We start from the raw sequence: 72,089 nt of genomic DNA, 5'->3' as shown, positions 1-72,089 counted from the left end.
TGACTGGGTGCTCATGGTTGTTGTAGCGGCCATGACTGGCAGCAATGGCTGCAGGACATCACAGGTGATAGCAATGGGTGGCATGGCATTAGGCAGCGATACAGATGGAGACAACGAAGGGAGGATCAGGTGAGCGTCGGGTAGGCGACGACGAAGAGGGGAAAAAGAGATATTAGGTGAGGAGAGAAACCTAGGTTTATGTTTTAATATTTAGGTTAATTAGATTAATCAACTTCCACTTTATAGATATTTTAAACAAGTTTTCTATAGGCCCAATAGATCTATCCCATTAAAATATATCATATTATCTCAGTTTAAATCTCGAAAAATTTCTAAAATTTTTTAAAAAATTCTATAAGGTTATTTCTCTAATAACACTTATTATTTATTTCTTGTATCTTATAGGTCTAGTGCTCCCAGCCTGTATTAAGATACCTAGTATATATTCGACTTGTCATCACCCGTTTGGGTTCAAGAGAGTCCCAACCGACAACAAGGTCGGCTGGGAGTAATATTCAGATAAGATCTAGGGACCTAGCCTTCCACTCTAAGTATCTAATATACAGTGGGTCAATCTGACAACCAGTCAAATATATGGGCCTTCATTGTTCATTCCTCCGTCCTCCTATATATGGGCAGTCGGATATACAATTGACTAGAGTTACAAAGCTCAATATCCTTATCTTCACCGAGCAAACATACAAGGCAAATCTCAGAAGAGACCCGACAAAATTTTTAGAGCTCAGGTATCACTTTAGGGGCAAACCTTCTAGTACAAGAATGATCAGCAGAAAGTACCGGTCGAGCCTCTCAGGGCTTATTTTCCTATTTTCTAGAGATAAGTATCTCTACATATAGTCAGTCAGTCATAAAGTCATCCATACCTAGGGAACTTGATTCTATATTCATAATTAGATCTCCAACATTACACAACATATATCCGAGCAATCTTAAAGGTCGAACATCCTATCATACTCAGTACTCTGCTTTTATATATACACCTGGTTAGCTAAATATCTGGTCGAGATATCTTCGGGGGACCACATTGTTAGAGAATCGCAATGACCTATCAAAGAATAACAACCGTTTGTCAGATAATATTCTTTTATTATTGCATGAGCATTCAATGGAATCTTCCTCGAAGATGACTCTACACTTTCTATCAGCCGAGACATTGTGACAGCATATTCCTTCAACCGCTGCATTAATGGCGTAAATTACAAAAAGAGTGCACACGGGTAACGGAAGATTCCTCAGACGGTGACTATACGACCCTTAGGCTATACATATTCCCTTACTTAACAACTTCTGACACTCGACATTCTCTGTCACCTCATAATTGTAGAGGTTATTAGAAATGGTATATAAAGGGGGACCCTCTCTGTTGGCAAGGTATGCCTTTTACAATAGTATCATTTATGAGTAAGCCTTTACTGTTCATCTCTCCATTATTCCACTCGGCCACTACATTGACTTGAGCATCGAAGGGCCTTTCCCAGGGACCCCTTGTTGGGATATGTCCGATGCGGGTGCTTACTAGAACACGTTTCATAAACATATGCAGCGAAAAATAAAATAATAATAATTCCTAATTATTATATCACACACATCACATGCATACAAGGATTCAACATGCCAAACATGATTGCATAATTAAAATTTTAAGGAAAGTAAATTTGCGCTAGGTATACCTTATAGATGACTTGTAACGAGAAATGCATCAACCATAACGACGTTGTTGAATCTTGCCTCTATTCATATCCACGCCGAGCTCCTCAAGACAACTCCTTGAGTGCAAGTCTCTCATTCAAAAGTTACTAGTCATGAGTGAAGAAGAGGGATCAAGAGGAAGAAGAAAGAAGCACACTAGTAAGAAATTCTTCCTTGTGGTGGTCACAACAATAAGGAGGGGAGCCTCCTTGTTGTTGGTGGCGAGAAAGAGAGGAGAGGGAGAGGAGGATTGAGTTTCCAAAAGCTAATCAACCAAATAATAAAACTTGTATTTAATTCTTTCTCAATTACATCTATATATAATCTTCTTTAATGAGTTGGATTAGAAAGTCCAAATCCAATCCATTATCTCTTATTTAAAAATTAGCTTATTAACCCGTTGGTTTGGTTCACAACTAAAGTAAGTTGGTTCATGGATAATTCATAATTAAACCAAATATTGTCCAACTCTCCCATAAGAGATATAGCTTATCCGCGCTTCCATTACGACAAATATTTCTATATTTCTCTTATGTATAGTCCAACCAAACATTTATCTCTTGATCTAAAAATTCTATTCTTTAACTTATTTTACATCTTTTAGAGACTCGTTAGTACGTGTGACCCAATATGTTCCTGGTTCATCTTGATCATCTATAATTAACTACTTAATTACACAACGATCATGAGTGGCACCTAGTAGTACATCATGATCCCCAATTAGCCGAAAAATCATAGTTGATCTTAGAACTAATTCTAAACCCTTCAGCAGCTACAGTGAGTCATGCCTTATTTTTTCCACTCATCTTATACCCACTTGGTTTAGGATATAGTGTATATGTTTGTCCCCACTAGACCGACTACGTCACACCTAGCCCAAGTAATACTTCCTTATTCTATGGATTCATATTACTCATACATGTGTCTAAGAGTCTTGCACTCTTAACATGTGATGCTTTGGCTAAAAACTCTAAGTAATAATACTAATGAGTGGTCATAGGGTATACGTCTTCTCGTAAAGAGTGATGAATCCTCTGTGGACTATCCAAACATCTTCGGGCATTTCAACTTATACCCAATCATCCTGGGTCCACACCTCAATGAGGTATTTGCTTAAGATGTCAAAATATAAGTCTCCATGACCAAGATGACTTGTATACCTCAAGTCAAAGGAAACTTACACTCGAGCTGTAGTAAGAGCTTCACAGACATATCCATATATATAGATAACCATATAAAGTCTTATAGTGAGTCACTCCAATGAACTAATTACAATAACTAGCATCCACGTTTAACTCTCGACATCCCAATGTCTCCAGCCAGTGAAAAAATAGTTGCTTGGCGAACCAAGGAGTATAATCCGTGCTAGTCTTGCAGAATTGATGATGTCCAAATGCATCAATTCGATGACTAGGGAAATTCTAATACGCTTATAATTGCACATATAGAGATAATCACTAATTGTGATCCAATCACAATTTCTTCGAGTAAAATTTATCTGGTTCGGGCGCCTAGAATAGCTCCAGGCGCTCGGACCGTGTTGACCAACCATCAAATAGGGTGCGTCGAGTAGGCGCTCTGGGCTGCTCCCAGGGGGTCCGAGTGCCTGGACCAATCCGTGTGCCTGAACAGTCAATATCTTGTTAACTATCCAATTATCCTATGATCCGGCTCTTGTTTACTTGGATGATTTCGGCCATCCGGAATAGGGCTCACCTGAACTCATTTTCTAGCCTTCTCTTCGAGTAACCTTCCACTCCAACTTCTCATCCCTTGGAAATATCACACACTTCCTTCTCGTTTGTTAGCGTACTCTTCTACAGCATCTCGTCTCTCAGACGCATCGAGTCCGTCGACTCTCTTCCGTGTCATCTTTCTTACTAGTTGTGTTTTTCTCTTGACTTCTTGTGCTCTTAAATTCCTGCACACTTGGACACAAGACATCAAATATACACAGTGTTGGTTGCTACTCGGAATACTGTCCTAGTTCCCCTGTACAAAAATTTGTACAAGCATAGCACTATCCTAGCTACCCATGTGCTCTACTGAAGTTAAATTTGGATTGCAAACAATGCTTAACATTATTAATCCAAATTATCCTTCAGAAGTTAAACTTAAATTGGAAGCGATACTTAACATTTTTACTCTAAGTTTAACCGATGTGATCTTCCTAAGTTAAACCATATTACAAAAGTTAATTAAATATCTATTTCAAAGATTGGCTTCTAGGTTAAACATAGCGAGACACTAGACCTTCTTGGGTATGAGATCATCTACCACTTCCTAGACAAAGACTCACAAAGAAATCAGATATTTAACTTTTTACAGTAAATTGAGTTTAACTATAGAGACCTCAATAGAAGCACATTATCGAAACATGAAATCGAAAAATAAAATCAATAACAAAAATGATAATTTAAAATCGATAGCCTCTTGTGTTTGACTTTTCAAGATCTATACAAAGAACATGAACTAGTTATGATGCGGAAACAAATAACTAGTTACACCTTTCTTTATAGCTTATAGACCTCTTGATCTTCTGTTGTACTCCTCTCCTCCTCTTGGGCGTCGTGTGGGTGACGATCTACCAAGATGAAATCCACCCAGGCTCCTTCTTTTCCTCCAAGACTCTTGAGCCACCAAGGGATGCCAAAATAGGAAACTTTCTTCCTTTCTTCTCCTTCTTCTTCTCCTTCTAGTAACCAGCCACCTATGTAGAGTCTTCTCCTTTTTCCTTCAAGTTTCGGCCACCAAGGAATATGGATGTCGACCTTAGAAAGAAGAAAAGAAGAGAAGAAGGAAGGTGCCGCCGACCCTAAGAAGAGGAAAAGGAGAGGGGAGAGGGCCGGCCACACCAAGGAAAAGAGAGAGGGCTCTAGGTTGTGTCTCTCACGAGGCACCCTCTCATTCTCTTTTATAATCCTTGGTCAAGACAAAAAAGGAAAGTTTTAAACATAATTAAAACTTCCTTATTTGTGGCCTCCCTTTAAAAAAGAAAATTTTAACAACAATTAAAATCTCTCTTTTCTAAATTTTCTATTGTACATGGCAATAAATGAAAATTTTAAAATTAATCTTTCTTTTAAAACATGTAGACAACTACAAAAGGAAAAATTAATTAAAATTTCTCTTTTTAAAAACATGGTTACAAAAAGGAAAGTTTTATCAAAAATTAAAATCTCTCTTTTAAACATTATAGATAACTACAAATAAGGAAAGATTAAAATCTCTCTTTAATCCTTTGTAGATAGCTATAAAAAGAAAGATTTTAAAATTTTAAAACTCTCTTTTAAAACCATGAGGATGACTATAAAAGGAAAGTTTTTAACAAAATTAAAATCTTTCTTTTAACCATTGTAGATAACTACAAAAAAGGAAAGATTTTAACAAAATAAAATATCTTTTTTAATCATTGTAGATTACTACAAAAAAGGAAAGACTTAACAAAATTTTGTTTAGAAAACTTCCTTTTATTTTACTTTGGTCGGCCCCATGCTTGGTCACCAAGCGTGGCTTGGCCGGCCCCTACTTGGGCTTCATAAAGGGCTTGGTCGACCCTATCTTGGGCTCCAAGCTTGGCTTGGCTGACCACAACAAGATGGGTAAGAAGCTTGGCTTTAAGTGGATATAAGGTTTTATAAATAAGAGGCTACAATAGGGACCGAGAGGAGGAATTGGTTTTGATCTCCCATGAGCTTGAGCTTCCCGTGTTCGCCCCGAACACCCAACTCAAGTTCATCAATAATAACTCATACCACTAAAGAGTTATTATTGCACTACCGCATCAATCCCATATTACAATATGAGCTTCTTCTTATCATGAGTGCGTTAGTCTCCCTGTTTTTAAGATATCGAATACCCACTAATTAAATGAGTTACTGACAACTCACTTAATTAATATCTAGCTCCAAGAGTAGTACCACTCAACCTTATTGTCATGTTGGACTAAGTCCACCTGCAGGGTTTACATGACAATCTTTATGAGCTCCTCAAGGGGACATCATAAACCTAGATTACTAGGACACAATTTCATTCTATAATCAACAACACACCATATAAATAATATCATTTTCCAACTTATCAGACCTATTGATTTAATGAACTAAATCACACCCTTTGATAAATTAAAGAAATAAATATTAAGTATACGTACTTGTTATTACATCATGATTAAGAGTACGCACTTCCATAATAACAGAGATTTTATTCTTTTATGTAGTCAGTATAAAAAGAAACTACCTCAAATGATTCTGCTCAATACACTCATAGTGTACTAGTGTAATTTTATAGTGAAGATAAACTAACACCAAATTACACTACAACCACTCCAATGGTTTGTCTCATTCCATCTTGATTGTGAGCTACTATTTATAATTTATAAGGAACTGATAACATGATCTTCAATGTGTCACCTTACACCATGTTATCTACAATATAAATTAAATGGACAACTACACTTAGCATAAATGTAGACTTTTGACCAATGTGATTCTTATAAATGTTTATACAAAAACTAGGCTTTTAATATACATCCTAACACACAGGACTCAACTATCTCGAGGTACCTACACGAGAGAGTCTCGACCGACCACAAGGCCAGTCGGGAGTAATATTCAAACAAGATCTAAGGACCTAGCCTTCTGCTCTGAGTGCCTAGGATAAAGTGGATTGATCTGACAATCGGTCAAACATATGGGCCTTCATTATTCATTTCCTCATCCTCCTATATATAACCATCCAGATATACAACTGACTAGAGTTACAAAGCTCAATATTCTTATCTTTGCCAAGCAAACATACAAGGCAAATCTCAGAAGAGACCTGACCGTATTTCTAGGACTTATGTATCACTTTAGGGAGAAGCCTTCCAATATAAGAATAATCGGCAGAAAGTACTGGTCAGGCCTCTTGGGGCTTCTTTTCCCATTTTCCATAGACAAGTATCTCTGCATATGGTCGATCGGTTATAAAGGCGTCCGGATCTAGGGGACTTGATTCTCTTTTCACAATGAGATCTCTAGCATTACACAACATATATCCAAGTAGTCTTAAGGGTCGAATGTCCTACCATACTCAGTACTCTGCTTTTATATATGCACCTGGTCGCTAAATATCCGGTCGGGATATCTTCAAGGGACTACATTGTCAGAGAATCGTAATAGTCTGTCAGAGAATAACAACCGTTTGTTAGAGAATATTCTTTTATTGTTACATGAGCATTCAATGAAACCTTCTTTGAAGGTGACTCTACACTTTCTATCAACCGACACATTGTGACAGCATATTTTTTCAACTGTCGCATTAATGGTGTAAATTACAAAAAGGTGTACATGGGTAGTGGAAGATTCCTCGGATGGTGACTATACGTCTCCCAGGCTATACATATTCGCTTACCCAACAACTTCTGACACCTGAAATTCTCTACCACCTCATGATTACAGAGATTATTAGAAGTGGTATATAAAGGGGGTCCTTCCCATTGGCAAGGTACGCCTTTTACCGCAGTCTCATTTACGCACAAGCCTTTACTGTTCAAATTTTCTATTTCCTTTTTTAATTTTTCATTTTCTATTTTTACTTTGTCAAAATCTTCTAATCGACAAGAATCAGCTAAGGTTAATTTTAACTCCTTATTTTTCTTTTTCTAACTTACAATAATTTTTTGATAATATTCTTACAAACTAAAATAACTTATCATGAGGAAGAGACTGTACCTGACTTATCTTGTCGATCCCGTAATCTGAAGCTCCCCTTGAAGTACTGCTTTCTTCTGAAATCGCTCCCCCTTCATCGATGCTCATTTCGGATGAGCTTGCTTCGTCTTCATCTTCTTGGTGACTTGCTACTAGCGCAAGTCCGGCGATAGCTTTTATCTCCAATTTGGATGACATGTTATCCCACGTCGCCTTTAGATTATACTTGGGCTGGGCTAGCTTCTTGTTCTTTTCCTTGTCCTCATTCTTCAATTTTGGGTAGTTATCTTTGACATGCCCTTTTTCATTGCAGTGGTAGCATCTTACTTTCCTTTTTCTTTTTGTACCCTGCACTTGATTAAATTTTTTAGTTTTAAATAATTTTTTAAATTTTCTTACCATGAGTGACATTTTGTCATCATCGAGAGAAGACTTAGAATCTCGTTCGTCCATTTTTGCCTTTAAAGCAATGTTATGCTTAGACTCCTTCTTCAGATCTGCATATCTTATTCCATGGACTTCAAAAGTTGAAAATAATTTTTTTAACGTACTTAATTTTAGATCTTTAGATATATAATAAGCATCTACTAATGATGCTCATTCAGTAGTCCTAGGAAATGCATTAAGCGTGTACCTTAGTGAATCTCGGTTGCTTACCTTTTCTTCGAGATTCGTGAGTCCGGTGATAAGCTCATTTATTTTTGAGTGAAGCTGTGCAATGGTTTCGCCTTCTTCTAACTGGAGGTTGCTGATTTGGTTCCAAAGCAGGTCCCGTCTCATAACTTTTACCTCCAAGATCCCTTCGTGTAATTCTATGAATTTCTCCCAGAGCTCCATGGCTGACTAGTAGGCTCTGATATTGTTGACTTCTTGAGGTGGTAAAACACTATGTAGATAAAACTCTGCTTTGCCATAACTGAATAGAAATCAATCACAAGTGTTGTTCTAGCCTTCTAGGACCAGGGTTGTATTTATAACCCTAGTCGGGGTGCCTGGAAGGGTTCCAGGTGCCTCTAGGGAATAAAACTTTATCCCCATTGCAACACAATGCACCACGTGGCATTTGACTAATTTTTTCGATTTGGGTATCCGAAAGGGTTCCGGGCTCCCTGGATAGGTCCAAGCACCTCGGATAGGTCCAAGCGCCTCAGACTTGGTCGGGGCGCCTCGGACCAGAAAATTAACTTTTTGTTGATTTTCAATCCCGGTCTTCCACTCCACTTCTACTTGCATTAGTCCTGGTCTTCCGCTCCCGCTCCGCTCACTTGGGTGATCTTGGCCATCCGGAATAGGACTCACCCGAATCCATCTTCCGGTCTTCTCGAACAATTTTCTGCTTCAGCTTCTCGTCCCTTAGAAATGTCGCGTGCCTCCTCGTCCGCCCGCGTACTCTTCCACAACACCTCGTCCCTCAGACGCACCGAGCTCGTCGGCTCTCTTCCATGTCATCCTTCTCACTAGCTACGTCTTTCGCTTGACTTTCTATGCTCCTAAGTTCTTTCACACTAAGACACAGAGGTTAAATACCAACAACACCTAACCTGACTTGGTTGATCACATTAAATTATCTTAGGATACTTACACCACCTATCCAGGGCACCATCTTTCTAGCTTTCAGATAGGATCAATGTCCATAGTTAAAGAAATATTAAAGTAGTACTTTATCTTAATTTTTAAATTATATTTTCTTTACTCGACAAATAAATGTTATTGAAACAATATTGACCAAAATTGCTACTCTAACGCTCTAAAGTATATTTTAAAACAATGCCAAAATGTTATTTAAAATATAATTGATGTTTACTTTACAACAACAACCAAGTCTTATCCTATTAGATGAGATCGATCATATGTATTTTTTTACACCATTGAGCCCTATCTCCTACTATATCATCATTTATACTTAAATAAATTTTATCTTATTTTATTGTTGCCAACAAAGTCTTTTTTGATCTTTCTCTTCCTCATTTAATATGTGTGTTTGTCATAGTTTCACATCGCCTAACTGAAGCATTTATTGGTCGTCTAAGTACATGCCCGTACCATCTTTAACATGTCTCTCAGAGTTTCCCTCAATAGATACAACTCTAACTTTTGTTGGTCCCTTTGGAGGCCGGCAAGAGGGGAGGGGTGAATTGCCCTGCGCAAATAAAAAGCACAACTACCCTTCTCGAACTTTCAACATAACACTTGCATTAATTTAAAAGCAATAAACTAAAAAAGTAGAGGCAAGGAAGTTTACTTGGTTAAACCAGGGAGGTTGTTAATCCAAAGAGAATGAAGCGTAATAGATATCTCCTTCAAGCGGAGAAGCCTCTTACAGCATTCAAGCACAGAAAAATAAGAAGCTAAACTAACAATGAAAGCATACAAGTGTTGTAATCAGAATTTCTTATCTTGTTGAGCTTCTTGGACCAAGGATATATTTATAGCCTTGGTAGGGGCATCTGGAAGGGTTCCAAGCGCCTGGGAGGGGATAAAATTTTATCCCTTCTCGCATAGATCGCATTTGATCGCGATCTAGATAACATCCAGGTCCGGACACCCGGACCAAGAAAGTCAACAGAGTTGACTTTTTCGGTCCGAGCCCTCTTCTCCGGTTTAGCTCGCCTCAGTCCGGGTCTTCTGCTCCGACTCCGCTTGCTTGGGTGATCTCGACCATCTGGAATAGGGCTCAACCGAACCCAAGTTCCGACCTTCTCGAGCAAGCTTCCACCCTGGCTTCTCTTCCCTTGGAATCGTCGCGTCCTTCCTTCTCGTCTGCCAGCGTACTCATCCACAGCTCTTCATCCCTCGGACGCACCAAGCCCGTTGGCTCTCTCCCATGCTGACCTTCTCGCTAGCTGCGTCTCTTGCTCTCCAAACAATCTTCTGCTCCGGCTTCTCGTCCCTCGGAAACATCACACGCTTCCTTCTTGTCCGCCAGTGTACTCTTTCACGCCACGTCGTCCCTCAGATACATCGAGCTCGTCGGCTCTCTCCTCGTGTCATCCTTCTCGCTAGCCGCGTCTTCCGCTCGGCTTCTTGTGCTCCTAAGCTCCTGCACACTTAGACATAAGGTTAAACCACCACAAGACCTAACTTAACTTGTTGATCACATCAAAACAACCTTGGGGTTCCAACAATCTCCCCTTTTTTGATGTAAGCAACCCAAGTTAAGATAGGGTTAACCAACATAAATTAAAGGTAATAAATTTTGCAAGAAAGTGCAAAAGATAAAAAAAAAAATTAATGCTACCTCTCCCTAGATTTAATATTCACTTCTCCTCCTTTGATCACATAAAAAATGGGGTTTCTTAAAACGTCTAAGGATACATAAATAAGAGAATTTAAACTCTGAATTTATTAAAAAAATGATAGTGAAAACCTTAAGTCAATTTTTGAAATCTTGAAATATTTTCTGAAAAATAGAGTATGCATTTTGACAAAAGAAAAATACATTTTCAAGATTTAAACAAATTGTATAGAGATAAGCCTTTAAATCAATTGTATAAACTCAAACGGATTTTTTTTTGTAAAAAAAATTACGAAAAGAATAATGCTAGCATACTCTTGAAAATAAGAAAATTTTAAGTTATTGCCAATTCTTTTCATTGTGATACTTAAATTTCCATTTTAGTCTATTATAATTTTTCAAATTTAAAGCAGAGAATTTTGAACATAAAGAAAATTTTAAATTATGTATTTGTTCCTCTAACATGTCATTTTCTATTTTTAGTTTGTCAAAATCCTTTAATCGACAAACTGTTGCTTGAGTTTCTTTTAACTCACTATTCTTTGTTAATAGCTTTTTAGTTTTTAATTCGCAAAAATCTTTCAAGAATATGATTTCTAATTTGCAAAAAGCTTTTGACAATATAATTTCTGATTCAAAAAAATCTTTTGACAATATAACTTCTGCTTCACAAAAATCTTTCGACAATATAATTTCTAATTCAAAATTTTTTTTCGACAATATAACTTTTACTTTGCATAAATCTTTCAACAATGTTTTGATTGAATTAATCAATTGGTCATGAGGTTGAGACCATACCTGACTTACCTTATCGGCTATTGATTCTTCACCTGTTGAGTTGTTTTCTTCCGAAGACTCTCCCCCTTCATCGATGCTCATCTAGGATGAGCTTTCTGTGTCCTCGGGATGGAATTCGGCTGTTAGGGTTGTTCCGGCAATTTCCTCGATCTCAGACTCTTTTGATGGTGACTTGGGGTCCATCGAGGAGTTGAATTCGACTTTAACTGGTTCTTCATAGAGCTTCAAGAATTTTTCTCAAAGTTTTTTTGCACTTTTGTATTTTCTGACTCTGTCGAGATCCTTGGCAGGTAGTATGCTCAAAAGGCTAGACTCAACCTTACCATTTGCCATAACATCGTTACGTTGCTCGTCAGTCCATTGATGTTCCTCAAGTTCTTCTCCTTCTTTGCTTTTGGACACTTCAAAACCATATTTCATTATTAAACACATATTAAAGTCATTTTTAAAATAAACCTGCATTCGTCGCTTCCAAAAAGTGAACTCTCCCTCGAACGTTGGTGGGTAGATGTTAACTTCGAGCCATCTCGTTGCTTCAGTCAGCGGTTAGTCCTCCTGAGACGTCCTTGCTCTGATACCACTTGTTGGTCCCTTTAGAGGCCGACAAGAGGGGAGGTGTGAATTGCCCTACACGAATAAAAATCACAACTACCCTTCTCGGACTTTCAACAGAACACTTGCATTAATTTAAAAGCAATAAACTAAAAAAGTATAGGCAAGGAAGTTTACTTGGTTACAACCGGGGAGGTTGTTAATCCAAGGAGAATGAAGCACAATAGATTTCTCCTTCAGGCAGAGAAGTCTCTTACAACATTCAAGCACAGAAAAATAAGAAGTTAAACTAACAATGAAAGCATACAAGTGTTGTAATCAGAATTGCTTGTCTTGTTGAACTTCTTGGACCAAGGCTATATTTATAGCCTTGGACGGGGCGCCTAGAAGGGTTTCAGGCGCCTGGGAGGGGATAAAACTTTATCCCTTCTCGCATAGATTACGTTTGACCGCGATCTGGATAACATCTAGGTCCGAGCGCTCGAAAGGGTTCCGTGCGCCCGAACTAGTATAGCCTTGGTCGAGGCGCCTGGAAGGATTCCAGGCGCCTAGGAGGGGATAAAACTTTATCCCTTCTCGCATAGATCGCATTTGACCGTGATCTGAATAACATTCAGGTCCGGGCGCCCGGACCAAGAAAGTCAATAGAGTTGACTTTTTTGGTCCGGGCCCTCTGCTCTTGTTCAACTCACCTCGGTACGGGTCTTCTGCTCCGACTTCGCTTGCTTGGGTGATCTTGGCCATCTGGAATATGACTTACACGAACCCAAGTTCCAGCCTTCTCGAGCAGGCTTCCGCTCTGGCTTCTCGTGTTAGAATGTATACTAAAAGCCTAGATTTTTGTATAAACATTTATTTTGAAATGAGAATCACATTGGTCAAATGTCTGCATTTAATTAAATGCAGTTGTCCATTTAATTTATATTGTAGATAACATGGTGTGTGATGTCACACAGAAGATCATGTTATCAGTTCTTTATAGATTATAAATAGAAGCTCACAACCAAGATGGATTGGGACAAATCATTGGAATGATTGTAGTGTAATTTGGTACTAGTTTATCTTGACTATAAAATTACACTAGTACACTATATGTGTATAGAGCAGGACCATTTGAGGTTGTTCCTTTTATACTGACTGCATAAAAGAACAGAACCTCTGTTATTATGGATGTGCGTACTCTTAATCCCGATATAATAACAAGCACATGTACTTAGTATTTATTTCTTTAATTTATTAAAGGGTGAGATTTATTCGTTAAATCAATAGTCCCGATAAGTTGAGAAATAATATTATTTATATGGTGAGTTGTTGATTATAGAAGTAAACTGTGTCTTATTTATTAGGATGATGATGCCCCCTTGAGGAGCCCATAAGGATTGTCATATAAACCCTGTAGGTAGACTTAGTTCCGACATGACAATGAAGTTGAGTGGTACTACTCTTGGAGCTAGATGTTAATTAAGTGAGTTGTCAGTAACTCATTTAATTAATGGACATTCGATATATTAAACACAGGGAGATTAACACACTCATGATAAGAAGGAGCTCATAATATAATATGGGATTGGTGCGGTAGGTCAATAATAACTCTTTAGTGGTATGAGTTATTATTGATGAACTTGAGTTGGGTGTTTGGGTCGAATACAGGAAGCTCGAGCTCATCAGGAGGCCAAAACCAATTCCTCCTCTAGGTCCCTGTTATAGCCTCTATGTATAAAGTCTCACATCCACCCATGTCATCCTTATGGCCGATCACATCCTTGCTTGGTGCCCAAGCAAGGGATCGGCCACCCCTTGCTTGGTGTCCAAGCAAGGGGCCGACCAAGATGAGTTTAAAAGTGGGTTTTTAATTTTTAAATCTTTCTTTTTATAGTCATCTACAATGTTTTAAAAGAGAGATTTTAAATTTTAAAAACTTTCATTTTTTGAAGCCATCCATATAGTTTTAAAAGAGAGTTTTAAATTTAAAAAATCTTTCCTTTTGTAGCCATCTACAATGGTTTAAAAGAGAGATTTTATTTTTGTTAAAATTTTCCTTTTTTATAACCATGATTTAAAAGAGAGGTTTTAATTTTAAAAATCTTTCCTTTTTGTAGTCATCTACAATGTTTAAAAGAGAGATTTTTAATTTTAAAACTTTCCTTTTGTAGTCATCTACAATAGGAAATTTAAAAGAGAGATTTTAATTGTTGTTAAAATCTTTCCTTTTTAACTATTACCAAGGATTATAAAAGAGGATAGATTATGCCTTAGAGAAAATAATCATCAACACAATTTCTATACCTCTTCTATTCTCCTTGTGGCCGACCTCATATTCTTATTCTCCCCTTGATTTCTCACCTAAGGTCGGCGGCATCAAGAGGCTTCAACCATCTTGTGACCAACGGGTTGCAAGGAAGAAAGAAGAACAAGAGGTGGTGTTCCTAGCTTTGATCCCTTGGTAGTCGAAAGTCTTGGAAGAAAGAAGGAGTTGGGTGGTTTTTGCATCTTGATAGATCGTCGCTCACACGACGTCCAAGAGGAGGAGAGGAATACAGTAGAAGATCAAGAAGTCTTTAAGCTACAAAGGAAGGTATAACTAGTTAAATGTTTTCGATGTGTACTAGTTTATTTTTCCTTTGTATGGATCCTGAAATACCAACACAAGAGGCTAGTGATCTTGTGCTTTGATTGAGGTATCTGTAGTTTAACCTAGGGTTTACTGTAAGGAGTTTAAATATTCAGCTTCTTTGAAAGGCTTTAACTAGGAAGTGGTGGATGATCACATACCCAAGAAGGCCGAGTGTCTCGCCAACGACCCGGAAGTCAATCCTTGAAATTGATATTTAATCAACTTCTGTAATATGATTTAACTTCTGATGAACACATGGGTTAAACTTGAATTAATAATATTAAGTTTCGTTTACAATCCAAGTTTAACTTCTGAAAAGCATATGGGTTGCTAGGAAAAGTTCTGTGCTTGTACAAATTTTTGTACAGGGGAAACAGAACGGATTTCTGAGTAGCGCCAATAATTGGTATCAGAGCTAGTTTTCTGCCTCTGTGTGTTTGGTTTTCAGTTAAATTATGCACTTTTCATACATAAATTTAGGCAGGATAATAGTTAGGGACTGGGCCGCATGTAGGTGTGAAGAAGCCGAAGGGTAAGTGCTACACATGCAAGTAGTCTGGACATTGGAAAGTGGACTGTCCTCACAGAAAGGAGAATAATAAAAGTATATCTTATTCTCTAGTGGTTGAAACATGTTTAGTTGTGTTATCTATCAGTACCTGGTGTGTAGATACGAGAGCCACTGATCATGCCTGCAATTCATTGCAGGGGTTCCAGGAAACTCGACGACTACATGAAGGGGAGATTACCGTCTACATGGGCAATACTACAAAAGTGGCGGCTGTTGCAGTGGGAGATGCTTATTTATCTTTTGATAGAAATAAAATATTGATTTTGAGAAATTGTCTTTACGTACCATGTTTTAGAAAGAACTTGATTTCAATTTCTAAAATATTTATAGATGGATATTTTGTTTATTTTAATGACAAAGTAGTTACCAAGAAAAATAGGGTAGTTATCTATTCTGGTACGTTGGTTGACAATTTGTATACTCTAAATCCAATAACTCCCATGATACAACAAATGGAAATTAATAACGGTTCATTGGTGGTGGAAAATTTTTCAACCTGCGAATCTTTCTTGGAAGGAAAAATGACCAAGAGACCTTTTAAGGCCAAGGGGTATAGAGCCAAAGATGTATTGGAATTGGTTCATTCTAATTTGTGTGGACCTATGACTATCTAGGCAAGAGGTGGTTTTGAATATTTTATCTCTTTTATACACGACTATTCGAGATACAGGTACATTTACTTGATGCACCACAAGTCTGAGTGCTTTGATAAGTTCAAAGAATACAAGGCTAATGTGGAGAAATGTTTAGGTAAAGGTATCAAGACACTACGGTCTAATCATGGTGGTGAGTACCTCTTAGGAGAGTTTAGAAGTTACTTATCAGAGACCGATATTCAATCTTAACTGTCTGCACCTGGTACACCCCAACAGAATGGTGTGGCAGAACGAAGGAATAAGACTCTTATAGAAATGGTTAGATCAATGATGAGTTATTCAGAATTACCAAATTCGTTTTGGGGATATACTCTACAAACGGCAGTGTACATTCTGAACTTGGTACCTTCTAAGTCAGTAACCTCTACTCCCACATAATTATGGAATGAGCGTAAGCCTAGTCTGAAACATATTCAGATTTGGGGTAGTCCAGCACATGTGCTGAAGGGAGACACTGATAAGTTGGAATCACATACAGAAGTTCACTTGTTTGTGGGTTATCCTAAGGGAACGAAAAGTAGTTTATTTTATAGTCCTAAAGATCAGAAGGTCATTGTTAGGACCAATGCCTGATTTTTAGAAGAGGACTATGTAATGAACCACAAGCCCATGAGTGAAATTATTCTTGAGGAAATAAGAGAAGACACTGTTGGAACCCCAAGGTGTTTTGATGTGATCAAACAAGCTAAGTTAGGTCCTGCGTTTGTTTAACCCTTGTGTCTAAGTGTGCAGGAGCTTAGGAACACAGGAAGTCGAGCGGAAGACGCGGCTAGCGAGAAGGACAACACGGGGAGAGAGCCGACGGACTCGGTGCGTTCGAGGGATGAGGTGACCGTGGAAGAGTACACCGGTGGACGAGAAGAACGTGCGCGGCGTTCGAGGGACGAGAAACCGGGAAGGAAGGCTGCTCGAGGAGAAGGCCGGAACTTGGGTTCGGGTGAGCCCTATTCCGGATGGCCGAGATCACCCAAGCTAGCGGAGCCGGAGCGAACAAGACCCGGACCGAGACGAGCTGAACCGGAGGCGAAAAAGTCAACATTGTTGACTTTGGGCTCCAGGGCGCCCGGAGCAGTCCGGGGCGCCCGGAGCCCTCCGGGGCGCCCTGAGCAGTAAAGTTGACCAGATTGAGTTTTGACTCGATCTGAACGTTGGGGGATAAGTTTTATCCCCCCCAGGGCGCCCGGAACCCTTCCAGGCGCCCCGACCAAGGCTATAAATATAGCCTTGGTCCAGAAGCTTTAAAAACAACGAACTTGTAATCAATTCTTTCTGTGCTTTCAATTCTGTTCTTTTCATTTGTGCTGTCAACGTTGTAAAGAGGCTACTCCGCCCAGAGGAGAATCAGATAGTGCGCTTACATTCCTTGGATTAGCAATCCCCTGATTGCAAACCAAGTAAAACTTTGGTGTCTGCTTTTCTTTACTTAGTCTCTTTTATTTATTTATTACAAGTGTTCATTATATAGTTGAAATCCGAGAAAGGTTCGAGTTTTATTTTTGTAGGACAATTCACCCCTCCCCTCTTGCCGGCCTCCAAAGGGACCAACAAGTGGTATCAGAGCAAGGCGCTTCAGGAGGACTAACCGCCGATCGAAGCAACAAGATGGCCGGACCAAGCATCGTTCCACCAAATTCGAGGGGAACTTCGCAGACTGGAAGCGTCGTATGGAGGTATTCCTAAAAACAGATTTTGAAATTCGGTTTATTATGAAATATGGTTTTGTAGCTCCAATAGATAAAGATGGAAAAGAAAAAGAAGAGAGCGATTGGACAAAGAAGGAGCAGAATGAGTCGGTAGCAAACAGCCGTGTGGAACATCACCTGCTGAGCGTGTTACCGCCTCAAGAGGTCAACCGCATCGGAAACTATTTATCTGCTAAAGAACTTTGGGAGAAGTTCTTGGAACTCCACGAAGGCACGTCTGAAGCAAAGCTCACTAGAAGGGACATCCTCCGCAACAAATTGATGAACATCCGTCTGGAGAAAGGTGAGAAAGTAGCCGGTCTACATGCAAAGGTAAAAGAACTAGTTACTGGTCTCGAAAACCTTGGTGAAACGGTAACAAACCGGGACACTATTCGCTACGCGCTCAATGCGTTTCCAAGAACTCCGGAATGGACATCAATCGTCGATGCTTACTACATCTCAAAAGACCTGGAGGTAAGTACTTTAGAAGAGTTGTTCTCTACCCTTGAATTACACGAAACTAGATGTGCAGAGATATCAAAGGACACAACCCAGACTATGGCGCTGAACGCAACTAATAAGAATGAACCCGAGTCAGACTCCGAAGACGATCAAGAAGCGTACATGGTAAGAAACTTTCAAAAGTTTTTTAGATCTAATAAATTTAAAATGCAGAATAAAAAGAATCAAAAAGGTAGAAGAAAGGTACGGTGCTACCAGTGTCAGAAGGAGGGACACCTAAGGGAAGACTGCCCAGAACTCAAGAAGGTCAAAATGAAGATACCCAAGAAACACAACCTAAAAGCAACTTGGGATGACACTTCTTCATCTGAATCATAAGCTCAAGAATATGCGGGGATTGCACTGATGGCAAGCCACGAAGGACAAAGTACATCAGAACCCAGCATCGATGAAGGGGGAGCGACCTCAGATGGAAGTAGCGAAGCAGGGGGAGATTCAGGCTTCAAGTCTGATATGGTAAGTGAGGTATGCCTCTTACCCCCTGATGAACTTTACTTTGGTATCAAAGCTATGACTAAATTCATGTATAAATTAGAAAATAAAAATGCCAAATTAGAAAATGAAATTTTAGAAACAAAGAGAATTTTGGCAAAATCATGTCTTATAGAGGATTTTGAAAAATTGAAAATTGAAAATGAAAAACTAAAAGAAGAAATAGAAAGATTGAAAAAATCTAATGGTTCAAATATTTCTACTTTTAGAAATTATGGGGGTTTAAATTGGTATTATAGATTTCATCAAAATCAAATTAAAAATATATCAAAAATCTATATACCTAGGAAATACTTGGTTAATCATGTAGGTAGGAACCTCTATTGGGTTCCAAAAACCTATTTAATTTAAAATTAAAAATTAGACTTAGCATTTTCAGCAAGGAAATTAAACAACTAATTTCTTTATAAGGCTTTGTCTAAGGAAGTGGTTGTTGCTCCAATAACCAAGAAGGCCTAGTGCCTCGCCACGACCTGGAAGCCAAGTATCGAAATGAAAATATTAATTGACTAACTGAAAAAGCATTAATTTAAATTACTTAATGCTTTAAAAGAGTTATTCAATTTGTGTTAAAAAATATTTAAATTTTTTTAAAAATTTTTATTATCTTAGAAAATTGACTTAGAAATTTTTTAAAGTTATGTTAGAATTTTTTTTTATGATAATATTGCCTTATAATTTTTTAAAATTGACTTAGAATTGTTTCTTATGAATATTAACTTAGATTTTTTTTTAGAAAATTTTTTTTGGGGATGCTGAGATAAGTTTCAAACTTAATTTTTTTTTTTAACACTTATGACTGTTTTATCTGAAAAATATTTTACTTAATTTTTTTTTCGAAAGAGTGTCTTTAAATTGAATTTTACTTAGACATTACTAAATATTTTACACTTAAAGTTTTTGTTTGAATTTACCTTAGACTTATTTATAACCCCAATTTTTATGTGATCAAAGGGGGAAAAGTATGTTAAGTCTAGGGGGAGGTACTATAATTTTTCAATTGAAAAATATTTGGACTTATTTGAATATAAATTGTTTTTATTGCATATGGTTACCCTAACTTAACTTGGGTTGCTCACATCAAAAAGGGGGAGATTGTTGAAACCCCAAGGTGTTTTGATGTGATCAAACAAGCTAAGTTAGGTCCTGCGTTTGTTTAACCCTTGTGTCTAAGTGTGCAGGAGCTTAGGAACACAAGAAGTCGAGCGGAAGACGCGGCTAGCGAGAAGGACGGCACGGGGAGAGATCCGACGGGCTCGGTGCGTCCGAGGGACGAGGTGACCGCGGAAAAGTACACCGGTGGACGAGAAGAACGCGCGCGGCGTTCGAGGGACGAGAAACCGGGAAGGAAGGCTGCTCGAGGAGAAGGCCGGAACTTGGGTTCGGGAGCTAGCGGAGCTGGAGCGAACAAGACCCGAACCGAGACGAGCTGAACCGGAGGTGAAAAAGTCAACATTGTTGACTTTGGGCTCCAGGGCGCCCGGAGCAGTCCGGGGCGCTCGGAGCCCTCCGGGGCGCTCGGAACCCTCCGGGGCGCCCTGAGTAGTAAAGTTGACCAGATTGAGTTTTGACTCGATCTGAACGTTGGGGGATAAGTTTTATCCCCCCAGGGCCCCCGAAACCCTTCCAGGCGCCCTGACCAAGGCTATAAATATAGCCTTGGTCCAGAAGCTTTAAAAACAACGAACTTGTAATCAATTCTTTCTGTGCTTTCAATTCTGTTCTTTTCATTTGTGCTGTCAACATTGTAAAGAGGCTACTCCGCCCAGAGGAGAATCAGATAGTGCACTTACATTCCTTAGATTAGCAATCCCCTGATTGCAAACCAAGTAAAACTCTGGTGTCTGCTTTTCTTTACTTAGTCTCTTTTATTTATTTATTACAAGTGTTCATTATATAGTTGAAATCCAAGAAAGGTTCGAGTTTTATTTTTGTAGGGCAATTCACCCCTCCCCTCTTGCCGGCCTCCAAAGGGACCAACAGACACGTCTACTTTAGTACCAACGGTACAAGATGAGATACCACAAGAAACTACAACATGTGTAACAAATGATGCACAATTACAAGTAGTGTCTCATCGTAGTGGGAGGGTTGTTAGGCAACCTGATAGATTCATGTTTTTGGGAGAATCTTCGGACTTGATCCCTGGTGAACATGAACTTGATCCCTGGATATATGATGAAACACTCCAAGATAAAGATGCAGCATCTTGGCAAAGTGCAATGAACTCTGAAATAGAATCTATGTATTCTAATCAGGTCTGGGAGCTTGTAGAACCACCAAATGGTGTGAAAGCTATTGGATGTAAATGGGTCTACAAAAGAAAAAGAGGGGCAGACGGGAAGGTGGAAACCTTCAAAGCAAGACTTGTTGTAAAAGGGTATACTCAAAAAGAGGGAATCGATTATAAGGAAACCTTTTCGTCGGTAGCTATGCTTAAGTCTATCCGGATTCTTTTATCTATTGCCGCTTATATGGATTATGAGATTTGGAAAATGGATGTCAAGACAGCTTTCCTTAATGGAAGTCTTGAAGAAAATATCCATATGAAGCAACCAGAGAGATTCATTGCGAAGGGCAAAGAGCATCTTGTATGTAAGCTCAATCGGTCTATCTATGGACTAAAGCAAGCTTCGAGATCTTGGAACATCTGGTTTAATGAAGTGATCCAATCTTATGGATTTATTCAGTGTTCGGATGAGTCTTGTGTATACAAGAAGAGTGACCAAAACGTGGTGGTATTTTTGTACTATACGTAGATGACATTTTGCTCATTGACAACAATGTCAAAGTGTTGTCAGACATAAGGGTATGGTTATCCAAGCAGTTTGATATGAAGGATTTGGGAGAATGTGGACATATTCTTGGGATCAAAGTAATAAGGGATCGCAAGAAAAGAATGTTGTGCTTATCCCAAGCTTCATACATCGATACTATTCTACCTCATTTTAGTATGAAAAACTCTAAGAAAGGTTTTCTACCTTTTTGGCATGGAGTACTTTTATCTAAAGAAATATCTCCTAAAACATCAAAGGAAATAGAGGATATGAAGGTAGTTCCTTATGCTTCGGCTGTAGGAAGCCAAATGTATGCGATGCTATGTACGGGACCGGTCACTGTTTTACCGTGGGCATGGTTAGCAGATATCAAAGTAACCCAAGACAAGGACATTGGACTGCCGTAAAGCATATATTGAAGTACCTAAAAAGGACTAGAGATTATATGCTAGTTTACCAGGCAGATGATTTTCTCCCTGTGGGTTACACGGATTCAGACTTCCAATCAGATAGGGACAATAGAAAGTCGACCTTAGGGTATGTGTTTACTTTGGGAGGTGGAGCCATATCATGGAGGAGTGTTAAGCAAGAATGTGTTTCGGACTCCACCATGGAAGCTGAGTATGTGGCAGTCTCTGAGGTAGCTAAAGAAGCTGTATGGCTCAGGAACTTTTAAATGGACTTAGATGTGATTCTTGGTTTGCCCAAAATCATCACAATTTATTGTGATAATAGCGATGCAGTAGCAAACTCGAAGGAACCACGAGCCCATAAGGCGAGTAAACACATTGAGCGCAAGTACCACCTGATACGAGACATCGTAAAGCGAGGAGAAGTTGTTGTCGCCAAGATTGCATCAGCGGATAACCTAGCAGATCCTTTCACTAAGGCCCTTCCGGCGAAAGCTTTCAATCAGCATGTTGAAGGAATGAGAATCAGATGTGTGGCAGTGTTTATGACAGCATAGTCTTTTAGTATAAGTGAGAGATTGTTAGAATGTATACTAAAAGTCTAGCTTTTTGTATTAACGTTCATTTTGAAATAAGAATCACATTGGTCAAATATCTATATTTAGTTAAATACAGTTATCCATTTCATTTATATTGTAGATAACATGGTGTGTGATGTCACACAGAAGATCATATCATTAGTTTCTTATAGATTATAAATAGAAGCTCGCAACCAAGATGGATTGGGGTAAACCATTGGAATGATTGTAGTGTAATTTGGTACTAATTTATCTTGACTATAAAATTACACTAGTACACTATGTGTCTAGAGCAGGACCATTTGAGGTTGTTCCTTTTATACTGACTGCATAAAAGAACAGAATCTCTGTTATTATGGATGTGCGTACTCTTAATCCCGATATAATAACAAGCACATGTACTTAGTATTTATTTCTTTAATTTATCAAAGGATGAGATTTATTCGTTAAATCAATAGGCATGATAAGTTGGGAAATAATATTATTTATATTGTGTGTTGTTGATTATAGAAGGAAACTATGTCTTATTTATTAGGATGATGATGTCCCCTTGAGGAGCTCATAAGGATTGTCATGTAAACCTTACAGGTGGACTTAGTTCCGATATGACAATGAAGTTGAGTGGTACTACTCTTGGAGCTAGATGTTAATTAATTGAGTTGTCAGTAACTCATTTAATTAATGGGCATTCGATATCTTAAACACAGGGAGATTAACACACTCATGATAAGAAGGAGCTCATAATGTAATATGAGATTGGTGCGGTAGTTCAATAATAACTCTTCAGTGGTATGAGTTATTATTGATGAACTTGAGTTGGGTGTTCGGGTCGAACACAGGAAGCTTAAGCTCATTAGGAGGCCAAAACCAATTCCTCCTCTAGGTCCATGTTGTAGCCTCTATGTATAAAGTCTCGCATCCACCCAAGTCATCCTTATGGTCGGCCACATCCTTGCTTGGTGCCCAAGCAAGGGGCTGGCCACCCCTTGCTTGGTGCCCAAGAAAGGGGTCGGACAAGATGAGTTTAAAAGTGAGTTTTTAATTTTTTAAATCTTTCTTTTTGTAGCCATCTACAATGTTTTAAAAGAAAGATTTTAAATTATAAAAAACTTTCCTTTTTTGAAGTCATCAACATTGTTTTAAAAGAGAGTTTTAAATTTTAAAAAACTTTCCTTTTGTAGCCATCTACAATGGTTTAAAAGAGAGATTTTATTTTTGTTAAAACTTTCTTTTTTTTGTAACTATTATTTAAAAGAGAGGTTTTAATTTTAAAAATCTTTCTTTTTTGTAGTCATCTATAATATTTAAAAGAGAGATTTTTAATTTTAAAATTTTCCTTTTGTAGTCATCCACAATAGGAAATTTAAAAGAGAGATTTTAATTGTTGTTAAAATCTTTCCTTTTTAGCCATTACCAAGGATTATAAAAAAGGATAGATGGTGCCTTAGAGAAAATAATCATCTACACAATTTCTATACCTCTTCTATTCTCCTTGTGGCCGGCCCCCTCATATTCTTATTCTCCCCTTGCTTTCTCACCTAAGGTCGGCGGCATCAAGAAGCTTCAACCATCTTGTGGTCGGTGGGTTGCAAGGAAGAAAGAAGAACAAGAAGTGGTATTCCTAGCTTTGATCCCTTGGTGGCCGAAAGTCTTGGAAGAAAGAAGGAGTTGGGTGATTTTTGCATCTTGGTTGATCGTCACCCACACGACGTCCAAGAGGATGAGAGGAATATAGCAGAAGATCAAGAGGTCTTTAAGCTACAAAGAAAGATATAACTAGTTAATTGTTTTCGCTGTGTACTAGTTTATTTTTCCTTTGTATGGGTCCTGACATACCAACACAAGAGGCTAGCGATCTTGTGCTTTGATTGAGGTATCTGTAGTTTAACCTAGGGTTTACTATAAGGAGTTTAAATATTCAATTTCTTTGAATGACTTTGACTAGGAAGTGGTGGATGATCTCATACCCAAGAAGGTCGAGTACCTCGCCAAAGACCTGGAAGCCAATCCTTGAAATAGATATTTAATCAACTTCTGTAACATGGTTTAATTTCTGATGAACACATGGGTTGAACTTGGATTAATAATGTTAAGTTTCGTTTGCAATCCAAGTTTAACTTCTGAAAAGTACATGGGTTGCTAGGAAAAGTTTTGTGCTTGTATAAATTTTTGCACAGGGGAAACAGAATGAATTTTTAAGTAGCGCCAATATCTCGTCCCTCGGAATCATCGTGTGCTTCCTTCTCATCGGCCGGCATACTCATATGCAGCTCTTCGTCCCTCGGACTCACCGAGCCCGTCAGCTCTCTCCCATGCTGACCTTCTCGTTAGCTGTGTCTCTTGCTCCTTAAGCAATCTTCTGCTCTGGCTTCTCATCCCTCAAAAACATCGCACACTTCCTTCTCATCTGCCGGTGTACTCTTCCGTGACACCTCGTCCATCGGACGCACCGAGCCCGTCGGCTCTCTCCCCGTGCCATCCTTCTTGCTAGTCGCGTCTTTCGCTCAACTTCCTGTGCTCCTAAGCTCCTGCACACTTAGGTACAAGGTTAAACCACCACAGGACCTAACTTAACTTGTTGATCACATCAAAATAACCTTGGGATTCCAACAACTTTCTCTCTAATACGCTCATTTCTTATTCTATCCATTCTCGTATGTTCACGCTGTTAGTACCCCGTGGTTATTTTGATGTGGTCAGCCAAGCACAATTAGGTTTTGTTGTATTTGATCCTTGTGTCTAAGTGTGCAGGAGCTTAGGAACACAAGAAGTTGAGCAGAAGACGCAGTTAGCGAGAAGGATGGCATAGGAAAGGAGTCGACGAGCTTGGTGCATCTGAGGGACGAAATACTACGAAGAGTACATCGGTGGACAAGAAGGACGTATGCGACGTTCGAGGGATGAGAAGCCGGGAAGGAAGCCTGCTTGAGGAGAAGGTTGGAGTTGAGTTTGGGTGAGCTCAACTCCGGTTAGCCGGAGAATCACCCATGCGAAGCAATCAACTACTTAGTTGAGCTTCCCTGTGGAAGGCGCCTTCCATGGACTAGAAGGTGCCTTCAATGCCTCTTGGAATGTGCCTTTCATGGCTTGGAATGTGCCTTCTAATAGCCATTTGTCGTGGATAGAGTTTTATCCATTGAGGATAAAAGTTATCCGATAAAAGGCGTCTTGGGCCATCTTGAAGGTGCCTTTAAGCTGCGGATAGAGTTTTCTATGGGCTATAAAAAGACTCCTAGACCTAGGAAATTAACAACAACTCAAGTATTCATTTTCTAGCTCATTCGTGAATGTTCAAAGAGTGTAAGAGGCTACCCCGCTTTCAATGAAGGGGATTTTTAGTGCTTCCTTTTGCCTTGGATTAACAACCATCTAAGTTGTAAACAAGTAACTCTTTTGCCTCTTTCTTTTTAAAGTTGTTCATTTAATTTGTTGTTATAACTGTGCTACTAATCATAGTTGGAAGTTTTAAAGGTTTATTTTTATTATACAGGCAATTCATCCCCTCTTACTAACTTACTTGTTCCAACAAGTGGTATCAGAGTCCAACCACTTTAGAAAGACTAACCGCCAACTGAAGTACAAAGATGATGGTCAGACCCAGTATCTACCCCCTAAGTTTGAGGGGGAGCTTGCAATATAGAAGAAATGAATAGAGGTATTTTTTAAGACCGATTTTGAATTACTTTTAATAATAAAATATAATTTTGTAGCTCCCAAAGATCAATACGGAAATGAAAAGGAGGAATACCAGTGGACCAAAAAAGAACAAACCGATTTCATAGCAAATAGATGAGTCAAGTTCCACCTGCTGAGCGTACTTTCACCCTAGGAAGTCAGTCGAATCGGAACCCATGAATCAGTAAAAGATCTTTGGGAGAAGTTCCTGGAGCTACACGAAGGAACATCAGAAGTACAACTCGCAAGACAGGATCTGCTCCGAAACTAAATCAGCAACCTCCATATAGAAGAAGGTGAATCGATTGCTCATCTACACGGAAGAATCAAAGAGCTAATCACCGGATTAACAAACCTTGAGAAACGGTAACTAATCGGGACGTGCAAAGATATGCTTTAAATGCATTCCCGAGAACACTGGAATGAACATCTATAGTAGACTCCTACTATATCTATAATTAAGACCTCAAGGTAAGTACATTAGAAAGCCTTTTTCCACTTTTAAATTACACGAGTCTCGATGTACAAGATAAAAAAGGGACCAAATCAGAACCTAGCACTACAAGCCCAAAAAAGCGGACCAAACTCAAACTCATCGATTGATGAAGACGAAGCAGCCTTCATGGTAAGAAAATTCACTAAGTTTTAAAAATCTAATAAGTTTAAATAGTTGCAGGCCAAGAAGTTTGTTCCAAGAAAATGGAAAGTAAGGTGCTACAACTGTCAAAAAGAATGGCACATCAAAGATGATTGTCCAAACTGAAGAAGAAGGAGAAAGACAAAGGGCTAAGCAAACCAAAGCACAAAATTCTGAAGGCAACATGGGATGAGTCATCATCGGAGTCTGAACTAGAGGAGTATGTCGGACTAGCACTCTTGGCGAGTCATCAAGAAGAAAGTATCAATGAAGGGAAGCTACATCTGAAGAAAGTAGTAGCGAAGGAGGAGCATCTAACTTCAAACATGACATGGTAAGTGAGGTATGCCTCTTACCTCCCGATAAACTATATTCTGGAATAACTTTAATGACTAGATCTCTATATAAACTAAAATCTAAAAATAATAATTTAAATAAAGAAAATGTGGATCTAAAAAGAAAATTAGCTAATGCATGTCCACTATAATTGTATGATAAACTCAAAAATGAAAATGATAAATTGAAAGCACAAATAGAAAAAACTAGAAAATGACTATGCATGCTTGAATTTGAATAGTTGTCGAAAATTAAAATTTAGAAATTATGGTAAAATCAACTAGTACATTAGAAATCACTAAGGACAAATCAGGAAAATCCCTAGAAATTATGTACTTCCAAAATTTTTAATAAATCCAGTAGGCAGTAGTAACCTATATTGGGTTCCAAAATCTTTTTAGACTAAACTTCATTTTTTTTAATTATCTAAATTATAAAAATATTTGAATTTTTTTTTACCTTTAAGTTATTATATATAAATTTATTAACGAAAATGGTATATTAAAAATTAAAAATAATTTCAAATTTTGAAAACTTTATTTTTTTGTTACGATGAAACAAGATATTCTCTATCTTTACAAATTCTTTTGAGTTTTTTAAATATTACAAATTACTTTACAAAAATCATATTTTTAAATTAAAAATTTTAAGTAAATAGAAAACTTTTATTTTTCTATCATTAAACTATGTGTTTCACACATCTTAGAAAATTAGCAAAATTTTTAGAAATAAATCATTTCTCTTAATTACATAAAAAATGTATGACAATTATTTTTGAGCAATATCAAAATTCTTGTTATGTACCCCTAGAAATTTATATTAAAATTTGTCTAACTGTTTATGTTATTTTTTTTTTTCCATTTTTTTGATATGATCAAAGGGGGAGACATAAGTACAAGTTAAGGGGAGTAGTTGTTATGTAATTTTATTAAGTTGCTTAATTCATTCACTTGCGTAATTCATTCTAATTGCAATTCATTCATCATGTTACTATCTTTTTTTTTTGTTTAACCCTAACTTGAATTTGGGTTGATGCACATTAAAAAAGGGGAGATTGTTAGTATCCCGTGGTTGTTTTGATGTGGTCAACCAAGTTCAGTTAGGTCCTATTATATTTGATCCTTGTGTCTAAGTGTGCAGGAGCTTAGGAACATAGAAGTCGAGCGAAAGACACAGCTAGCGAGAAGAATGACACAGGAAAGGAGTCGACGGGCTTTGTGCATCTGAAGGACAAGATGCTGCGGAAGAGTACACCAGTGGACAAGAAGGGTGTACGCGACGTTCGAGGGATAAGAAGTCGGGAAGGAAGTCTGCTCGAGGAGAAGGTTAGAGCTAGGTTCAGGTGAGCTCAACTCTGATTAACTGGAGAATCACCCACATGAAGCAATCAGTTATTGAACTAAGCTTCCCTGTGAAAGACACCTTCTATGGACTGGAAAGCACCTTCAATGGCTCTTGGAAGGCACATTCGATGAATAGTATGAATGCACCTTCTAGCCTTTGAAGGCACCTTCCGATAGTCGTTTACCACGGATAGAGTTTTATTACCACGGATAGAGTTTTATCCACTGCGGATAAAACTTATGCGATGGAAGACACCTTGGACCATCTTGGAGGTGTCTTTAAGCTGCAGATAGAGTTTTCCAAGGGCTATAAAAAGACCCCTGAACCTAGGAAATCAACAACTCAAGTATTTATTTCCTAGCTCATTCCTCAACGTTCAAAGAGTGTAAGAGATTTCTTTGCCTTCAATGAAGGAGATTTTTAGTGCTTCATTTTACCTTGGATTAACAACCATCTAAGTTGTAACCAAGTAACTCTTTTGTTTCTTTCTTTTTAAAATTATTTATTTAATTTATTGTTATAACTACGCTACTAATTATAGTTGGAAGTCGAGAAAGGTTTGCTTTTATTATACAGTCAATTCACCCTCCTCTTGTTGGATGTTGGCTTATCTGTTCCAACACACACATCCAGCTTAAAATCCTCATCTCTGTAACTCTCATCTTTTACTTATGTATTCGAGTCATAGCTTAACATTTAACTCCATATAACATAGTAGGTCTAATTACAGTTTTATAAAATTTTCCTTTAAGTTTTAAAGGTGCTTTACTATCATATAAAATACTCGATACACTTTTTCATTTCAACCATCCAACTTTAAATTTTACTAAAATCACATGCATATAAAAAAATTTGACATTTTATTAAATTGTGCATGAAGTTTCAATATTTCTCATTTCACATACCAAACTTTCGTAATATCTAAACCATATAGTGCCTCCCTGAATTATTCCTCATCTTTCCCTTTACATCCATCAATCAATTTTGTCCTAGAAACTCTAAATAATTTCAAACTAAAATTAATATGCTCATGAAAACTTCCTTAATATTCATCCCTTCGAATCTGAATTTAATAGCGTAAATTGAGAGATGTTAAATTAAATTAAAAGCACATTTCTAAATTTTTACTCTACCCCTTCAAAAATTTATTGCTATCAATTTATGCTATCAGATTCAGATCTGAGGACATAGATATATTAAAGATATTTTTAGGAGTATATTGATTTTGGTTGAAGTGATTCAGAGTTCAGTTCATCACTCAATTTCGGATGAAACTGGCGAATAGACTATGACTATTCAAAAATTTAAAATTTTAATTTTTTTTGAACTAGAAAGTCCTAAGAATACACTGATGGTATTTTAGTGAATATCATTATCATATATCTTATGATGAGTTTATGATAAATTTTATTAGACTAAAAATTACTATTTTAAATTTATGATATTAAACTAATCTGAAAATATAAATATATTAAGAAAATTTTTAGGATTAACTTGATTTTATGATGCGATTTGTTAGATTCAACAGTTATTTTAGTTAGTTTTGAATGGGGAATTACAAAAGTTAAGTATGTCAAATTAGAAATTCTGAACTTGCCTGCGTGATTCAGAAAAAAAAAATCGAAAAAAGTTTGTTTTGTGCCGTCCAGATTGCGGAAGGATAAGGAGTCTCTTTTGGCGTTCTAGTTTTTTTTTTTTAAAAAAAAAATTGACTCTTTTTAAAAAATTTTGGGCAATAATTGAATGCCCTTTATGGCTTGCCTGTGATATAGTAAAATTTTAGTTTACATTCTATAAATTAAAATCAATGATTGTTTGAATAATAAGGAGCTCGAGTTGACCTTTTAGCCTTTCAACTCAATATTGTGAAATATAAAATGGACATGAATTCCTTACGATTTAGCTTAACATTATAGGGATCACATTACATGACGTGTGACATTATGAATTTTATTTTAGAGGGATAACTCAATATGACTCACGAGTCGAATTGGCTAAGTATTATTTATTTATTTATTTTTGTATATGTAGACGTTCTAATAATAATCAACAAAGAGCAATGTGAAAATTTTCTGCCAATAAATTTCTTCTTGAAATGTCAATATTTAGCTTCAAGAGTGGAGTAGTACAATTTCATAAGACTTAAAAGTTAATATATAATTTATTAAAATCGAAAGGTGTGAAGTGAGAAAGTTAATAACAAATAGTCTTTTGCCTAATTCTATTTTAAAACTGTAGGTGCTGAATCGTCTAACATTGGACATTGAAAGTAATTTAAAATAAGAAAAGTGGGTGAAGATTTTCTTCACTATAATTTAACGAAGGTGATGTGAATTTTAAAAAATAAGACCTCTTCTATATTTTAAAGTGGCCAGTTCACTATAATAGTGCACAAATACTTTTTAGTAAAACTTATCCCTAGATTATGTAAAGCAAGATAAAATTCAGAGTTAACTTATAGCCAACGTCAAATGGTTAGAGGATGGGAAGAATTTTTCCTATGTGTCTATTGAAAATTGATCCCTTATTCTATTATAGTAAAACTTATGCCATTCAACTGCCAATTAATCAATCACTTTGTCTTTTCTCAAAAACAAAAAACCAAAAACTATTGTCTGAATTAAAAGGAAAAAAAAATTCATGACGACTGGTGCCAACACAAACTCCACACCAATCGCTAAAACTCGAAAATTAAGCTCAAGCGACCTCAGTTTTCTGCTGCACGAGTTGGTCGATCAAATCGGCCGCATCTTGAATTGTGTTTATGTTCTGTGAGTTGTCTTCATCAATGCTGATGCTAAACTCCTCCTCCAGGCACATCACAATCTCCACCTGAAACCCAAACCTTGTGGATGATGCCATGCATATTTTGCTAAGGACTAGACATGGACACAATTTGGATAATGATCGATGTACCGTGTCTAGTGAGTCCGCACCGATTTCAGAAAATTTCGACTCCGGAGCGAGGCTAGTTTCGTTGGACAATGCCAATTGTCGTTTCACAATTTCTAACACTTTGTTCACTATCTCAGGTTTGGCCTGGGAAAAGCTTTTCAATTGTTATGCATTGGTATTTATCGCGACAGCAACTACATCAAAATTGTGCATGGAATGATCGTAAGATCGTACCGCACAACGGATGTGAAGGCGCGATGATCTCGAAGAGGGAAAGTTGAGCCTCGATGTGCCAATTGATGCAACCTTGGCTGGATAAGTAAGCCCCTTAGTCTGCATTGCTTAGAAGGGGATTAAGTTTTCAGTATTAGACATGAAACAAATAGAGAGCAAGGACAGTATTTTGATTCTTCCCACTTAGATTTGTGTAGAACCTAAATGGTGGGTGAAAGAGATCTCTTACCCATCATCTGAATTTTTCATTGTCTCAAACATATTTGTCACTAGTAAATTGGTGACAGAGTCAAAAATTATAATCTACGGGGACTGAAGCCCGGTTAGACTAACACGCGGCTCCACCCTTACCGTAAATAATAGTCGGAATGTTAAATTTTACCAATGCATCATGTTTTTCATGATTCACTTAGTTGTTCATAATTATTAATCGCGAAAACCTACTATATTTATTTGGAAGAATTAAAAATGATCAAATACAGTTTAATTTAACCTACAAAACAATAATATTAAAGATCATGTAGATGATGGAAAAGTTGCATGGAAAGTTTTATGGGATTGGTTCTGGGTAAGAGAAGATGTGGACCTGGTTAATGAAGCTGGCAGCAGGCTTCCATGACGCAAAAGCAGCGGAAAGAGTAGCCATTAATGGAAGTGGAACTGAAGAAGTAAGAAAAAGAAGAGGCAGAGAGGAAGAAGAAGATGAGACGATAAGAAATGGAGGCCATAATATTTGGGTGAGAGGGTACAAGTGTGGTCCATGTCGCCCCTCCCTTGGATAAGGTATTCCTCACAGTCACCCTGATTGGATTTCGATCGATATGATCAAATCCAAATTAACTCTTTTATTGGTTGGGTCTATAACTATGTAAAACTTTGTTAAAATAAAGATTAGGGTGTCCTGATTAATGTGTTTAGCATGACTTAATAAAAATTTATTTATATTCATTCTTTTTTTTTTTTTTGATATTAAGAGAATTATTAACGGATGTAAAATATCTTATTAGAGGTATGAAATTACCATACAAAAGATTATTATATTAGGATAAAATCCTTTTGATCCTGTCCGAAAGCTGAATCAACGGACGCTAGGCACGTGACGCTCTCCAAGCGGCTGACGTAGATCTGCTAACTATCCGCCCGGACCTCCGGTGAACCTGCACAGAAGTCGGGCCGGGAAGGGGTTCCCGGCGACGACCCTCCGACGCTCAAGTCAGGCAAAGCTCAACAAGAAAGTGGCTCCCAGAATCGTAGAATGCGTACCTCCGGCGAAGGGTGAGGACCCTTTATATAGAGCTGTGAAGAGGCTTGGGCACACATACCGAGGTGCATACGTGTCCTCTGTCCATACCTCTGTATGGGCTTGTCAGAAGAGCTTACCTGACACCATACTGCTACAGTCCGAGCACATCTATGATGGGACAGCGGGATCATCTGTTGTAAGATCTTGCGTATGGCCTGGTCGTTGAACATACCCGCTGTCAGGAGATGTTCCCCCGATGTTTCCTTTGTCTTTTTGTCTCTTCTGTTCCCGCGCCAAGCGGCCAGTCGCTCGGCAGGCATAGGTTCGACCGGGGCGTAGGTATCGGTCCGACCGAGTGCTCGGCTGAGAGTGTTCCACAGCAACGATGCTTTATGCTTCGGCCGAGCGGGCTATCCGCTCGGCCAGGTGACCCTTTTCACTATGAGCGTCGGAAACCCGCCCATGGTCGGGTTGTCTTCTGTCCGGCCCGGGAAGCACCTGGCCTAATGTCAGGTCGGCTCGGCATCCTTCCGTTCGGCCCGGCATCCTTCCGTTCGGCCCGGCATCCTTCGTTCGGCGTGAACTTGGGGTTGACCTCCACGTGTCTTTGACCCTCCGCCCATGAGGGTCCCCCGTTCTTACCACCGGATCACATGCCTCCCCTTCAAGTCTAGTCGAAGGAGACGCATAGTCTGACTGACTGGACGCCCGTAGTGCCGAGCGGCGCATCCAAGAAACCATCCTCCGCTTCTCCTCGTTAATCGCCTCTCATCTCACCTCTCTTGCGTTTTGCAAGGGATTTCTCACGAAGTATTTTGTATAGCTAGTCCGCTCGGCTGAATATATCTCGTTTCGCAAATGGGATTTTCGTCAGATGTTTACGGGGTACTCTTGGTAACCCGCCCGCTTGCACACTTGGTCCGCCGGACTCGCTTAGTTGAATACATGCATGGCTTTAACTGGAATTACCGATAAACAGCATTACTTCCGCCCGGAGGGTTTATAGTCGCCGGTCCGACTCTCGATATTTAACGTCGGAGCTCGACGGTCTTCCGGCCGGAGGGTTTCTAGTCACCGGCACGACTCGATTTTTAACGTCGGAGCTCGACGGTCTTCCGCTCGGAGGGTTTATAGACGTCGGCTCGTCTCCCGATTTTTAACGTCGGAGCTTGACGATCTTTCGCTCGGAGGGTTTATAGACGCCGGCTCGTCTCTCGATTTTTAACGTCGGAGCTCGACAGTCTTCCGCTCGGAGGGTTTATAGACGCCGGATCGTCTCTCGATATTTAACGTCGGAGCTCGACGGTCTTCCGCTCGGAGGGTTTATAGACGCCGGCTCGTCTCTCGATATTTAACGTCGGAGCTCGACAGTCTTCCGCTCGGAGGGTTTATAGACGTCCGCTCGTCTCTCGATTTTTAACGTCGGAGCTCGACAGTCTTCCGCTCGAAGGGTTTATAGACGTCGGCTCGTCTCTCGATTTTTAACGTCGGAGCTCAACAGTCTTCCGCTCGGAGGGTTTATAGACGCCAGCTCGTCTCTCGATATTTAACATCGGAGCTCGACGGTCTTCCGCTCGGAGGGTTTATAGACGTCGGCTCTGTTAGGATCGTCGTACTCGACTAGAGAGGGGGGTGTGAATAGCCGCCCCAAATCGTTCGTTTCTTTCTACAAATCAAGGTTAGCGCAGCGGAAATAAACAATAGAAATGACAACGGAGAATAGCAAACCTCAAACTCGTCGATGTAACGAGGTTCGGAGATGAAACTCCTACTCCTCGGCGTGTCCGTAAGGTGGACGAAGCCTATCAATCCGTCGGTGGATGAGTCCCCGAAAAACCGGCTAATAAGAACACTCCTTCTGGGTGGAGAAACCTCGCCACAGAAACTTCTTGCAACAGCAAGAAAGGTGTACAAAAATACAGCACAAAATAGAAGACAATATGAATGTACAAAACAAAGCTTGCCTACTGTTCTTGTCGACTGGAACCCGAAGCAGCAACTTCAGGAAACTCACAGCAGCAGCTGATCAGTCGAGGAAAGCTCACCCGAAGCTTCAAGAAGGAGCTCACACGAAGCTCAGTAAGCTAAGAGCTCAGCAAAGCTCGATCACAGTCAGGAGTAGGAAGAAGAAGAGCAGCCGCACTGTAGAAGCCCTTGAACTCCTTTTATAACCTGCACTCAACCTGCACTGCACCTGCGAAGAACAGAAGACAGAAGACTAGCCGTTGTGAGCCAACGGCTAGTTCTGGACCGATCAGGCTTCAGCCTGATCGGTCCAGGGAACCTCTGATCGGTCCTGGGGACCGATCAGGCCCCAGTCTGATCGGTCCCCGGACCGATCCCACCTCTCTGTAAGAGAGGTGGCTGCGTCTCTGATCGATCGTGGAGACCGATCAGACTCCCTGCTGATCGGTCTCCAGACCGATCAGATGACTTACAGAACCCTTCTGTTTGTTATCTGATCGGTCACCAGACCGATCAGATACTCAGGCGTATCGCTGGATCGGTCACCAGACCGATCCAGGTTTAGAGCTCCAGCCCTAAACCCTAAATGGTCCTGAGAACGAGCTACCGAGCCCTCTCTTGACCTAGTCCGGAGAACGAGCTACCGAGCCCTCTCCGACTTCGTCCGGTCCAGAGAACGAGCTACCGAGCCCTCTCCGACTTTCCGTGCCAAGTCTCCAACTTGGTCTTCTCCATGCCAAGTCTCCATACTTGGACTTTTCCCGTGCCAAGCTCCCTGCTTGGACTTTTCACCAGATGTCTGGTCAACCTTGACCCATCTGGATTTCCCTTACCTGGCTTCACTCACCAGGACTTCCAAACTACCTGGCTTCACTCACCAGGACTTTCCCTTGCATGGCTTCACTCACCAGGTCTTCCCAACTGCCTAGCTTCACTCACCAGGACTTTCTCCAACTACCTGGCTTCACTCACCAGGACTTTCACTTTCACCTAGCTTCACTCACTAGGATTTTCACCTGGCTTCACTCACCAGGATTTCCCGACTGCCTGGCTTCACTCACCAGGACTTTCCGAACTGCCTGGCTTCACTCACCAGGACTTCCAAACTACCTGGCTTCACTCACCAGGACTTTCCGAACTGCCTGGCTTCACTCACTAGGACTTTCCGAACTGCCTAACATCCCAATCAAGTATCCGGTCAACCTTGACCTACTTGACTCTTCTTCATCCAACCTGATCAGACCCTGATCAGTATCTCTCCGCATGGACAACTGCACCTGCATTGTCCATGTCTACATGTCTTTCTGTATTGTCAAACATCGAAACTATGACCAAGGTTTACGCTTGGTCAACTTGGTCAACCTTGACCTACTGGAAATTGCACCAACAGGCTCATCTCTCGATATTTAACGTCGGAGCTCGACGGTCTTCCGCTCGGAGGGTTTATAGACGCCGGCTCGTCTCTCGATTTTTAACGTCGGAGCTCGACGGCCTTTAAGGCTAATTTTAACACTGATGACATACGTCCTACAGAGCGGCGAGGGGTCTTCGTCTTAGATGACTTGGCTCGGATAATTTTTACACCCGGCCGAACGGCTCGGGTTCTTCGCCATCAAGCTTTTGACTCGTGTAACTATACGCCGGTCGATCGGCACTGGGTCTTCGCCATTGAGCCGGTGGCTCGGATCTCATACATCATGGAGATAGGCCGCTCGGCCGATAATGCCAATTGCGTTTTTAACATTTTGCTTCCTGCATTTCAAATATACAGCCAAACGGAAAATATATAGCACAAATTATATTGGCGCACCTTTCACCCTGCCCCGGAAAGGCTGGAGATAATTTGCGCTTCATGGTTGATCCAAGTCCCAATCCATCTTCATCTGCTCGGCGGTGCTCCCCCTTGAATGCCGGTTGGATCATTGTCTCGGGGGAGGCGTACGCTCGGGGAGCCTTGCCTGTTGCGACTTCAGGAGACGCTCGGAATAGGGCCCGACGAACTGCAACCGTGGCAGGCGGTGCCTCCGCTCGGCCACCTGATGCTGACGTGGTTTGTTGCTTCAGCCGCTTGGCTTGCGCATTCTTTCTCTGTCGCTCCACGAGCTTAGCCGCTCTTGCCTTGATTAGAGCGTCGAGCTCCTTCGTGGAGAGCATCACCATGTGCAGTCGTCCAACCTCGTCCATTGCTTCCGATCGGATGCAGGAGCGTTCCCACAGACGGCGCCAAATTGATCCTGTCCGAAAGCTGAATCAACGGACGCTGGGCACGTGGCGCTCTCCAAGCGGCTGACGTAGATCTGCTGACTATCCGCCCGGACCTCCGGTGAACCTGCACAGAAGTCGGGCCGGGAAGGGGTTCCCGGCGACGACCCTCCGACGCTCAAGTCAGGCAAAGCTCAACAAGAAAGTGGCTCCCAGAATCGTAGAATGCGTACCTCCGGCGAAGGGTGAGGACCCTTTATATAGAGCTGTGAAGAGGCTCGGGCACACATACCGAGGTGCATACGTGTCCTCTGTCCATACCTCTGTATGGGCTTGTCAGAAGAGCTTACCTGACACCATACTGCTATAGTCCGAGCACATCTATGATGGGACAGCGGGATCCTCTGTTGTAAGATCTTGCGTATGGCCTGGTCGTTGAACATACCCGCTGTTAGGAGATTTTCCCCCGATGTTTCCTTTGTCCTTTTGTCTCTTCTGTTCCCGCGCCGAGCGGCCAGCCGCTCGGCAGGCATAGGTCCGACCGGGCGTAGGTATCGGTCCGACCGGGTGCTCGGCTGAGAGTGTTCCACAACAACGATGCTTTATGCTTCGGTCGAGCGGGCTATCCGCTCGGCCAGGTGACCCTTTTCACTATGAGCATCGGAAACCCGCCCATGGTCGGGTTGTCTTCTGTCCGGCCCGGGAAGCTCCTGGCCTAATGTCAGGTCGGCTCGGCATCCTTCTGTTCGGCCCGGCATCCTTCCGTTCGGCCCGGCATCCTCCGTTCGGCAGGGCATCCTTCCGTTCGGCCCGGCATCCTCCGCTCGGCAGGGCATCCTTCCGTTCGGCCCGGCATCCTCCGTTCGGCAAGGCATCATTCCGTTCGGCCCGGCATGCTTCCGTTCAACCCGGCATCCTTCGTTCGGCAAGACATCCTTCCGTTCGGCCCGGCATCCTTCGTTCAGCGTGAACTTGGGGTTGACCTCCACGTGTCTTTGACCCTCCGCCCATGAGGGTTCCCCGTTCTTACCACCGGATCACCTTTTATAATTAATTTACTTGTATATTATCATGAAATCGTTGCATGAGATCTTGGGATCGAAACTCGACATGTCCAAATATGTCCATCCTTATATTTTAATCATGATTTATCTCTTCTATATTAATTTAAGGATGAATTGACGAAAATATTAAGTATGAATTGGTAAGAAAATTAGAAGCGAATGAACTATCTTTTGTCACGAAACCGATAATATTAAATCACCCGAGATAAAGATATCATAAGGAGAATTATACGAGGACTCTTATTTTCAATGTGGTCAATGAATTTTTGGATGTTAGTAAAACCATTCATCCACCCTTTCAATTTTTTTAGTCGCTTTAATAAATATTAATTTAAAATGTGGAAAAGTAATTCGAACCGGCGTGGATCTTGCAATCGACCCAGATGAATCTCTGCATCGGCCCATATTTTGGGTTCCCGGTCCACCGGTCCATTGAAATTGGTCGTGTAGAAAAACCGTTCCATAAAAAATAGATCTCACAGTGAAGGGCAGGCCTGAAGGGGGGAACGAAGTTGCGTGATGAAGGAGACTAGTTCTTCCGCGACCGATCCGAGGCAGCCGTCCGCGGCGAAGCCCTACGTCCCTCCGACCTTGTCGCCTCAGGATCTCCCCATCGACTATGCTGGATTTCTCGCCGTTATCTTCGGCGTTCTCGGCGTTACCTTGCGGGTACTTCCTCCTCAACCTACTTCTTTCTGTTTCTCTTTCTCTTTCTTGAAAGATAGGGTTGTAGATCTATAATTTTCCTTCTTGTTTTTCATGGGAATTTCTTAGATCTGCTGGAAGTTGTCGAGTTTGTTCCTGGTAATGTGAAGATCGTTGGGCTATACATGTTTGATCGTGGCTACTTCTTTATCTCTTTGATTTTGATTAAAATAGGTTCTCGGTTTGTCTAATAGGGGTTCTTAATGCAATTTTAATTATTTCTAATATTGGATAAAAACCATTTATTTGGGATTTGAGTTTTTCTCCTGTAACCTCATCAATGAATCAGATAAGAAATGTTTTGAGTGAAAACCTAATTTTGTTTGAGTCCCTACTAATGGAAGTTCTCAGACCAGGACTCCCTATTTGAAATGTCTAAATCAGATCCCTCCTGGTAGATTGGACCAGAATGCTATCCACGATTGTTATCATGCTAACAACACTGTGATGGACTGAAATTATCAAAATTAATGGTCATTTATCTTTAGTATGTCTGTGTGCTTTTAAAAAACTTATAATGGTTTCAGTTCAACCTGCTTGGTGTCACCAAACAACTTGATGTGCTGAAATTGGTAATATGAACTAATATATATTTTTCTTTTAAAAAAGAGCAAATGGCCATTTGATCAAATGATTATTTCTCATTTTTTTTGTTAGAAAACTTTTAATGGTTTCACTTTCAAGCTGTTTCATAAATGAACTTGATGGACTGAAATGGCCAAAAGTAGATTATTCTGTTTCTTGAAAAGATGAATAACCATTTAACTAAATATATTTGTCTTTTCTCTTAAAGAAAATTGAATGGCTTCAGTTATTGTTTGACCGAACTGTACGATGGATCAAATATACAAAATTAAATTAATTTTGCTTACATTTTATAAGTAAAAACCAATATCTGTTAAAGGGATATTTGATCCGGCCACTATTGACTAATCTGGGAATTTTCCATTAGCAAGAGCTGCATTTGGAAATTTGTGTGGGTTGTTCTATAATCTTATGTGTTTTTCTGAGCAGGAAATTGATATGATAAAGTTTTGTGAGCTGGAAATTGATATACAAAGTTGTGTCATTCTTGGTGATAAATTAATATAGTATTTTATATTCATTTATGTATATTTTGGATTTCCATGTTGATATCCATTAGCTATACTTTGCTTACTCTAAATTTTACTAATGCCTAGATTTATAAGTGTAACTAATTTGAGATGAGAATTTTATTATGTCAGATTAATAGTTATTCAATTTTAAAATATTTGAATAATGTTTGCGCTAGAAGATATTTATTTGATATTTTTGTTAAAATTAGATATTCTTCTTGTTTTGTAATTTTTATGAACAGGAAAATATTTTCTATGTTAATTCCGACAATGTCATAAGATCTGAATATTTAGTGAATTTATTTATTGTGAATCATTTTATCTTTTTTGATACTATAATTTTTTAATGATACATAGGTAGACAAATGGCATCAAAATAACACACTTATGATTCAACTTGGAGATACACATGTTGACTAGAGAATCGATCATTGGTAGTGTGTACATTGTGATGTAGTTGGATGTGATGATGAGGTTACACACCTTAAGCAACATTTTGCGGGTGTATACTCATGTTTTTAAGTGTCTAAAAGTACTCACAAAATTCACCGTGCAATGGAGGGACTTATGCTAAAAAATCTTTAACTCCAAACAAAAATAACATGAACATGAAGATTTTGATTGATGAGTCTTTGGAGAAGCCCATCTACAATGAACTTGAAGGTCTTGGTGATAACGCTCTTTATGCCTCTCGAACTGAATATGGATATGAGCAACATATGCGATATAGCGATGATACAACTCATGCAGGTGCTAGTTGAAGTGCCAATTGATGTTAATGGAAGTGTCTTAATCGTTGCACCAACATTGGAGAGGAGTGCAAGAGCTCGTGTTACCTCATCACAAGGTGGTATTAGTCGATTTTTCCTTCTATGGGACGAAGATGTGTAGTTAATTTTTCCCATATTAATTTAATGACATTTTCAAACCAAGCTAGCAAACAAACTAGAATTCGCGCGCGCGCGCGCGCACACACACACAATGTTGCAGAAAGCGCGCCTAGGCGGCGCTCTTGTTCTTTTAAATAGAAATATCAAAATGAACATCAAATTGACACAATGACAAGTAGTAGAAAATAGTAAATGCCAAAATGAATATAAAAAAATAACCTGGACGGAATAGATCAGTCACCTAGGCCGAATAGGCCACTTATTCGGTGCGCGCGCACACACACACACGATAAATAATGATGTCTACTTTAAGAGGGTTGGAGAGCTATTGATGCAAAATTCAACATTGTCTTGGACATTATGGGCAACACATTGAGTTGATTTGATGATGATAGATATCGGTAAACTCAATATAATAGAGAAGATAATGAAAAGGGGGTACTCGTTAATAAAATTCCTTTATAATCATTATTCGATTCATGGATTAATGAGGAAATTTGTGGACGGGGAGATATTACGACCATGAATAACTAGATTGGTGACTCATTTCCTCTTGGTAAAGTCGTCTTAGAAAAAGGTCATGCCCACTTTTGAGGATTTGGAAGTCTCTCGGCACTCTAGCACCACCAAAGGTAGAGGCATATAAAAGTGTTATAGTCTTCATAAAATAAAAAAAAAAAATTGTTATAGTTGCTTGATTTTGAGACTATATTAGGGATATTCTTATGACATTAGAACCTTTGTAAACCTTATTTTTGCAAAGTTAATATGTATAAGAAGTTGCAAATGGGTAATGTCTACTATTTAATTCATGAAGTAAAAGAGGAAATCATGAGTCTCCTACTGCCACCTACTAAGTATCAACATTATGCTTATATAATTACTACGAGATGGAACAATCAAATGGGAAAAATGTTAAGTTGGTAGTATGTGATATTTTTAAACAATAAGAAAATTTTAATATTGATTATTGATGATTATATATGTTTAATAGTTTTAAATTATTATGTTAATGAATTCCTATATAATATAACCACAAATGATAATTTCTTAATGACCCTCAGAAGTGGAATATTAAGGCTACATCTAAATACATAATTAGTTGATGAGGCTATTAACAAAAGTCAATTATTTTAAGGGACATGACTCTTTATGGAATTTTTTTTGTGGTGTCAAACACATAAAATGGATTCTTGGAAATATAAAATAATTTATTATAGTTATTACCAACACATATAGAGACTATTATTCATTGTCAACATCCTAAAATAATTTAGATGCTTTCTCAAAATTTAAAATTACTTTTAAGTTTAATCAATCATAGTTCACATCGACTTGAATTAAATGAGAATCATCCTAAATAGGTTGCACATAATTGATTCTAACTCAAATTACACTTAATCTTTCACATTAATGATCCAAGTTTCATGCAATAAAAAAATTAATAAAAAGAAAATTTAGTATATTAATTAATTATTTCAGTTTAATTAATTAACTATATATATAATAGCAAATATAAATTAGGCATAAATTGATATAATAATTATAACATTATTATTATATATTAACACTTATAGATAATATATATAACAATGTTATAAAAAAAGGAAAGCTTGATGCACGAAACTTCTGCCAATGCAGGGTTCTAGAAAGGATCTATTTTACGCAATCTTACCTTTCTTTGCAAGGTAATTTTCGAGATTCAAAGCCGTGACCTCCTGGTCACACACTCACATGATAACAACTTTACTCTTAAGGTTCCCCTTCTATATATAACAATGTTATGACAGTTAATAATTGTTATATAACACTGTTATAATTAGATGTTCACCTCTAACCATAGTTGTGACAGTCTCTTTTTGCCTGACACTCCAACCATAGATGCTACCTCGCAAAAGATGCATTACCTTTCTCCATGCTGCTGCGCGCTCTGAAGCTGAAGAGTTCATCATTTCTACTATCGCCTCTTGTGATGTTGTTGGTAGTCTCTTGTCGCTTCTTGCCATTGTTTAGTAAGATTCCAAGCTTTTATATCCTCTTGACCCCCTCCCATGTGATTTACAAAAGGATCGAGTGCCAGAGCAGTCCTCCCAGGTTCGACGTTACCTGACCTGGTTAATTTTTTTTTTTTTTTACAAAAGGATCGAGTGATTCCTTTTGTCACGTTTCTTGCTAGCTGCAAATGCATGAGAAAATTTGTGGCTTACCATGGGAATCCCATATGACACAGGCGTGCTGGTAGGTTCTCAATGTGTTGGTCCTATGCCAGAAACTCTGATTGTGGTATGATCACCTTAATTGTTGGAATAGTATGACACCTGCCCTTAGAGAAGAGGCAATGATTTGTGGCTGATGTAAAAAGACAAAAAAATCTTTTGTATCATTCTGAGACGGTCTTTTTTTATATAAATCAAACCAACTTTCATTTTCTTATCATTAAAATTCTAAAGGGTAATTTACTGTATCACACACTCAACTTTAAAAATACTTAAATCACACAACTAACTTTGATATTTACCAAAAGAACACGCTTGCTTCCCAAAATATACTTTCACTTATTGCATCATTTTTTTTTTTCTTTTCTCCTCTTCTCTCCTCTCCATAGCAAAATAAAAAAAGGCAAAAAAAGGAAAACTCTGGAGAGTTCATTGTTGCTGATTTTGTAGGCAGATTGCAAGCATTCGTGACTGAGCTCGTGGATAGCTGGCTGCGATATCACAGCTGCTTGGTCATGATCTCGCTATTGGCCGGTTTTGAAGAACTTCTAGTGGTTGTGATTTCCATTCAAGGCTGCGAGCTCGTGGCTGTGCTGACTGAAATTTCACGGCGCTTGGCTGAGAGTTCGCGGCCACTTAGTCGTGATTTCATGGCCACCTGGCCGTGATTTTACAACTGCCTGGCTGCGTGTTTGCTCATGGTTTGGATGGTGCGAGAGTTTTTTTTTTCCTGCAATTGCACATGCGCACAGTCTAAACAACAGAGAGCTTCCCGCAGTTTCATTTTTCCTTGGAGAGGAGAGGGGAGGAGAGAAGATTTGATTTGTTTTTTTTTTTAAAAGATTGGTGAATTAGACGGAGTGCGCTCTTTGGTAATTATCAAATAAGGTGCACGTTTTGAGTATTTTTTTAAAGTTGAGAGAATGATATGGTAAATTACTCAATTCTAAATAAAGTTCCTTGAAGCTAGGGATAAGCAAAATATCGGTTAAATCGAAATAGCTGACCAAACCGAATGAATTCACAAGCTCAGTTCGGTTAATTTGAATTTTTTTTTTTTTTTTTTAAAAATCTCGGTTGTTTCGCTTTATTCAGTTTGGTATCAATTTTAAAATTCAAAATTTGATTACACCGATTAAACTAAATCCATATTCAATCAACTGCTATGTTGTGTGCCTGAATTGGTGTTTGAAAGAAAAATCTCTAAATCCTGACTTGATGTATCAATCAATTGATAGATTTGACTGCTCAATAGTTAGTCGATTGATGTGCAACATTAGTGGACTACTAAGAAAAGTTCAGTTAATTCGGTAATAGATCAAATTGGTTTGATTTGTTCGATTTTAGTGATAAAATTCGGTTGGTTCTATTTGTCTAAAAAAAGTTCGGTTTCAGTTTGTTTGGTTTGATCAGTTTGTTTTTTAACCAAATGCTCAGTCCTACTTGAAGCTGATCATTAGCATTTTTATCTTTTTCTTTTTTGGTGTTTATACAATATATATATAGGAAGGAGCTTATGGTTGATTGCTTGCTCTCCATTTTCCCACCATTACTTTGCAAAAATAATTATTTGATTTAAAATAACAACTACTGTTTTTCAATCAAAACTCCATGGTTTATTGGTTTCCTTTGCGCTTTGATTGTAATGCTGCACATTAATGAATTTTTTTCCTGCAGTACAAGCTTTGCTCATGGCTGGCAATTATCTTTTGTGCTCAGTCTTTTGCAAACATGAAGAGTTTTGAGAATGATTCTAAACAGTTGTCTATGGCTTTCATGTAAGTAAATGATTCAGATCCATAGCTCCATCCATGATTTCTTCTTTACCGGTTTCACATGAAAATTACATGCTAATTTGCTGTTGAGTTTGTATGGCATATAATCAATTGACTTGTGAAAGCTTTCATTTCTTATTCTTACAAAATTTTTGAACTTTTGTTAGGTTTGGTGTTATGGGGTTGGTTACAAACTATTTGGGACCTCGTCCTGTGAAGAAATCTTAGCAGCAAGATGGTCTTTGAATCATTACCCCTCTGATTTATGGAAACTTTTTTTTTAATTGGTTAGTATCAAGAGAGGTTTTCAGGTTTAGATACTATAACAACAAGACTGGACTATTCTTATGCAGCTCATGCATTCAAACCATATTTCTTCTCGTATTCAATGTCTACGTATATCATGGCAATTCATTTTGGAATTGCATTGTTATGGTGAAAATGTTAGTAGCATCTCAAATTTTCTTTTCTCAATCTGGCTGCTGCCGTGACATTCATAGTCCCTGAGGGAAGTGTCTTAAATAAATCAATTACCTACAATTTAATTTGTGCCAAACATGAATGAATGAATTAATGTGACGGAATGTAGTCCATGCTCTCATGTTTGAAATAAATCTTAGAAATAGGAGTCAGTCTTTTAAGGCTGTTCTTTGTATTTATGATTCAATAGTCACGTTTTGCTGATAAGAAAATATTCCATTAGCTGGCCTGTGTGTTCTTTGTCATTTCCAATGATACCTGGCCTACTATTTTTTTTGGCACTCTCTAGATCAGCACTAAACAAGGATAGAGTACCTAAAATACTATCACCAAACTTTCTCAGGAGCTACCTTGACCTATGGATCAACTTTGGGACAGAGAAATCTGAGTTTCTGAACAGCCGTAGCAGAGACAATAAAATTTGATTAAGCAGTGAACTAACAGCAGCTGACTTGTTAATGTCTATATGATTAAGCAGTGAACTTTCCTTGCAATGGGTGGCTGTTTCGCAGCACTCCGAATCAGTGTCTTATCGTATTGATTTGTTATGGATACACAATTTATCAGTTGCTTGCATAGGTCTACTATATATCTGCCTTTCCCATCTACTAGCTTGATTTTTCCACTTTTTCCCTTTGTCTGACCCATTCCTCGAGCAAAATTTTTAAATCTTGGCTTGTAGCATTCTTGAGGTTCACAACATGTGTGTTCAAGGCACTCAACTGGTGTAGGATCATCCTCAACACATTATCTTTAACATATAGACTATCAATGGGCTCGCTTGCTGCCCTGTTGCTTGGATTAAGAGTGTGGCATACGACTTCTGGTAACAGTTGTAGTGGTGGTTTTTCTTTTGGAAGAAATGAAGAAAACATTATTATCAAGGCTTTTAGCATTGAAACGGAAGTGGCGACGACGTGTCAGGTGATATTGATGATGTGGGTGCATGATAACAAAGTTCAGCAATGAAATTTCAAAAAATTGATTTGTTGAAGTTTGAAATTCTGTGAAGGACAATGTTGCAAGACATTCAAATTATTCCCATCAATGAAAGTCACTAGGGATTAAGTTATAAATTTATTTTTATTTCAGTATACATAAATATTTTGTAAATATTTGATATAAATTTAATTTAAAATGTGAATCTAAAAATATGACTAGCATATAAGATATCATTTTTAATAAAATATTTGATGTAAAAAATTATAAATTAAATATAAAAAATAGATTATGCAATTTAAACAGTATGATCATAGGACATGTATATGTAAAAATAAAATTATAAAAATTAAATATAAAATATATTCAATGAGAGAACCCGAACTCCATTGGCAACCAGAGTGAAGGTGCTTCATTAAAAATGTAGGCAATATCAAGAATTTAACAACCTCAAGTGTGAATTACAAGTTACTATTCTATTTCTTCTCCAACTTTAACTTTGTAAAATTGAATAGATAATATTGATGATGTAGCTAACCAGAACTGACCAATGAGATTTTTCAAAAATTTTTTGAGGCGATGAAGTTTGAAAATTCATAAAGAAAGGAAAACCCCTAGGACTCTCAAATACAGATCAAAGAAAGGACTCTCTCAAATACAAATCAAAGAAAGGCGTCCATAAATATCACCAAATTTGCAACACATGCATCAACTAAAATATTACTCAAAGCTATGGAAAGTGTACCGATATATTTTTATTTACTTTGAAATTTTTATAATAATAATGATTTTGATGAGGAAATGAAGAACAATTGATGGCTGGAATTGGTAGGAGTAAATGGAAACAAGGTGATGACTATTATTGAGAAGGAGAACCGAATGTAAATGCTATATCGTGTTGATTGGAAAGATTGTCACCCCAGACATTCGTTGTGATAGGGTGCGGGCGTGGGTTGACGAATATGACATTGTCAGACAAGTTCCTCAAATCGGCTAGATGGATGTTATATTTATATAAATGGTAGCAACTCTGTCCCACTGTTATATTTATATAAAAAAAGTTCATAAACTGGCCGATATAGTTTGTCACAATATAAATAAAACTATGGATTGATCAATTGATGTATCATTTATATCAATTAATTATATGGCATAATTTATGAATTGTTATGTTGATATGTTTAGTACATGACTCATTTTCCTTCTTTAAGATTGTTGACGAATGAGCCATCGATGCGTTGCCGTCAAGCTTGACTTTGACGTCATTCACCTTGGTGTAGCAAGAACTAGTAGGATGATCGACGTAGCCTAGGGAGAGAGCAATAGAAAGAGATGATTAGAATGATGGACAAGGATTCCCTAACACAACCACTCTGATGTTCAAGTAAGTCTCCGATAGAGGATGAAGGGGAAGATGAACAAAAGTCTAGGGTTTTTTGGATGCGTATGTGCACATACCTACACTCGTAGGAGTGACCTACCTTTTATAGGGTTGCGATTGTGCTCCTAGTGTCCTGAGATCCATGCTAGCATTACCCATGTTCTCTGAAATAAATAACCACGTTACCCACCTTTCTCAAATTAAACGGTTGGTGTTTTTCACGTTCTTTGGGGAATAGCGACTATGTTGTCCATATCTTCAATAAGCAACAACTTATCATCTTAATTGTTTGCAGTCAGGTTTACTGCTCCTGTTAGTCAGGGTGATTCAGAATCGAGATTGATGTAGAGCCGATGTTGCTTGGAGTTGGGGCTGTATGGAATCGGGGTTTCTTGGAGTTAGGGATGCTTGGAGTTGGGGATGATCCTAATCCGGGAGCGATGCAAAGTCAGGGCGATATGAAGTAACCATAGTATGCAAAATTAAGGAGCGACTCTTTGTTGACTTTGACCACCACCTCAGCAGGATTATTGACCTCCTTAACCACGTGACACTCTCTGATTACCTTCCTCATCACCAGTCTCTTCTTTAAATCTAGTCGAAGGATGTGGGAGTCCAACTGACTAGACTGTTGTATAGTCAAGTCTACCTTTGCCCCAATTGTAACGACCATGTGGTGAATCCCAAGTGTGGTCCAAATGACATTGTGCATTCAATGCCATCACACCTAATAAATGCACGACAGGCACAATCTATCTTGGTCGCCGAGCTCGGAGTGTGTCGACATGCCTCCGAGGTTGCGTCTCATTAAGGTGGTGTGACCATCTGCAGAGAAGATGAGGCATCATCCGAATTGCCATAATTATCAAGATTTGGTTTGATCCGTGTGCCCGATCGAACAGTCGAAGGCCCATATCGCTTGTGATTACAGAGATCCATTAGTCAAAATTGAAGGGGCAAGGGGATATTAGGTCGACGAAAGATGTCATTACCCTTGTCACGTAACCATTACTTCTGTGTCCTCCACTCGAATCTCCTTAGTCTCTGAGCACTTCGGTTCCTAGTTCACAGTAAGTTGCCCTATTCTTCATCGTCACCTTCTTCTCCAATGAACTATTGATCATCTATTCTTCGGGTATAGCATCCGTAGTTTGTCATTGTGCCTCTCAATGGCTATAGAGTCTTCTTCTATTCCTTGGTATAGGTCTATTGAGTCCAACATCACCAGCAATGCCTTGGATTGAATAAGGACAACTGACGGAATCCTGATCAATCATCAGATAATGCTTCTGAATAGTAACAACCGTCCAGATCATCCCCCTGTTTCATTGTTTCATGACTTTTTTCAGAAGTCATCTATTGAGTGGGCCATAGTTCCCTATTTCGGCCTTCTTTGCCAAAGTGTCGTGCTATTTCTGCATTCTTTTGTCTCAACTTGGGCCAAATTCTTTTCAAATCCAAACCAGTGTAGTCATCCTTTATTCCCTACTTACCGAATCTTCTATTTTTTCTTTTACTCGAAGAAAATGGAAGATGGGGTATTCTTTTTTTCATCTAGAGTCGAACCCAGTTTCCTGAAAAACTTCCCGTCTTTGTATGAGGGGTGGTTGCCCTAGTTTTTCTTTGTAAAGCCCCCTGAACTTTGTGTCTTGGCCGACTCAATGGCATCTCAAGTTATTTTTGGCTCTTACCTTGAAAAATTATCAATTGGAGCGAGGCTACTTGGATCGAGGCTACTTTACTGCATCCGAGATGCTGCAAGATATCAAATTCGACAACAACCTTCTACTTGAGGAAGGGTTGCTTCACAAATTCGAACTGAGTCCCATCCCAACCCTTCTAACAACATCATTCGGTAAGACATTTTGCTTGTACCAACTTTGATATCTAACTGAATGCTTGTCGATTTGTGCAGCTATCACCATGCTGAAGGCCTCAATGAACAAAGTGGTCAAGATGACCGAAGCTAAATTGGAGGAGCTTGGCCATCGATTGTTGACTTGACTTTGGATGAGGAAGTGCAAGAGGGGGGGGGCACCATTGGCTCTGCTTGTGATTCCGATAGAGGTTACACCCTAGGTCGATACTAGAGACAACTGTTGGGTGTTTCTATGTGCGTAGAAGAGTATATTTTTAAAAATATGCAGCAAAAGTATAATAATGTTCTAAATTAATACAACATGCATCACACATGGCCACAGGAACATATATGTGCAGACATAATCGTAGAAAATAATTTTGTTTAGAAATTTTACCTGACAGATGACGTGTAATGGAAACGACATCATCTAGTAATCCTCATAAGGATTGTCTCTATTTGTATTCATGTTGAGACTCCTTCAAGACAATTTCTCTAAGTCACAAGTTGTGTCTCCGCTTTGGTACTACCCAAAGGGAGGAGACTGTGTGATCTGAGAGAGAAACCCACAACTTGACTTGTGCTAGGTGACTAGTGCAACTTGGTGACACAAGTTGGGAAGGGTATCAACCTTTTAGCTACTATTTGGTAGCACAATAGTTGCTACCGGCGGCTGTGAGGCCAACGACAGAGGGCTGACCGACGACAGGGAAAGAGTCCGACGACAAGCAAGGAACAACAACCCTTGCTTACTATCTAGCGACACAGCAGGCACAACAACCTCCTTGGCTATCGTCAGGTGGTTGGGCTACTAACAGGAGGTAGGGCTAGAGGTTGGATGGTGGTCGACAATAATGGAGGCAGTCGGTGGCTGGGAGACGTGACACAAGGGGCGGCGACAACTCAAGAGAGAGGGATAGAAAGAAAGAGAGTCCTAATCATAATTAGGTTGTATTCTTATTTTTCTCCCATAGAGGGGTTTATATACACCTCCTTCAGGGTTTCATAGACAAGATCAAACCAGTACCCATTAAGCCAACATTACCCATTAGAAATTAGCTTGGTTCAAAAACTAAACCAACTTAGTTTAAAACCAAACCAATTTTGGTTTATAATTAAACCAAACCAATTTTGGTTTAATTATAAACTAAAACGGATCCAACTTGCTTACAAGAGGCGCAACCCACTAATCATTCTGGCTCAAAAAATATCTTCCATATTTTCCATTCATCTGGTCCTACTAGACTTAATCTCTCTCAAATTGAGAATCCAATTCTCAAATTTATTTTATGTCTTTCAAATATACTCATAGTGTGTGTGACCCAATAGATTTCCAGTTATGTTGGCCATCCATAATTAACCATTAATTATGGATTGATCATCATGATTCTCAATTGACTAGAAAATTATAATTGATCTTAGAATAAATTCTTAACCCTTTAATAGCTACGGGCATTAGTGCACTTGCTCCTTTCACTCATGTTATACCCACTTAGTTCTGGACATAATCTAAGTGTTAGTCCCCACTAGGTTAACTATGTTACACCGAGCCCAAGCAATAGTTCTTTGTCCTGTGGATTCAAATTACTTAAACACGTGTTTAAGAAGACTATCCTCTTGACATATTTTTCTTTGGCTAAACACTTATGAGTAATAATTCTGACAAGAGGCCATGGGTATATATCTCATTTATAAAAGGTGTAGTGAATCCTCTGTGGGTTGTTCAAATACTTTCGGATATATTGATTTATACACCTCTTAGGAGATATTATACCAAAATGTCAAAGTATAAGTCTCCATGTCCAAGATGACTTGAATACATTAACTCTAAGGAAACTTACACTTGGGTTGCAATGAGATTTTCATAGACATATAAAGAATCACATGAAATCTTATAGTAGGCCACATCCGATGAACTAGTTACCATAACTAGCATCCACATGTTAACTCTCAACATCCCAATATTTCTAGCTAGTGAGGATTGATTGCTTGGTTAAACCAAGGAGTATAACATATGTTAGTATCACATAATTGACAATGTCCTATCTCATCAATTTATCGATTAGGAAAGATTTCAATATGTATATAATTACACATGATGAGATACTCACTAATTACGATCTAATCATAATTTCTCTCATGTTATGTATTATATTGTAAACTTAATTAATTAAGTTTAAAATCAAATCACATACATATAGAATGTATACTCAAGTAGTGAATTTTATTTATCAAATAAATAACAATATCTAAGGTGATTGCCTTAGAACACTCTCAAATATAACACCAACCCACCCAGGGAGTTGAGGATGCCCATAGCCTCCCTATTGCCATATGTAAAACCAACACTGCCCGCAGAGTTGAGGGCACCCCTAGGAATAATGAGGAAAAGGCTGTTGGGATGTATACTATGAGCCTAGCTTTTGTATGAACACCTATTTTGAAATATTTTGAAATGGAAATCACTTTGGTCAAATGTTTACATTTTATATTTATATATATGTCAATGCAGTTGTCCATTTAATTTATATTGTAGATAATATGATGTGTGGTGCCACACAGAAGATCATATTATCGGTTCCTTATAAATTATAAATAGTAGCTCACAACCAAGATGGATTGGGACAAACCATTGGAACGATTGTAGTGTAATTTGGTATTAGTCTGTTTTGACTATAAAATTACATTAGTACACTATGTGTGTATTGAGCAGGATCATTTGATGTTGTTCGATTTATACCGACTATATAAAAGAACAAAACCTCTGTTATTACGGATGTGTGTCCTCTTAATTCCTATATAATAACAAGCACGTATACTTAATATTTATTTCTTTAACCTATCAATGAGTGAGATTTATTCGTTAAATCAATAAACCCGATGAGTTGGGAGATAATATTATTTATATGATGTGTTGTTGATTATAGAAGGAATCTGTGTCCTAATTATTTAGATTGATGATGCCCCTTGAGGAGCTCATAAGGATTATTATGTAAACCCTGCAGGTGGACTTAGTCCGGTATGATAATAATGTTGAGTGGTACTACTCTTGGAATCATATGTTAATTAATTGGGTTGTTAATAACTCAATTAATTAACAGACATACAATATCTTAAACACGGGGAGATTAACACACCCATGATAAGAAGGAGCCCATATTGTAATATGAGATCGGTGCGGTAGTTCAATAATAACCCTTTAGTGGTATGAGTTATTATTGATGTACTTGGGTTGGGTGTTCGGGCCGAACACAGGAAGCCCAAGTCCATTAGGAGGCCTAAACCAATTCCTCCTCTAGGTCCTTGTTGTAGCCTATATATATAAAGCCTCACATCCATCCATCCACAACTTAGTTTGGTTTAACTTAACTTGGTTATAGAAAGAGAGATTTTTTCTTAACAGAATTCTATTATTTTTCTTTCTTTATAATCGACGACAAACCTATAAAAAGGAGTAGGTGGTGGCTCCTAAAATCTAATTTTCTAATTTTTCTCTCTTCTCCTAATTGTGGTCGGCCCCCCTCCCTTTCCTCCTCACCTAGGGCCGGCTCCCCTCCCCTCCTCTTTGCTTAGGGCCGACACCCCCCCTTTGTTGGGACCAAATATGTAGCTAGAGGTGTAAAATACCGGAAAATGGCGAATAATGATAAGAGAATTTTTTTGGATTTTTTGGGAATTTTTCGGAAATTTTTCGGAACTCGTATGGAAGAAGTTACGGGGATAGATATTGGGTCCCGGGAAAGTCTGTTTAGGCTACCCTATTTTAATGAGGAAAAGTTGATTTTTGTTTTTGTTTTTCCTTTTTGTTTTAGTTTTTTTTTCTTTTTCTCTCCCGCGTGACCTAGCCGACGCCGATTCCTCTTCCATTCCTCACCATCCCGATCCCCTCCTCTGTGCGGCGCCGATCCTTCATCTCCTTCCCCTCCGGTACAAGAGCGGTGGCCAAGCCTCACGCCTCTTCCTTCTCCTTCATGTACAAGGGTGATCAGCCAAGGAGTGCAAGCCTCTGCCGATTCTCGTCTGCTTCCATTTCTCGCCCTTTCGTCGCCGGGGCATATCTTCTCGGCCGGTGAAGCCCTCGTGAGGCCGAAGCATTTGTGTCGCTTTCCTTCTCCTCCTCTCGGCCGATCGTCGTCTGGTGTTCTCCACGCGATACCGGGTCGGTAGTGGAGGGGTTGTTCTATTGATTGCCAGGCAACAACGTTTAGAGTGTGAGCCGGCGACATGGTTGATTTTTCTTCTTTCCTTGAGGCTCACCATTGCTTTGCCCTGGCGTCGATGCATCATCCGAGCCTCCACTTGGTCGTGCCCTAGATTCTGTTCACTTTCCGACACCACCAGTGAGATGCACCAACACCTGTATCTGTCGCCGAGTGTTGTGGTCGCCGGAGAAGGATCGATGCTAGAACTTCCTCTTCATGATCCGATTTGTAAGTGTGAGGTAGGTGGTTTTCAGCAAGTATGGTGAGGCTCTTTTGTCTTTGTTTTCCTTCCTACCTGATCGATGGTTGTACTCATCTGATTTGCAGTGGGTTTACAGATCCATTTAGTAGCATTATGGACCTATTGAATGCCGACCAACAATTGATGATTTTGGGTATTTGATTTGGGAAGACAACAAACACCATCTTGCTTGATCATATGGCGGCAAGTATCTTCGAGTGAGTCAAACAGCAAAGTCGATTGGATTTGGGTAAGTTAGTTTAAAGGTTATTTGAATTCAGGTTTGAATTTGATATATGTGTTAAATCAGGGCTAAATTGGGTCAATTACTATGATTGGTTATGCTTATTGCAAGTCCAAATTCGAATGGATTAGTTAAGTCAATTGAGGAGTTAGATGATCCAATTAGGGTTTATAATTGGATCTGGATTTATGATAGTTTCTCGAGGATTTGATTTAGCTAATTTATTTATATGAAATTAGCTAAATTTGGATATAATGTATTACAGGACTCTGATTCGAGACGAGCATCTCGACGTTGACTTTGACTGGATTGGACCTGCTATTGGAGGCGGGTACCTTGACTTATCTATTTTGATATGTCTTGTTGATATGTCTAGTAGGTCATAGCTTTTAGTAATAATTATGTTCGTCATTGTTTCGGTATGCCACTTTTGGATACCTGTAACATGCTTGTTTGCTCACTTGATATGCATTTTATGCTAGTACCCACATGATTATCTATATATATATGCTCAGAGAAGTAGTGACATACCATGCTTGTTATGTTCAGGACCTAGGTTTTTTGATATCCTATCTGACCTGTGTACTTTAGATCTTCGTATTTGACCATCGATATTATGATACTCATTTTATGTATATGGATATGGTTATGCTGATCAGTTTATTGCCATGCTTAGTGTCATGCATCATGATTGCATGCTGTGCGATTGTCGGCTCCACTATGGTTGAGCACATCGCCAGTTACATGTACTGCACACACCACCGCTCATGGGTTAGTGGTATATCAGACAGGTGTGTGGCGGTTCTGCTGTTTGGCTCCGTTGGTCTGAGGACTCAGCGTGGTAGCCGGCAGACAGTTCCGCTCTGTTTGGCTCCGCTGGCTTTTAGTGTAGCAGCGTAGTAGCCGACAGACGGTGGACTCTGTTTGGCTCCGTTGGTCAGGTGACTCAGCGTGGTAGCCGGTAGAGATACCTCCCCATCATCGTGTACCGGGAGATGAGAGCATTGAGCTCCCCCATTTATGATTTGGGGTCACAGGACAGGAGTACTCCGACAGCATCCCGTCCACTCAGTCACTCATCAGGTATAGTGACGGTAGAGTGCACGGTTGTCACAGCCCTACCCACTCGGCCTCACTATTGTGTGTGAGATGACTGACTGGCGTCAGGGGTGACCAGGACGCATCATTGGCATCATACGCATTTATACATTTACTGCTTGTGTTTGCTGCACTTATATGCTGCATTTGGATGGATGCATATGTTTGACATGCATACAGGATTTATGACACTTCTGATCTGATGACCTGATTATTTTGATAGGTGGCCATGGTGAGTACAGTACTCTTTAGCCTTTTCTATTATGCATTGCCTTTTTTTGTTCAGGAGACTGTACTCCATAGTTATTACCATTTGTTATAGTTTACTATACATGTCAACTAGGTATCTGCTGAGTTGTTGAACTCACCCCCGTGGACATTATATTTTTCAGGTACCAGGTTGTTTATGGTGTCGCTTGGAGAATCTTGTCTGCTGGTCCCCACGTCACATCAGAAGACTTATCGGTTTCACGTATGTTTTGTTTGTTTATGTATCAGTTTGTTAGCTCTATACTCCGGTTTTATTTTTGGAGTGTTGATGTTGTTATGTGGTATTTTGTATTTGTTGTTGGTTGTGTAAGCCTAGCCGGCTAGCAGTTTTGTGTTTGATTGTATTTAGTTTCTGTCAGTTTTTGTTGTGTTTTGGTTTTGGTACAGCCTAGTGGGCTGCTTTACTTTTAACTGCGTGGTTGTGACAGCCAGAGGCTGAATTTGATATTAACTGCGTGGTGTTTGTTTTCTTTTATTGTTATGATTCCAGCCGCATGTGGCTGAGGTATATTATGTCTGTAGAAATGCTTCAGATTGTCACCGGTACAGGGGAGGTGCTGCCGAAATTTCTTCGGACAGGGACTCCTATGGGGCGTGACAAGAGGGGGGGGGGGGTGAATAGCTCGGCGCAATCTCGTACTCGTCGTTGCTTGCTTCTTGTGATGAAATGCAGTGAAAAATATAAAGAAACAAACACACAACGCTAACGCTAGGGATTTACTTGGTATCCACCTCAAGAAGAGGTGACTAGTCCAGGGATCCACACACTCACACACCCTCCACTATGTAAACACTCCTTTTCGGTAACTACTGAAGGCGGAGAAGCCCTACAATACTCTCAATACAATAAGAACCAAAGAGAAACAAATACAAGGGAAAGCTTACACGGTTTACACAAGACCCCCTAACCCTAGCTTCTTCTTCTTGTTGTAGATCCGCCTCTTGACTTGGAAATGCCTCTAAGAACCTTCAAGATCTGGCAGTGAGAACTCTGTGGAGAAGCTGTGAAATCGCTGTGAAGATCGGAGATGAAAAGCTGAGAGTTCTACCGAGAGAAACGCTCGCCAACAGCTAAATACGACGCCAACGGTCGAATCCCAATCGATTGGATTGCTCCCAATCGATTGGGGAGGCTTTGGATCGATCGGCCGATCGATCCAGAGCGCCTATGTGCTCCTGGGAATTACTTGGATCGATCAGCAGATCGACCCAGGGCTTATCGCGCAAAATCGCAGCTCCCAATCGATCACCCAATCGATAGGAGGCTCCCAATCGATCGGCCGATCGATTGGGAGGCTTTCTGTGCGATCGGGAATTCTCCCCAATCGATCCACTGATCGATTGGGAGGTTCTCCTTCTGCGGGACTCACCCAATCGATCAACCGATCGATTGGACATGAGCCAATCGATCGGTTGATCGATCCAGCCCATGTGAGACTTGCCAAATTAAGTCCAAAGTCCCCTAGACCAACATCCGGTCAATCATGACCTGTTGGTTCATCATGCCTAGCATTAGGTCACCCTTGACCTACTAGGACTCCCTCACCAAGTGTCCAGTCAATCCCTTTGACCCACTTGGACTTCCACCAGATGTCTGGTCAACCTTGACCCATCTGGATTTCCTTGTGCCAAGTATCCAGTCAATCCCTTTGACCTACTTGGGCTTCCTTTCTGCCTAGCTTCACTCACCAGGACTTTCCATGTGCCTAGCTTCACTCACTAGGTCTTTCACCTGCCTTCACTCACTAGGATTTCCAACTGCCTAGCTTCACTCACTAGGTCTTTCACCTGGCTTCACTCACCAGGATTTCCAACTGCCTAGCTTCACTCATTAGGTATTTCACCTGGCTTCACTCACCAGGATTTTCAACTGCCTAGCTTCACTCATTAGGTCTTTCACCTGGCTTCACTCACCAGGATTTTCCTTCTGCCTAGCTTCACTCACTAGGACTTTCCAGTCAAATATCCAGTCAACCTTGACCTACTTGATTTTCCTTCATAAACTCCCCACATGACCAATTGCACCTGCAATCTCCATGTGTTGTCTTCATGTATTGTCAAACATCGAAACCCAAACATCAAGACTCGAGCTTGACCTAATTCAAGCTCAGTCAACTAGGTCAACCTTGACTTAGGGAATATTGCACCAACAATCTCCCCTTTTTTGATGTTTGACAATACCACTTTTAAGTAGGCTAATCCCATAGCCTCAACTTCCTTTATGCCAATATATGAATGATGGTTTCCTTCATTCTTCCCTTTCCCAGAGGGCAAACTCCCTCTTTAGGTAATGAAGGCCTAACTTAACCACACATTCTCCCCCTATTGGCACACATCAAAAACTCTTCCCCTGAAGAGTTACCCAACGTTGTTTACAACTTCACTCGTTGTTCACAACATAATAATGAAGGTCCCATACCCTTCATTATTCTTAACGCTCATCCTTGAGCATATACCACTTGGTATATTCACACACGATTCAAATGAAGGTCCTATACCCTTCATTGTCATCAAATGCTCATCCGTGAGTATACACCACTTGAATAATGAAGATATCCACTCTCCATTACATTCAAATGCCCAATCTTGAGCATATTCGCTAAAGAAGGTTAACCACCTTCCAAGGTGTATGGAAAATAGATTTTCATGTCCTTAAAAAGTAACTCCCCCTAAAGGCATGCGCGTAACTTCTGTCATTGCACCAACAATGACTTGGAATCCCTAAAACTTTAGGAAACCCAAATTTAGAAGTTTCGAGGTTCATTAATTCAATATTGAAACCAAACCTCAACCTAAACCTCTACTTAATCTTCCTTAACCAATCCATTCTTGCTTTCATCATGAAAACTCCCCCTAAATGTATACAAATGTGTTTTGAGGGGTAACGAATGGTTACCTAGACTAAAAGTGGTTTAGAATGCTGAAAATAAGTTTTCCCAGCCGAAATCAGCATCCCCAATCGATTGGAGTTGGGTCCCAATCGATTGAACCTGCTTGAATCGATCCACTGATCGATTCAACTAGTGTGGATCGATCGGTGGATCGATCCAGTGAGATTCTGTTCGCTAGAAGCTCACTCTCAATCGATCGCCTGATCGATTGAGACCCTTCAATCGATTGAAGGTCTGAAGATGTTGAAATTTCATTTCAGTCAACTTCAGAAACCCCTAGAAAATTTTACAAAATTCCAAAAATCATGAAAATTCATGTAGACATTATTTAGGGTATATATTACCATGGAAAAATAGTTTTCTAAGAAAATACTTCATATTTTCAAAGATTAACACAAACTTGAAAACTTGTAAAAAACTTTAGTGTTTTCTTCAAGTTTGTGCCTAACTGTTCAATGATGATTACTATCAAAAGATAGTCTTCATCAAGGTTTTCCAAAAGTATTTTAAAATGATTTTCAAAACCAATATCCAACCATATTCTTTGGGCTCAATGCACATGACTTGTACATTAGCTTTCCCAATGATTGGAAAACACATAGCTATGTGTTTTGATGAATTTAAAACTCAAAAGAATGCACTAGGTCAACATCTTGAGTTTTGTTCATCATCCTAACATCTCACTTGTATTTAATGTATATGAAACTGTATACAAGTCACCTTATAGTTCTTAGTGAGATGTAAACTTTGGTTTTGCCCTAATCTAGGGATCATGCATATCTATCTAGGCATTTTGAGGTTATAAACATCCACCAAGGATGTTACTTGTTAATGAATGTCATTTGTCCTTAGATTGCAAGGAATTAAAATAATGCATGATGTATTATGGCATACATCAAAGATAAATAATTTTCAAAAGAAAATTTCCTACGATTACATGATTTATGTATGACATGACATGGTATTTTTGTATTTTTCATAATAAGGCATGAATGCAAAAATAAACATGATGTCATGACATATGATGGGCAAACAAAGCATGACAAATTAGCATAAATGAAATACCTAGATTATCTATCTTAGTATCCTTAATCCTTAGCTAAATTAAAATTTCAAACCTAGATTGCCTAAAATGTCCCAAGAAAATGTCAAAACCCAATTTTGAAATTTCTTTTACTTTTCCTAATTTGTGCCAATTTAAATTAATCATGTTCCTCAAATTTTGGCATAAATTACTCTTTTAAAGAGTAACAAGTTAAAATATGGCTTAGATTTGCCTTTAACTTCCTAATAAAATGCCAAAATCCCAACTTGACATTTTATTACACTTAATTTCTTGTGCCAATCAAGATTATATCAAATTTCTCAACCCATGACACATTTTACTCTTTCCAAGAGTAAGCCATTGATCCTTATCATTTTCAAAGGTTAACAATAATCTTGAAAATGCTCTTAGAGTGCCAACTTCATCATGATTGGGTTAACTACCCTTTCAATTAGAGTTGACACTCTCTAACCCATCTAAGGGATAGAGAAAATGCTCCTAGGAACCCAACACCTATTGGTGCTCCTTGGATGCTTTAGGTACTCACTAGGGATAACTTCCCTAGATACCTTTTTATGACCTTGTTAGGCTTCTTAGGGGCTTTTGTCACTTTCTCTAGGTCAACCCTAGGGATTGCTTCCCTTGTGATCTTCTTAGTGACTTTCTTAGACTTCTTAGAAGTCTTGATCACTTTTGGTGTTGCAAAATATTTCTAGAGATAACTTCCCTAGTATTTTTGACTTGATCACTTGACCTAGGGTTGGTTCCATAATTATATGGAACCATATGGTAAGAAGGCACATCCTTTTTAATTTTAGGTTTGTATCCCAAACTCCTATAGCCCTTGGATGACCCTTGTAGTGCTAAACCTAGGTTTTGCTCATTTTACCCTTTTAGGATACTTTCCATCCTTTTTAGGGTCATTTCCATTTTATCAAGCCGTGACCTCAAGACTTGATTTTCTTCCCATAAATCCCTAGATTTTGATTTTTCCTTAAATCTTTGAGCATTTTTATTTCTAGGCTTATAACTATGGTCCTTAGTGTTATTGCCTAAACTTTTACCTACCTTCCTAACCCTAGGTGTGGTAGTCTTAGCATGGAGAGTCATATGTTTTTCTTTAATGCTATCATGCTCCCTATTTTTATGGTAAATAGCATTAAAATGATAAAAATTGGAATTTGCATGCTTTTTACCATTATTTAAAGGGGTAGACTCAATAAATGATACCTTTCGTTTTACCTTGGAGGCTCCCCTTGACTCATGCTTCCTCCTTGAGCCTTGACTGCTTTCTTCCCCTGGGGACATTGACTCCGATAGTGTCACTTTTGATTGCAAGAGAAGCACACAATGTGCTCCTTGCTCTTCTTTGTTTCAGGAGCGGTCTCTTGGGCTTCTCCTTGCCCTTTGGTGTCACTTGGCCATTCTTTTTGGCCAATTTAGGGCATTTGCTCTTGTAGTGCCCATGTTCCCTACACTCAAAACATATAATGTGATTTTTATTTTTAATTGAACTAGTTATACCTTCATGTGTAGGGATGACACTTGATCCTCCTTTTGATCCGGAGGTAAATGCTTCCTCTTGATCTGACAATGATGCTCCTCCAATAGACTTGACTCGACTTGTGGAGGTGGAAGCTTCTTCATCCTCTTATTCTCTTGACCCGGATGTGGAGACTTCTTTTTCTTCTTGATTCGGTGTCAACGAAACTCTCTCCCCCTCAATCCTAGAGGTGGAGGCTTCATCATCTTCATCTTGTACATGGAACAAAGAGTATGCTCCATCTTTGCTCTTTTCATTGCATTCCTTTGAAGATAAGGCTTCTTGGACTTCTTCTTCGGAAGTTGAGCATCTCTCAACTTTGGAGTCCACTTCCTCTTGATCTTGACCCATGGAGTCGCCCTCTTTGGATTCTTCTTGAATTGATACAGTGGAGGGGATCTCATGAGTCGTTTCCAATTTGCTCCAAAGCTCCTTGACATCTTTGAACTCTCCGACTTGAGCCAAAATATTGCTTGGCAATAAATTGACCAATAGATTGGTCACTTTGTCATTTGCCTCGCTTCTTTGAATTTGCTCTTGGCTCCACTTGCTCCTCTTGAGAGTTTTGCCCTTTGAATTTGTTGGAGCCTCAAAACCTTCCATGAGAGCAAACCATTGCTCTATCTCCACCATCAAGAAATTCTTGATCCTTGATCTCCAAAGATCGAAACTCATCATTGCGAATGGTGGAGGCACCCTTGTATCGAACCCAAGTCCGTCTTGGAATTCCATCTTGAAGTTGAGCCTTTTTGAATTCTTTGACTTGATGAATTTGCTTCAACTTCTTCACGCTCTAGCTTGTTGCCCCTTCCGGCGATGATTCTGGTGAAGAGCAACCTTGCTTTGATACCACTTGTTGGGACCAAATATGTAACTAGAGGGGGGGGGGGGTGAATAGCTTGGAGCGATCTCGTGCTCATCGTTGCTTGCTTCTTGTGATGAAATGCAGCGGAAAATACAAAGAAATAAACACACAACGCTAACGCTAGGGATTTACTTGGTTTCCACCTCAAGAAGAGGTGACTAGTCCAAGGATCCACACACTCACGCACCCTCCACTATGTAAACACTCCTTTTCGGTAACTACCGAAGGCGGAGAAGCCCTACAATACTCTCAATACAACAAGAACCAAAGAGAAATAAATACAAGGGAAAGCTTACACGGTTTACACAAGAAACCCTAACCCTAACTTCTTCTTCTTGCTGTAGATCCGCCTCTTGACTTGGAAATGCTTCCAAGAACCTTCAAGATCTGACAGTGAGAACTCTGTGGAGAAGTTGTGAAATCGCTGTGAAGATCGGAGATGAAAAGATGAGAGTTCTACCGAGAGAAACGCTCGCCAACAGCTAAATACGACGCCAACGGTCGAATCCCAATCGATTGGATTGCTCCCAATCGATTGGGGAGGCTTTGGATCGATTGACCGATCGATCCAGAGCGCCTCTGTGCTCCTGGGAATTGCTTGGATCGATCGGCTGATCGACCCAGGGCTTATCGCGCAAAATCGCAGCTCCCAATCGATCACCCGATCGATTAGAGGCTCCCAATCGATCGGCCGATCGATTGGGAGGCTTTCTGTGCAATCGGGAATTCTCCCCAATCGATCCACTGATCGATTGGGAGGTTCTCCTTCCGCGGGACTCACCCAATCAATCAACCGATCAATTGGGCATGAGCCAATCGATCGGTTGATCGATCCAGCCCATGTGAGACTTGCCAAATTAAGTCCAAAGTCCCCTAGACCAACATCCGGTTAACCATGACCTGTTGGTACATCATGCTTAGCATTAGGTCACCCTTGACCTGCTAGAACTCTCTCACCAAGTGTCCAGTCAATCCCTTTGACCCACTTGAACTTCCACCAGATGTCTGGTCAACCTTGACCCATCTAGATTTCCTCGTGCCAAGTATCCAGTCAATCCCTTTGACCTACTTGGACTTCCTTTATGCCTAGATTCACTCACCAGGACTTTCCATGTGCCTAGCTTCACTCACTAGGTCTTTCACCTGGCTTAACTCACCAGGATTTCCAACTGTCTAGCTTCACTCACTAGGTCTTTCACCTGGCTTCACTCACCAGGATTTCCAACTGCCTAGCTTCACTCACTAGGTCTTTCACCTGGGTTCACTCACCAAGATTTTCTATGTGTCTATCTTCACTCACTAGGTCTTTCACCTGGCTTCACTCATCAGGATTTTCCTTCTTCCTAGCTTCACTCACTAGGACTTTCCAATCAAGAATCTAGTCAACCTTGACCTACTTGACTTTCCTTCACAAACTCCCCACATGACCAATTGCACTTGCAATCTCCATGTGTTGTCTTCATGTATTGTAAAACATCGAAACCCAAACATCAAGACTCGAGCTTGACCCAATTCAAGCTCAGTCAACTAGGTCAACCTTGACCTAGGAAATATTGCACCAACACCCTTCTCCCTTGCTAAGAGCTAGTGGCCTCTCTCCTTGCTAGGGCAGGCACCCCCTCCTTACTAAGGCCGGCGTCCCCCTCTTCTACTCCTTGGTGGGCGGTGGCTTGGAGAAGAGGAAGAAGAGGAAGAAGAAGAGAAGGTACCCCATCCTAAGAGCTCCTTTTGTACCCGGCGGTTTGGAAACTGAGAAGAGAAGGAGGGTGGTGTTGTCTTGGTAGATCGTCACCCACATGACATCCAAGAAGAGGAGAGGAATACGGCAGAAGATCAAGAGGTCTTTAGCTACAAAGAAAAGGTACAACTAGTTCTTTAATTCTGCTGCGTAATTAGTTAGTTTTCTTTGTATTTTTTTTGAAATACCAACACAAGAGGTCAGCGATCTTGTACTTTGATCAAGGTGTGCTTTGATCATTCAAGAACTTGCTTGATTGATCAAACACATGACTGATCGAACATGCGGGTTGCTAAGAAAAGTTCTATTCTTGTACAATTTTTTTGTACAGGGAAATTGAAACAGAACGGAATTCTAGCACCTTCAAGTGGTATCAGGGCAACATTTCTAGTTCTGTGTGATTGGTTTTCGGTTAAATTATGCACTGATCATATATAAGTTTAGGCCGGATAATAGTAGGATGTGCAACATAGATTAACTTCATGGTTGCAGGCATCCTAGATCCAACTATTATGACTTTGTGTGTTTGTGTATGATTTGAACTCTTGGGCATGTCGAGGTTGTTTGTGTGTGCATGATTATAATAATTAAATATGACCAGTTGCCGTATTATTATTATTTTTTACATTCTGTTCGATCTACATTACATGTAAATTCCTTTGCGGATTTGGATCGCAAACGATGCTTAACATTATTGATCCAAATCCACCTATGTTATAAATTCAATTAAATATTAATTTCTAAAATTGGCTTCCAGGATTACATGGCGAGGTACTAGGCCTTCTTGGGTATGAGATCATCCACCACCGCCTAGACAAAGCCTTTTAAAAAAATTTAATATTTAATTTCCTTATATAACCCTAGGTTTAACCAAATAGAACAATCAAATCATAAATTCGAAAAACAACAAAAAAAACACAAACTTGAATCATAAATTCGAAACCTAGAATCATATGCCTCTTGTGTTTGGTATTTTAAAATCCATACAAAGAAAACTAGTATGATGTGGAATAGAATTACTAGTTATACCTTTCTTTGTAAGCAACAACCTTTTGATCTTCTACCGTATTCCTCTTCTTATCTCGGACGTTGTGTGGACAACGATCTACCGAGATGAGAATCCACCAAGCCTCCTCCTTCTTCCAAGTTTCGGCCAAAAACCTTCTCCAAGAAATAGCAAGTCTCGGCCACCAACCAAGCTTCAAGGAAAACTAGGAAACAAAGCCTTCTTTCTCTCCTTCTTCACCAAGCAAATCCGACCACCAAAACAAGCTCCAAGAGGATGATAGGTCCGACCACTAGAAGAAGTGAGGAAGAGATGATAGGGCCGACCACCACCAAGGAAGAGAGGAGAGGAAAATAGAAGAGATGTTCTCTCTCATGAAGGCACCCCTACCCTCTCTTTTATATCCTTGGTCATGATAAATAAGGAAATTTAATTATAATTAAAATTCCCTTATATTCCTTGCCATTGGTTAATAAGAAAAATTTAATTAAAATTCCTTTTAATCCTTTACATAGCCGGTCACATCAATTGCTCCAAATAAGGTAAGTTTTAAACACAAAATTAAAACTTCCTTATTTGTTTCCGGAAATTTTTAAAATAAAAATTTCTCTATTAATTTTTCCTTCATGGTTGATTATAATAGGAAATTTTATAAATTAAAATATCTCTTATTAAATATGTGGATGATTTCCAAAAAGGAAAGTTTTCTTTAAAATTAAAATCTTCCTTTCAATCTACAAATAAGAAAAGATATCAAATATTTTCTTAATCTTTTGTAGAAACTATAATAGGAAAGATTTAATTTTGAAACTCTCTTTTAAATCTTGAATATGATTACAAAAAAGGAAAGTTTTATTTAAAATTAAAATATTCCTTTTAACTATAAATAAGGAAAGATATCAAACCTTTCACTTAATCTTTTGTAAAAAGCTATAAAAGGAAAGATTTAATTTTTTAACTCTTTTTTAAAAAACCATGATATCCACATAAGAAAAGATTTTAAAAATAAAATCCTTTTATTTTATATGGCCGACCACACCAAGCTTGGGTTCCAAGCAATGGCCGACCATCTCTACTTGGCTCAACCTTTTGCTTGGTCGGCCTAAGCTTGGACTCCAAGCTTGCTTGGCTGGCCACCTAAGGTTGGGTAAGAAGGTGAGTATAGGTGAATATAACAATATATGAATAAGAGGCTACGATAGGGACCGAGAGGAGGATTTGGTTTTGGTCTCTCGATGAAATTAAGCTTCCTATGGTCACCCCGAACACCCAACTTAATTTCATCAATAATAATTCATACCACTAAAGAATTATTATTGAACTACCGCACCAATCCCAAATTATATTTTGGGCTCCTTCTTATTATGAGTGTGTTAGTCTCCTTGTGTTTAAGATATAGAATGTCCACTAATTAAATGAGTTACTAACAACTCACTTAATTAATATCTAGCTCCAAGAGTAGTACTACTCAATTTCATTATCATGTCGGACTAGGTCCACCTGCAGGGTTTACATGACAATCCTTATGAGCTCCTTTTGGGTGTTGGAGCAATCCCAATGGTCCGTGCGACCATGTGTTTTGGTGTTTGGGCAAAGGGTTTAAGTTATGTTCACCCTTGTATTTGATATGTGTATGTGAGTGTGCAGGTATGCAGGATACACATGTGACTCAGGTTGATGGCTTCGGGTCCGGTGAAGGATGGAGCATCCGAGGGACCGTGGACAAGGCAGCGAGGATAAGGGCCAAGGGAAGCGACTTCGAGGTATACGCGAAGGATGACATTGGGGACGAGCCGCGGGCTTGAATGCATCCGAGGGACGAGAGCCAATGGAAGTAGGCTTGAAGGCAAAAGGTCAAGGCTGCAAAGAAGCGTCAAGTGAGTCATAAGGGTGAGGGTACGAGTGCACGAGAGATTGTACTCAGAGTAAAATCTTAGTTTTAGGGTTTTACTATAGCGTTACTGTAGCAGTACTGTAGCAATCGACTGGTGCAGTTGACTGGGAGCAAATAAAATGCTTCTGTTCATTCGGTCAGTGTGGAGCAGTCGACTGCTAGTTTTAGCAGTCGACTAGTATCGAGCCGTTAGGATGTAACGGTCGAATTTCCATAGAGGGCAGTTGACTGCATGTTTTGGCAGTCGACTGGTAGGCGGGGTTTTCAACCCGCGACCTATATAACCAAGGCTTGGAAGCTTTGTTATCCCTGATGAAATAGAGGTGGTTAATCTCTATTAGTAGTCTACCTGTGCCCTAGCGTCAAAGGAGTCCTTGGTGAGAGTTGTGGTGAGGTTTCTCCACCCACAAGGAGGTTGAGCTAGCCGGAGTTTGCCAGGGACTAATCCACCGACGGATTGAGGGATCGTCCACCTTACGGACACGTCGTGGAGTAGGAGCAAGTTATCTCCGAACCACGTAAACGAACGTGTTAGCGGTTTGCATTTCCTTTCTTATTATTTTTGTTTAGTATATTCCGCTACGCACTAATACCTTGTAGAGAAGAAAGTAAATTGGGGGTTACCTAGCTATCCAACCCCCCTTCTAGTAGGCCACCGGTCCCCTACAAGTGGTATCAGAGTGAAGGTCGCACTTCACCGGACTAACCGCCGAGAAGAGCCACTACAAGAAGATGACCGGCTTGATAGAACCGCTAAAGTTCGAAGGCGGATGCTTATGGGACATCACATATTGGATGATGAAGATGGAGGTCTTATTCAATACGGATTGGGACACCATGATGGTGATCAAGGAGCCGTTCGAAGTCCCAAAAGACAAGAAAGGGAAAAAGCTCCGACCACGACATTGGACGGAGGAGCAAACCACACGGGCAAAGGCAAACTCAAAGGTAATGCCTATTTTGATTGATATTTTACCTAATCATGTGATGACTCGTGTAGGTGAGTACGAGAATGCTCACGATTTGTGGAGGAAGATAAAGAAGGTTCAATGGGAATAACCTATGCCTACACTAGAAGAAGAAGATAAAGAAAAATCCGAAGAAACGGATGTAGTAGCTCAAGAAGAGGAGGTGGAGCAACTGGAAGTTGAGCCATGCTCAACATCCGAGGAGGAGAAGGAGGAAAAGGAAGATGAAGCATCATCTACATCCTCAAAGGTTGAAGATGAATCCAAGACAAGTGAAGAGGATGAGGAAGAAATCTTGGAAGAAGTCAACCTAGTGAGCATCTCCGCCGAAGTGAAATCAAAAGATCACATTGTGTGCTTCAGGGGCAATGAAAAAGGACACTATAAGAGTAGATGTCCTATGGGTAAGAAAGAGGTATCTCCTAAACTCAATTCAATTCATTTAGAATCTAATTTGAGTTGTAGGAAAAAAAAAGAGAAGAAGCACATTAGATGCTTCACGTGTGGAGACGTGGGACACTACCACACCAAATGCCCAAAGAAAAAAGAGCTCAAGAAGTTGGCGCATTTGAAGATGTGGGAAAAGAAGTGGAGGAATAATGGATGCTCATGTCAAGGGGGAGCTCCAAAGGTAAAGGGTAAGGTAAACCCTAATTTAAATTTAAAGTTAAATTTAAATTCCTCCATGCATGCTAGGAAAAATAATAATAATCATAGTATGCTCATGCAAAATTTTGGATTTAGATATCATGATAGGAATATGGTTAATGTAGATCAAAACTCTAGGAGACCAATACATGATAAACCTAGAAATGGTAGACCTAAGGAGAACCAAGGCATTAATCCCAAGAAGGGGAGACACATGCCTAGGAAGGGTAGATCTAGGAATGTCCAATATGGACAAATTAACTCTAGGGTTAGGAACCTAGAAAAGGAGAATCAAGCTTTAAGGGAAAAGCTTGATAAGTTAGAATAATTCCTTAAGAGATTCAATGTTGGATCTAAGGAATTAAGGATGATGTTGAGTAGCCAAAGATCCAACAATGATAGATCGGGCTTGGGATACCGATCTAGTCCCTCCAAGGCCAATGAGAGTTCATATGCTAGGGTGGCAAATGATCATGGCAAGGGAGAGGTCTCCAAGGCTAAGGGAAAGTTGTATGCTAGGGTGACATATGACTATGGCAAGGAGAAACCAATAAATGGCAAGGGAAAGCCATTTAAAGGTAAGGATAAATTAACCAAGGACAAGGTGTCCAAGGTTAAGAAGGTTAGATTTGTAGGCCAAGTGTCACCGGAGGTGCACCGATGTGGCCTAGCAATTGTAGATGAGTCACATAGGGAGGTGACTAAGGCTAAGAGCTCTAGGGGGAGCTCTAAGAGTCAAGTTGAGACCCATGGCAAATGGATCTCAAGTGGGTTTTGCTTTGAAGTCTAGAGGAGCCATGGAGTGTGCCAAATGATTTAGAGACGGACTTGAGTCTCAACTTTAAGAAATTGACACAATTGGGTTGTTTTTCATGCAAAGAAATATGATATTGGGGTCATATAACATGATAATTGATTTTGGATGTATAGATGCCACACAAACCAATGTTAAGGATGTATTTTAGGTTAGTATGGGAAAATACATCAAGAGGAAGCCAAAACTAGGACTTTAGGTCAAGGTTCTATTAAACCATTTAAGCTAGTTTTGGATTTTGTGTCAGTATTGGGATTGGTGATAGATACATTTTTGAATGTATTTTTCCCAAGTAGACATGGGTAAAACAGATCTCTCCACAAAATTTAAAAATTTTTGGAGGTCTGTGGAATTATTGGTGCATTTTTGAAATTGGGTCAGAAATGTTGAAAAAGACTGAAAAAGGGTGCCAATCGACTGCTAGTTTTAGCAGTCGACTGTACCAGTCGACTGCATGTTTTAGCAGTCGACTGGCAACAAACAGAAGCATTCTGTTTGCTCAGCTAGTAGCGACCAGTTGACTGGTACTTCTTGCAGTCGACTGATACCAGCCTGAAACTATCTTTCAGCGCTGTTTGTGACCGAGTTAGCTCGTATAGGTGTATGAAATCCATGGGGGATTAATATATGAGTTTAGGGTCAATTTGGATTACAAATTTTCAACAATTGGGATATTGTTGGAGAACTTTTTAGATATTAGGCAAAGGGGGAGAAGCAAGGTTTAGTTGGGAAACCCTGAAAATACCTTTGCAATGGTAAAAATCATAGCTCGGGAGCATAGGTGTAGGGGAGAGCCTTGTGATAGGTTCTTAAATAGCCCTGTGGTAAAATTCCTAGCTCAATGGGGAGCTTAGGTGTAGGGGGAGCCTTGTGATAAGTTCAAATGCATGTTGCATTGTTTTTGATTCGGCAGTGTAAGTCCAAGTGTGTAGCCTTGGTAACGTAAGTCCATTCGACGTTGTAAGTCCAAGTGTGTAGCCTTGGCATCGTAAGTCCATTCGGCGATGTAAGTCCAAGTGTGTAGCCTTGGCAACGTAAGTTCAGTTGTTTTAGCATATTTATTTGCTATTATTTTCCCTAACTTAAATGTATTACCAAACATTAAAAAATGGGAGATTGTTGGAGCAATCCCAATGGTCCGTGCGACCATGTGTTTTGGTGTTTGGGTAAAGGGTTTAAGTTAGGTTCACCCTTGTATTTGATATGTGTATATGAGTGTGCAGGTATGCAAGATACACATGTGACTCAGGTTGATGGCTTCGGGTACGGTGGAGGATGGAGCATCCAAGGGACCGTGGACAAGGCAGCGAGGACAAGGGCCGAGGGAAGCGACTTCGAGGCATACGCGAAGGATGACATTAGGGACGAGCCGCGGGCTTGAATGCATCCGAGGGACGAGAGCCAAAGGAAGTAGGCTTGAAGGAAAGAGGTCAAGGTTGCAAAGAAGCGTCAAGTGAGTCATAAGGGTGAGGGTACGAGTGCACGAGAGATTGCACTCGGAGTAAAATCCTAGTTTTAGGGTTTTACTGTAGCGTTACTGTAGCAGTTGACTACATGTTTTAGCAGTCAACTGGTGCAGTCGACTAGGGCAGTCGACTGGGAGTGAACAGAATGCTTCTGTTCGTTCGGTCAGTGTGGAGCAGTCGACTGCTAGTTTTAGCAGTCGACTGGTATCGAGCCGTTGGGATGTAACGGTTGAATTTCCACAGAGGGCAGTCGACTGTATGTTTTGGCAGTCGACTGGTAGGCGGGGGTTTCAACCCGCGACCTATATAACCAAGGCTTGGAAGCTTGGTTATCCCTGACGAAATAGAGGTGGTTAATCTCTATTAGTAGTCTACCTATGCCCTAGCGTCAAAGGAGTCCTTGGTGAGAGTTGTGGTGAGGTTTCTCCACCCACAAGGAGGTTGAGCTAGCCGGAGTTTGTCGGGGACTAATCCACCGATGGATTGAGGGATCGTCCACCTTACGGACACGCCGTGGAGTAGGAGCAAGTTATCTCCGCACCACGTAAATGAGCATGTTAGCGGTTTGCATTTCCTTTCTTATTATTTTTGTTTAATATATTCCGCTACGCACTAACATCTTGTAGAGAAGAAAGTAAATTGGGGGTGACCTAGCTATCTAATCCCCCTTCTAGTCGGCCACCGGTCCCCTACATTGGGGACATGCATCATCAACCTAAATTTACTAAGACATAGTTTCCTTCTATAATCAATAACACACACTATAAATAATATCATTTCCCAACTTATCGGGCCTCTTGATTTATCGAACTAAATCTCACCCATTGATAAGTCAAAGAAATAAATACTAGATATATGTGTTTGTTATTATATCAGAATTAAGAGCACACACTTCCATAATAACAAAGGTCTTGTTCTTTTACTCAGTCAGTATAAAAAGAACTTACCTTAAATGGTCTAGCTCAATTCACTCAGAGTATACTAGTGTAATTTTATAGTTAAGATAAATAATATCAAATTACACTATGACTATTCCAATGGTTTGTTCCTTTCCATCTTAGTCGTGAGCTTCTGTTTATAATTTATAAGGAATTGATAACATGATCTTCTGTGTGTGACACCACACACCATGTTATCTACAATATAAATTAATTTAACAACTATACTTAGCATATAAATGTAGACATTTGACCAATGTGATTCTTTATTTCAAAATAAAATGTTTACAAAAGGCTAGACTTTTAGTATACACTCTAATAATCTCCCACTTATACTAAAAGACTATGCTGTCATAAACGCTGCCATACATCTGATTCCCATTCCTTCAACATGCCGATCGAAAGCTTTCACTGGAAGGGTCTTAGTGAAAGGATCTGCCAGGTTATCTGCTGATGCAATCTTGGCGACAATAACCTCTCCTTGCTTTACGATGTCTCGTATCAGGTGGTACTTGCGCTCTATGTGTTTACTCACCTTATGGGCTCATGGTTCTTTCGAGTTTGCTACTGCACCGCTATTATCACAATAAATTGTGATGATTTTGGGTAAACTAGGAATCACATCTAAGTCCATTAGGAAGTTCCTAAACCATACAGCTTCTTTGGCTGCCTCAGAGGCTGCCACATACTCAGCTTCCATGGTTGAGTCAGAAACGTATTTTTGCTTAACATGACTCCACCTCCTAAAGTAAACACATAGCCTGATGTAGACTTACTATTGTCCCTATCTGATTGGAAGTCAGAATCCATGTAACCCACAGGGAGCAAATCATCTGCTTGGTAAACTAGCATATACTCTCTAGTCCTTCTCAGGTACTTTAAGATATGCTTTACAGCAACCCAATGTCCTTGTCCAGGATTACTTTGATATCTGCTAACCATGCCCATGGTAAAACAGATATCTGGTCTCGTGTATAGCATTGTATACA

At 39.5% G+C, this 72,089-nt stretch overlaps 2 protein-coding genes across 2 annotated transcripts; one reads left to right on the top strand and one right to left on the bottom strand.

The window, feature by feature from the left end:
- Positions 1-30,837: 30,837 nt before the first annotated feature.
- Positions 30,838-32,124, bottom strand: LOC121993992 (acyl carrier protein 4, chloroplastic-like). The gene is made up of 4 exons (XM_042548198.1): positions 32,001-32,124; positions 31,415-31,513; positions 31,202-31,324; positions 30,838-31,117 (listed from the first exon to the last, which is right to left on the bottom strand). The coding sequence occupies exons 1-4, from the start codon at positions 32,058-32,060 to the stop codon at positions 30,983-30,985; spliced, it is 417 nt and encodes a 138-aa protein (XP_042404132.1). The 5' UTR covers positions 32,061-32,124; the 3' UTR covers positions 30,838-30,982.
- Positions 32,125-38,350: 6,226 nt separating this feature from the next.
- LOC121996411 (protein Asterix-like) lies at positions 38,351-45,045 on the top strand. Its single transcript, XM_042550373.1, has 3 exons — positions 38,351-38,557; positions 44,474-44,574; positions 44,739-45,045. The coding sequence occupies exons 1-3, from the start codon at positions 38,408-38,410 to the stop codon at positions 44,797-44,799; spliced, it is 312 nt and encodes a 103-aa protein (XP_042406307.1). The 5' UTR covers positions 38,351-38,407; the 3' UTR covers positions 44,800-45,045.
- Positions 45,046-72,089: the final 27,044 nt, after the last annotated feature.

This window comes from Zingiber officinale, chromosome 6A (genome assembly GCF_018446385.1).
Source record: "Zingiber officinale cultivar Zhangliang chromosome 6A, Zo_v1.1, whole genome shotgun sequence".
In the NCBI taxonomy this organism is placed as follows: domain Eukaryota; kingdom Viridiplantae; phylum Streptophyta; class Magnoliopsida; order Zingiberales; family Zingiberaceae; genus Zingiber; species Zingiber officinale.
This window is presented reverse-complemented; position numbering and strand designations above follow the sequence as displayed.

Excerpts from the sequence above, each read along its gene's own strand:
- LOC121993992 (XM_042548198.1), bottom strand. The coding sequence starts at position 32,060 with ATGGCTACTCTTTCCGCTGCTTTTGCGTCATGGAAGCCTGCTGCCAGC. Across the intron at positions 31,325-31,414 it reads GCCTTCACATCCGTTGTGCG|GCCAAACCTGAGATAGTGAA; the intron begins GTACGATCTTAC and ends AGCTTTTCCCAG. Across the intron at positions 31,118-31,201 it reads GTGCGGACTCACTAGACACG|GTGGAGATTGTGATGTGCCT; the intron begins GTACATCGATCA and ends TTTGGGTTTCAG.
- LOC121996411 (XM_042550373.1), top strand. The coding sequence starts at position 38,408 with ATGAAGGAGACTAGTTCTTCCGCGACCGATCCGAGGCAGCCGTCCGCG. Across the intron at positions 38,558-44,473 it reads TTCTCGGCGTTACCTTGCGG|TACAAGCTTTGCTCATGGCT; the intron begins GTACTTCCTCCT and ends TTTTTCCTGCAG. Across the intron at positions 44,575-44,738 it reads CAGTTGTCTATGGCTTTCAT|GTTTGGTGTTATGGGGTTGG; the intron begins GTAAGTAAATGA and ends AACTTTTGTTAG.